The following is a 72,089-nucleotide window of genomic DNA, read 5'->3' as shown; positions in this document are numbered from 1 at the left end:
TAATTCCCTTGTTGATATGGATGTTTCTTATGATTGTGAATTGAACTTGTCTACAGATTTTGAACCAACTTCCTTCAAAGAAGTTGCTTCTCATGATGAATGGAAAGAAGTGATGAAAAAGGAGTATGATGCTCTCATAAAGAATGGCACTTGGAAGCTAGTTGATCCTCCATTAGGAACCAAACCAATTCGCTGCAACTGGGTCTACAAGAACAAGTATAAAGTTGATGGCTCACTTGACAAGCACAAAGCCAGGCTTGTGGCAAAATGTTTTACACAGAAGGAAGGGGTCGATTATGAGGAGACTTTTGCCCCCATAGAAAAATGGGCTACCATTCGGACACTCTTTGCCTTAGTAGCTCAGAACGGTTGGAAAGTCCATCAAATGGATGTAAAAACTGCTTTCTTGACTGGAGATCTAAAAGAGAATGTTTTTATGTCCCAGCCTGAAGGATTCGCTATGAATGGACATGAACATAAAGTATGAAAACTTGTGAAATCCTTGTATAGCCTCAAACAAGCACCGCAAGCTTGGTATGAAAAACTAACTAAGCATCTTCTGAAACTCAATTTCAAGCATTATGATCTTGATGATGCAACTTTATTTGTCAAGAAAGTTGGAAAAACAGTTATATAGCTTGTGGTATATGTAGATGATCTTTTGATGACAGGGAACAATGAAAGCTACATTGCATCCATAAAGAAGGAATTGGGGAAAAGTTTTGAAATGACTGATTTGGGCTATGTTCATTACTATCTTGGTATTGAAGTAACTCAACATCCGAAGTCCATATTTCTTTCTTAAAGGAAATAGATTGGAGATCTGTTGAACAGGTTTGGCATGACAGAATGCAATCCTCTTCCTACTCCAATGGAACAAAACTTAAAGCTCACATCTATTGAAGGAAAAGAATTTGAGGATGCAACAAAGTATAGACAACTTGTAGGAAGTCTCAACTACCTAACTACTACTAGACCAAACATTTTGTTTGCTGTTGGAATCCTCTCCAGGTTTATGCAAAAGCATTGTGAAGGACATTGGTCTGCTGCAAAAAGAGTTCTAAGGTACTTGAAGGGAACTCAAGACTTTGGAATCAAGTATAAACATGTGGACGACTTCAGTTTGATTGGATACTTTGATTCAGACTTCGATGGAGACAAAGAAACTGGGGTATCTACTTTAGGATATACTGTGAGTCTTGGATTAGGAGCTTTCTCCTGGAGATCACGCAAACAATCAGTTCCAGTAGATTCCACAACAGAAGCAGAATACGTGGCAGCAGCTGAGGCAACAAAAGAAATTGTGTGGCTCAGGAAAATTCTTGAAGACTTGCAGGTAAAACAAGTACAATCAATTCCACTCATGATTGACAATACCTCTGCAATAAAGTTGGCCAAGAACCCAAAGTTCCATGATCGAACAAAGCACATCAATACTAAATATCATCTGATTCGACATCATGTTGAAGTCAGAACAATCCATCTTCGTCATTGTTCCACTAATGAGAAAATTGCATACATCTTCACCCAAAGCGCTTGGAAGAGAAAAGCTTGAATGATTCAGTATGATGCTTGGACTCACCAACATCCCTTCATATTAAGGGGGGGGAATGTTGACACCTAATCATCAGGATTGGGTGAATAAATATAATTGATGTAAATAAATAATAAGAAATATGAACAGTCATCGGGAGATGAAGTGAATAGTCTCCCTCATGTATATAATAAAGACCAACCTGAAGGAATAATATGAATTGAATTCATGGAGTTACTACCTGGCCTGAAAAATACCAATCAGGAAAACCTTTTGTATAAATGCAATACTAATATTTTGTCAAATCAACAAGTTATGACAGAGTGCAGTAATTATATCACATGCTATCACGCATACCTTCCCCCTCCAATTGGAAAAGGGCGTTCATGACCATAAAGCATGGGAAAAGTGTTGTTCTGATGGCAAGGCAAGGGAACGAACAGTGTGACAGTAAATGAAGCAGAGTACACATATCAATGATAGGACGGAGAGAGGTATGGTTATAATGAGAGCAGAGTGTGTAAACATAGTTATGAATAAGAAATAGGATGCTTGGATTGATGATAAGTTATGCGAAAAAGAAAAATGACAGTAATATGCCAAAAATATGCTTTGCTGATGGTATTCTAGCTGAAAATGATGCGATTGATTGGAAAACAATTTCTCATGCGTAAAGGTTCAAAAAAAGGAAAAATTAAGGAAATAACTTCTCCGATAAAAAGAGAGAATAAGAAAAGGGTATTATAGTAATAATTGACGATAAGATATAACTTCAATACCATAAGCAGAGCCTCTGCTGCCAGTAGGCGTCCATAGCCTCGGTAGGGTTGCTTTTTAACCCGTATGAGCCAGGATCCTCAATTTATAAATGGAGAGTTCCAGTGTTGTTCTATAGAAGAGATCAGTGTGCTGGTGTGGTAACTAGATAACCACACTGCCATTCACTGGGATGTAGTAAAAGTGATCAAGCTGGCTCTTGATGAGACCTCCTGTTCCAAGGAATTGGCTATCCAATGGATCATAACCCTGGTGTGGTGGCCATAGTGAAAATGTCACTTCGCTACATCCTTATGAACATGGTAGGCTGGCTCTTAATGAGACCCCCTATTCTCTGTAGGCAAAATTTTGCTGTTATTACACATTTTTATGATAAATAGAGGGAGGCTCAGTACTCCTTAAGAGTAGGGATGGTGGAAGAAGTTGAACAAGTCAATAGAAAAAAATATACCCATAATCTCATTTATTACAGATAGAGAAGGTTATAACTAGGAAGGGTGGAACCAACATGGTATTAAGATGATCAATCAGTATCATGTACAACAAAAAATAATGCAGTAAAGTAGTATATAAATAATTGTGTCCCTTTTGAAAAGAATCTATCATCAAGGAGATGTCCTGTTAAAGATCATAACGTAATGATATTAACTTGCTTTAATAGAATCCATAATTCTTGTTCTCATAAAAGTAGTGTACTTCATGCCATGAAAGGGAATCAGTAAAATGTGGTTGAGATGAACTAGGAATAATCCCACAAGAAGAAGGAAGGGTTGTTCTCAAAAATACTCCGAAAGTGTTGTTCCTGTGAAGGAACAGAAAAAACACTCGAAAAAGTATTGTTCCATTTAGGGAACAGCAAAAGAAATGCATGCCAAAAAGTGTTGTTCCCTATAGGGAACAAAAAAAAAATGCACACGAAAAGTGTTGTTCCCTATAGGGAACAACAAAAAATGCACACGAAAAAGTGTTGTTCCCTACAAGGAACAACAGTCGTTCCCTTTCTTATAGGGAACAACAAAAAATGCACACGAAAAAGTGATTTTCCCTATAGGGAACAACAAAAAATATGCACACAAAAAAGTGTTGTTCCCTGTAGGGAACAACAAAAAAATGCACGCGAAAAAGTGATGTTCCCTATAGGGAACAACAAAAAATGCAAACGAAAAAGTGTTGCTCCCTGTAGGGAACAGCGAAAAAATGCATGCGAAAAAGTTTTGTTCCCTATAGGGAACAACAAAAAAATACACACGAAAAAGTGTTGTTCCCTATAGGGAACAACAAAAAAATGCACACGAAAAAGTGTTGTTCCCTATAGAGAACAACAAAAAGAAAACAGGGAGAGAAAAACAACACAGAAAAACAATCATCCCTACTGCTCTAAGCAAATACAATCAAATAGAAAAAAAAATAAAAACAATTGTATGTACGAGTTTCAAAAATAAATTCTTTACGGGACTAGTGCTGTCGAAGAGTGGCCTTCTGCAGTGAGAATTTGCATGGTGGGGTCCTCATCGTTCAATCGCCAATGGAGCAGAAACTACAATTTGAAGTAAGCAACACCTGAAACACAAAAACATAAGAGAAATCAGAAAAGAAACAACACTTTATTTTAAAACAGTATGTAAATAAATAAATTAAGTTACAACAGCTATGATGTTATTTCCTAAGGGAATATCAATCTGTCAATGGAAAAAGTGATCTCTTGGAAAAATGTTTTGGCAACAGTGACATGAATCTTCGAATAGAAATCAATTCTTCATTTCTTCTGTATGAATCCGTTAGGTAATGAATTGGATGAAATTTCCTTGTTTCATTAAAAATTCTTTCAAGAATCGCTCGTCCATAAATTGACCTTCTTTATTCTCCTAAGACCTGAAAAGAACGAGTGTCTACCTGTAATAAACATTAAATCAGGGAGAAAGAGAGGTGATCAGGCTCCCCTAATCCAAGAATTATGCAAAAAACTAACAAGTAGTTACTTTGTAAAACAAATCCACGGAAAAAAAAAATAACAAAGTAAAATTTATTTGTCACCTACGGGAGGGCAATGGCCAATCATGCTAACATGTAGTGTTTTAATCATAAATCCTTTGTTTTTGGTCCAATTCAAGTGTTCAAAAGCCAAATGAGATCTACTTCAAAGATATATCACCAATAGAAACAGGTTTTAAAAATTCAATGATATTATATGTCAATTTTACTTAGAACAACCTGCATAACAAAGTCATTTTTGATTTCCCCATTTAGAACAAAAGTGGATATTTTAAGCATAGATTTTTCGTTTAATGATGGATTTGAATGATTCAAATTGGAAATTAAATTAGATTCATTTATTTATCTCCAATAGAAATAGGTTTTTAAAACAAAAAGAATTGATGGATCAAATACTCTAATGAACAGCTGGAAAAACAGAGTTTTAAGAGTGCTGATTTACGATAGACAGTCAGTATTTTGGTTATAACTTTCTCATACGATATCGAAAATGAGTGATTCAAATTTCTTGTAAAATATATTCATAGTGGAATATACTATAGAAACCAGGTTTCAAAATATATTCATTTAGGCCTCCAAAAACTGACTGTCCCAACTCTGTTCCTGAGCTGCCTACTAGACATCTTGTCACTGTTTTGGTTATAACTTTTTTGTTTCAAATCCAAATTCAGTAATTCAAATTGGGTTGGAAATTATAAATCAAGGTATACTTAGGATAGAAACATGTTTTAAAAATATAGTCATTTAGTTCTCCAAAAACTAATTGTCCTAACTTCGTTTCTAAGCTGCCTACTAGACAACCTGTCAATGTTTTGGTTATAACGTTTTCGTTTCAAATCCAAATTGAGTGATTAAAATTGAGTTGGAAAGTAGGCATCAAGAGCTACTTAGGATAGAAACAGGTTTTAAAAATATTCCCTTTTGGCCCCTCAAAACATGACTATCCCAACTGTATTTTCAAAAATTTCATCAAGCCCACAAGCCAAAAAATATGATATTCAAGCATTTTTTCCAAATCGGTGATAAAAATGAATATGAGTGTTTGTAGAACTGTTATTTCTATTATAATTCATCTACATACACAAATGAATTGAAACATCTATCACCGATGTTGATTTCCACAGAGTGTTGCAACAACTATTTTTACATAAAAACAAAATGTATTTATTTATGTCCTTATTTATTTATTTATTTTTACACTAACCTATTCTGATTTGAAAAATAAATATGATTATGTATAAGAGTAATTCCAGTGGAGCCATTTTCAAAATAAGGCTTCAAGTATGCACATACCCAAATTTGAAAAATCCATGTTAATAAATATTAGGGTATGAGAAGCCAACTTCCCTTGAAAAGATGGTATAAAAAATTGTTGAAGTATGGAGTGATGCTGCAAACAAATTATGGAGTGAAACCAATCTTGAATATATCCTTCACTTTCTTGCTTTCCCATAGCCATCATATCATGAAGTTCTTGAGCTTTTAAAATGGCTTGTTGATGCAAACTAGAAGAAACCTCATTTTCTTCCATAAATTCTACAATTTTTGAATTTGAAACATTCTGAATCTCATTGTAAGTTTTCTCCAATGGCGCATGTGAGATAGAATGGGTAGGAAGGGTGGCTAAATTTTGTAGTTCAACACTGTAAGCATGTTGTACTGGTTTATTGTGGTGAGGGTGTGGAATGAGTTGAGCAGGAAATTGTGTAGGGAATAGAGCATTTTGATGATGTAGTTGATTGGGTTGAGTGGATGATTTTGATAGGTAAGCAAGATTTTGCGGAAGAGCTGGTGGAGAATATGGTGGATGTGTTTGTGCTACAAGATGAGGGAGAGTAGTCATGCAATCATAATATGAACCATGCCAAACTTGTAGACAAGATTTGTGGGGGGTATATTGAGATTGACATGGCTGCCCTAACACATGAGTATTCCATAATGGATTATGAAAGTAAGAGAATGGAGAGGAAGTGTTTTGAACCATACCTATAGGCCATGATTTCCATAGTTTTGACCTTGTTGCAGCTTCCTCATCTCTTTGATATGCTACTTCCATCCTAGATAAGGAAGAACAACTATCTACGGATGCTCCTTTCGGTAATAAGGGAAAAACACTTCTTCAATTTCTTGATTTGTCTGAACCTGCAAAACATCCAATTTTGAATTTAGAGAGTTAATAAAATCAACTTTAAAATTTTCAAATAAAACATTGATTTCAGCTCTTATGTCTCCCGTTCTTGTAGCAGATTTGGAAAAGAAAGAAGAAAATTCTCTAGAATTCTTACCAGCCTTGGAGATTCCTCTTGAATACCTTATGCACAATTCACAAACATCATTATATGAAAACTAAAAAACATCACCTTTTCTTATCATATTTAAGAGTTCTAAAAATTCATCTTTGATTCCTTTGAGTAGGAGTGTTTTTATGATCTCTTTTTCCAAATACTTATGCTTTGATTTTTGAAGGTTGTATCAAAATCGCTCTACATAGTCCTCCAAACTTTCATCTTCCCCTTGTATCATATCGAAAATATCTTCATTTTCCTTGCAATAGTCCTAGTACTTCTTCAATAATATGTTCTTCATGTCCTCCCATGTTTGGATGCAGTTCCCACCTAGGCTCGTGAACCATCGGAGAGCTGCTCCTTTTAGTGTAAGAGGAAACACTTTCAACCTTTGATCATTAGTACAACAATAATATCCTCTACAAAGTATTTCGAACTCAAATAAGAATGTATCTGGATCTTCATTTTTCAAACCATGAAAATTTGGTAGAGAAGATGGGGGAATTATGTGCATTTGTGTCACTCCTAGATCTTTGATAAGGAATTCAAAAGTTACAATGTGAGCCATTTCTTACCATAATAGAAGATGTTCTTCATGTGTTTCTTTGAGGCTCCTCCTTCAAATGTTCTTGTCAATTGGTTAGTGAAATGGGTGGTGCTTACATCACCACTTGAGTGGAATTATGAGATTTTTTCAAAAAGAAATAAAAAATCTACCTCTAAATTTCCTACTTCAATTCCTACGAAATTCTGTTGAAAAGCGGGCAGAGGAGCAAGCACTTTACTTGCTCGTTACGCAGGTTCTTACCTTCTATTTTTAATACCCAATTCTTTCACAGCAGACAAATATCAAACACCTACTTCAACTTCTATGCAATTGTGCTGAAAAGCGGGCGGAGGAGCAAGCACTTTACTTGCTCGTTACATAGGTTCTTACCTTCCGTTTTTAATACCTAATTCTTTCCCAGCAACAAATATCAAACATACATCACTCTTTGTGAAATGGAAACACTCTCCCCGACAACGGCGCCAAAATGTTGGGTGTTAAAAGGGGTCTTTTAAAACTCCTAATTACCTCACATTAATTATCAACCCGGTCAAGTCCTCTTATTTCAAGAGTGTACACAATATGTGCAAGCTATAAATCCAGAGAGTAATGTTTCTTAAAATGTAGTATAGATCTTTTATACAAGAGTAAATGGATGCATCTAATAAACTCAAATTGTAATTATTAAAGGAAATATGACATCTAAGCTTAAAAACTAAATCCTCTACTGAAATCAAATCTTACACAAGCAATTCAAGTAACAACAGCATCAGTCGAAAGCATAGTAGCAATAACTCATCTCTTCCTAGCTGATTCAATACAAATCATGCTCAATCTCTATGAAGCAATCCAGATGGAAATGATATCAATCTAAGAGTTCACTAGCAATAACCAAACTCTTTACAGTTGATTAAATCTATTCGAATAATTATCTAAGTAACTTAATCTACAATGAATATAAACTGAATCAAACGACAATGCAGTAAATCATATAAAGCAAAGATATTCCTTCAATACAGGAAAACAGTAAAAAGCGCATAAGATAGGAAAATTAACAAATTAATCAAACTTGCAGAAATCAGAAAGATATAATATAGAGAAGCAACTTAATCCACCATAGGCCGGGCCATTAGCCGCCAGCGAACGCTGCTGAGCTACTTCAGAGAAGGCGAATGAACAGAAACCTCAAATTATATATTAATCATTGAACTTGAGTGACATTACAATATGATCGTGTTCCCTTGACAACACAAGTTTGTAAATTAAAATTACAGTTTGAAATAACAAGGATTGATCCCCATCTTTGATCTCCATTCTCATTTAAATACACAAAGAGCAGAGAGAAGTTACAAAAAATATGATTACAAAATGATTCCCATAACAAAATTGGATTATTCACAACAAATTGATCAACAAGATCATATTGGAAATATCATTTCATTATCATTCAACAGGAACAGGTCGATTTTGGTATTGCAACTAAGATAATTTGGAAACCGGCTACAAAAGCGAATCTGAGAAAAACGTATTCAGAAAACCTTCAGTTTCTCTTAATACGGACTGAATTTGGGAAAACTGCTCCAGGAAAAACTAATTCAACCCATTCTGAACAAAACCTAGTTTCATATTTTCCATATGCTTCTCCATTTGCCCGAAACATCCAATGCAAAACTGTCACTTCTTATTCTAGCGAATTTCTAAGTTGGAATATTTAATGATGAGCTGGAGATCAAATCTGCAATCTGGAAAATACCTTGGAGACTAAAATGGTGAGTGATGTTACAAAAAATTTATTAATAAACCATCATTGGTAAAATCATGCATAATAATCATCAATTTATTAAAAATAAAGGAGAAGAAATAATATTTATCCATAAGAGCATAAATAATTATAAAATGGAATTATTTGATAAATCATGATAAATGACGTGATAAATAATGGTAGAAGTGGATGAAATATGTGTTAAAGAGTGATAATAATAATGACAAACTAACAGCCCAACAGCTAGGCAGGCAGCTGGGGTTGCTTGGGTGGAGCAGAGTGTAGGAGTTGTGGTTGGGAAGGTGGTGGAGGCAATAGAGCTGGAGCATTGTTGTATTGGGGCCTCCACCCATGGGGTGGTATATTCCACTGAGGTTGTGGCAGAGTGTAAGGTTGAAATGACTGGCTAGCTAGCTGGTAATGATACTGAGATGCATAGGACCAAGGAGGGGGTGTAGACCAGGAAGGATGAGCCGGGGGTCCCTAAGAAGGTATAGTTGTGGTTTGGTTGGGGTTGTAGTATGCATGGGATGACCCTTGCATGCCCTCCTGGTATGGTCTAGGCTCGGGAAATCTCCTTTGGTTGATGTTGCAAAGCTTCTCAGTGACCCATTCACCTCCTTGATATATAACTTTGAGTCATGGTAAAGAAGGGCACTTGTCTTTGGAGTGGTTTTCTTCACAGACTGAGCAAATTTCAATACAATTCAATGGACATTTGTTCCTAGGATGCCTCCTGGTGCATCTAGGACAAAATATGGCCAAGGCTCTCTATGCTTACTCTTACTTCCTTTTGATGTTCATGGTGTCTAATTGCAAGGCAAGGGTTTGCAGGATCTCACTTTTGAAATCTTCCAGCATATTTCCAATTTCACCCTTAATGGATGAGTTGGAAGATGATGTACTGGCCATAGGTTGACTACCCCTACCTTTCTTCCTAACTGCCCTAAAATGGTTTCTAAAGACAGTCTTGATATCCTCATAGGGTAATTGGTAGATATCTCCTCCTACTAACAAATGTAAGGTATCCAGAAGATCTTCCCTTACTCCTCTGAGCAGGACCAGCTTTAGTGACTCAAGGTCAAGTGTGCACCTGGCCCTTTTGTAACTGAGCTGGAATATTTCTTCGTAGTCTTCTAAGGATTCATCCTGGCCCATGGTCATCCTGAAAATTTCTTCTTTAGTATCCTTTGACCTATAGTAGTCCCAATATTTTTTGTTAAAATCCTGTTGCATCTGAGCCCAAGTTGTGATGCTATCTCCAGGTAAACCCATGAACCAGTGCAATGCTGCATCCTTGAGGGTAGATGGAAACAATTTTAACTTTTGCTCATCATCTGTATAGTCATAGGTTCGGCATATAACAACAAACTCAAATAGGAAAGTGTCAGGGTCCTCTGTGGTCAGGCCATGGAAATGAGGTAGGGCAGAGGGGCTTATATTCTTCATCTTAGTGTCCCCGTTGGTTTCCCTAATGGGGAAGGCACCCTCAACTCTCTCTCTATTCCCTCTGTCATTTCGGTTTTTAGCCATTGGTTCAGTAGGAATGGGTTCCTCTTCTTCTTCTTCCCCTGTAGGTTCTTCAAATATGTCAGGTTGCTCACCTAAAGGTTCCTCCAGTTCACAGCCACCAAAGAAGAGAGAAGGTTGGTTGTTGGTTGCAATGGGGGTATTTGGAAAAAAATTCTATAAATTGTCCCTATTTCTATGAGGCATGAAAGGAAATGTTTTTGGGTTGACTTTTGTAAAAAAATTTAAGCTAGAAAGTACTTTGCAGAAATGAAATTGTTGATTGAATGAAAATCACTGACATAATGAAAAAGCTACTTGCTGAATTGAAATTCTACTTGCAGAATGGAAAGGAAAGCAGATAATGACAAATGAAAGAAAGGAAGCTACTAGATTACTTTTGCACAAATAAACTAATGGCAGAAAATTGACGACAAGAAATAGAAGAAAAGAAAGAAGTAATCACATTCTACTCAGACACCTCCCTGGTGACAGTGCCAAAAAGTGATGCATGCCAGTATTGTAGCAAGGATGCTGCAACTCCTGGGCTACCAACTTTACTTATCAACCCGGGGTTCGTACAAACTTGGAGGTGATAGTGCTATATGCACAAGTAAAAGTGAAGGTCCTGTGTGTTGTCATTGTTCATTCGACGAGAGACCCCATGGGTTCCAAGACAAACTTCTATAGAGTCAGAAGAAGCTTGATTCTTTGATGGAAGAAGAGAAAATCTATTCTAAGAGAGCTACACTACTGCAGTTGTGAAGAAAACAACATGTAATGCTAAATCACACCATATCCTAATTAACCATTTAAACAACTATGCTAAGTAGAATTGCTAAGTCATCACTAACCTAATGCTACTATCTAAGCTACAAAATTAAAGAGCATCAAACCATACTAATGTGTAAGCAAGAAAACTAAACTAAATCTATTTTCACTTTTTTTGGCTTTTTTAAGGCAAAATCAAGTATGCAAATTAATTGTTCATGTGGATGTGATAGGTGGATGGAAGGTGATTGAGGATGGCTAAAAGGATTATGGACTGGTTGGATGGTGTGGAAGGGTCCTAGGAGGCTTTTTGTGACTTCCTAAAGGTTCCCCATCAATTTGGCATCAAAACAGGCCGTTTCAAGAAAACCTACAGGATGTACTAGAAACCTACAGGATGATCTTGTAGCAATTATAGGAAACCTACAGGATACAGCCGAGAGCTAATTGTGAGGTGTTGGAGGTGTTGGGAAGCATGGAAAAGGTGTGTGATAAGTGGGATGTGGTGTTAGAAGGGCAAGGAACACTTAGGAGTCAATATCCAAGAGAAGATATGGCTAGATTCGCTCAATGTATCTAGAGGGATTTCAATGAAAATTGACAAAAAAACTAGTGAGGGTGATGGTGGAACAAGATATGTCCAAGGTGGATGAGGTGGAAGGTGGCTACTAGTGATGAAGTCTGGGTCTCCTCCTAAAGTACTTGTTGTGCTTAAAACATGTGTGTCTCCCAAGAACTATGCAACAAGATACATCTTCATAAACTAGAAAAGCATGAGTCAATTGCCTGTATTATGCATGAAGAAAGTGTTGGAGGAAATGAAAGCATGAGTGAGATCTTATTGAAAAAATAGAGTAATGGAAAGAGATGACAATGAAATGAACCAAATGTTGAATCAAGACAACAAACTCCAAAGCTCATGCAAGAACTAGAAAACTGTGTTTTTGGGGTTGTTGAAGGGTCTCTTCCTCAATTCATGGTCCTAGAGGGAGAAAGTGAGGCTGAGACACCTGTTGGTGACCTTATGGTGATCCGTTTTCTCCTTGCTAACATGCTAATTGAAAGAAGGCACAAATGGAAGCAAACTAACATACAACCAATCTAATCTACATTGTTGTAATGGAAATGCAGCTACTAAGCAAATGAACGATGGAACTATGAATCTATGTTGGCAAACATGTACAATAAAGAGGAGCCTGGGCTGCTAGGGTTGGGCCCTAACCCAAGAGCTTCAGCCCTCTGAGTTAACTCAATGCTAGCTCAAAACAAAACTCATTCTTATTATCAAAACAATGGATTACATAAAAACTGTCACAAGTCTTGCAACTCAAAAATAGAGTAGAGTTTTACAATAAAAAATCTAAATCCTACTGAGGTCCTAGGCCTCTCTACTTATACATCTGAAGTCTCCAAAAAATTCCTTAAAATTAGGGAGGCTTGGCTCCCAAACTTGAGATAAATTGGTGCTTTGTCTTTCACTTTCTTAGTTGCCTTCTAGTCCTCATGATTTGGTTGTTTGTACTCTGAGCTGATGGAGGAATATTCAAATGGAGGGGTAGTAAATGAGGAGGATTTACCTCCTATAATTCCTCTCCCTTGTCCCATTCGATTTTTGACCAAGGTCTTTGCCAAAATTCCTTGATTTTATCCTTTAATCCTGCATTAAATGCACATTAGACCACAAAGCAAAATATCCAACTCTAACTCATCTCATAAGCAAAATATAATCAAAAGTATGCAATAAGTTGTGAGAATATTTGGTTTGACTAAGCTAGGAGGTGAATTAAGGCCCATATAATTACTCAATGATGAGGCTCATCAATTGATCTGAATAGAGAATAGCATCAATCCATGGTATTCATCCACCCATGGTATTGTAAGTGACATTCACCCATGGTATTCATTCACCCATGGCATTTGCCCATGGTATTGTGACATCCACCCATGGTATTCATTCACCCATGGAATTGACCCGTGGTATTGTAACTGAAAAACACTATAAGTAACAAGTCACATTTTGTAAAAGGACAGATGGTCCGCCAAAATGTAGCCTTTATAGTTATTATCGTTTTTAATAAAAAATTTCTTTGTGGTTTTATTTATTGCGAATTCTAATCTTTTTCTTTTGGCAATTCAAGTTTTGAGATCTTGGGGATCTCTCCCCCCAAGATCCATTTCAATTTTCTAGATCTTGGGGGCCTCCCCTCAAGATCCGAATCAGTGGTATTAGAGTAGGTTACAATTCCCTGGGAATGAGGGTTTCATGCATATTTCAGTTTCAAAATTTTGTTGCAATATTCAACAAAATTGAGGGACACACTACAACCTCCACAGAGCACTTTTTTGGGCCAAGCATGAAGAATTTTTCTTTTTTCATTTTTTTGCAGGAATTCTTTTGTGGGCGGCGAGTTTTCGATCAGATATGAAACATTTGGTGCAATATTTACAAAAAAAAGTAATATATCTGGATTTCTTGAGAAAAAATACTTAAATTCAAAAAAAAAAACCGGTCGAATCGGAGTCTGGATGAGGGAGATATCACTGATTTAAAATCAGCTATGTTCTAGAAATTGTTTCTGACGACAACTGGTGGACGGCAATTCTCCTATCATTTTTTGAAGCTTTTGTGCAAAATTTCAGAAAAAGGATTGTAGATCTACGATCCTCTTAAAAAATCACCCAATTTCAAAAAAAAAGGGTCGAATCGGAGTTCGGATGTGGGAGATATCGCTGATTTAAAATCAACTATTTTTTGAGAACTTTTGTGACGGTAGAAAAAAAAAATTGCAGGGCGAATTTGAGATTCTAGATTGTCCAGATAAGGTTTTCCATTACATGAAAAGATGCAAAATGGTCCTTCTGCTTCCAAAAATAGGTTATAATAAATATTCTGAGTTATATTAACTGAGTTATGTCCATTTTAATTTTGGAGTAGTATTCGGAGCGGGTTACCATTGGAGATGTTCCCTCCCACCCCACTTTAGTAGGCACCTCCTTCACATTCATCAGTTTCATCATAGCAGTATTTGGCTTGGGTTATTTGGTGATGTGCCCTCCCACCCTAGGCTATGTAGGCACCTGCTACTTCATCAACAACCAACATCACGGTTATGGGTCAACCGCACAAAATCCTTGTCATCGAAGTCCATTTGCTAGGTCACACACTGTTAGTATCACAGTTGGTCACAAGCATTATAGGGTATCTCTATCCTCGGATCTTCATTTGTCATGATTATGGGTCATCCACAAACCCACACTTCATCGAAGTCCATTTGCTAGGTCGCACACTGTCAGTATCACAGTTGGTCACAAGCATTATAGGGTATCTCTATCCTCAAATCTTCGTTCATCATGGTTATGGATCATCCACAAACCCACACTTCATTAAAGTCCATTTTCTAGGCTACACACTGTCAGAATCACAGTTGGTCACAAGCATTACAGGGTATCTCTATCCTCGGATCTTCATTCATCATGGTTATGGGTTAACCACATAAAACCCTTCTCTTTATTGGCTCTTCATATTCAACAAAGGCTTTGTAGGAGGGAAATTCACGCAATGGGGACCATTGCATCTTAAGGAGGGAGGAATGATCCAAATAGAAAATGGCATCAACCCATGGTATTCGTCCACCCATGGTATTGTAAGTGACATCCACCCATGGTATTCATTCACCCATGGTATTCGCCCATGGTATTGTGACATCCACACATGTTATTCATTCACCCATGGAATTGACCCGTCGTATTATGACATCCACCCATGGTATTCATTCACCCATGGAATTGACCTGTGGTATTGTAACTAAAAAACACTATAAGTAACAAGTCACATTTTGTAAAAGGACAGATGGTCCGCCACAATGTAGCCTTTATAGTTATTCTCGGTTTTAGTAAAAGGTTTCTTTGTGATTTTGTTTATTGGGCATTCTCATCTTTTTCTTTTGGAAATTCAAGTTTTTAGATCTTGGGGGTCTCTCCCCCCAAGATCTAGATCATCAATGCAGCAAGTCAAGGAAGGTGCATGAGCGTTTCTAACACACGGAGGGTGAGGTGAGTGCGCCCCTTGGAAACCTGTGATAGCTCGGAGTTAAGAAGGGAACACACAAGAAAAGATGCACCACAACATGGAAGGGGAGTTAGCTAGCAATCCAAAGTGATGGTTAAACCAATAGCACATTTCAATAAGATTCATACATATATATACAGAAAATAGCTACACATCCATGTGTAAGAAAACTGATACATATATCATTTACAGTAAATAGATATCTGAAATGAAATACAACAAATGCATGAAACGTGTTGGCTCTATTATATTAAGAAGTGTAAGTTCCAGTCATACATACATCCATGACCAACCACTAGTCCCGACAATGGAACTTTATAATTACTACTTCTTGCTCCTCCAAAGAGATATACTAGCTCTCCACAATGGAGAAACCAAGGCTCATTACAATATTGTCCAAGCTTTCGCTAAGATACTCTTATCAGAATCTTAGCTTACCAATCCCCTTGACATTCCCCTTTGTGACCGTTTGTCTATCGTCATGACTCTTCAACTACTATATGAGTGTTACATTCAACTATCGACACTTGAACTTCAACTTGAGAAGATGTTACATTACAATGCACATGTGCCCATGTGAGATGAAATGGCTTGAGCAAGCCATGCAAGACATCACTGGCACTCAGATCGTTGTGGTGAGACCAAATCTTTGACATCCTTGTGATGGTCGATGGTGGTGAACTGATGCCAAGCTTGGTTGTCTGTGATGGTGTCTATGCGCTCAATGGTGACATCCTACTGAAAGTGAACTCTTGCCTCTGTTGCATCCGAGTACATTGATCTGGCCCCTCTGTCCAACTTGTCTAATAGCATGCGCATGGTCATCTTGGGTGCGACTGGACCAACAACATGTTGATGCATAGTGTCTACCCTGATCTCCAAGCATGTGCTGGTGGTCATGTGCATCAACTTGTCAAAATAGATTTTCAGCTCCAGTTGGACTTGCTTCTTATCTTTGCCTTGGTGAGTGTGCCAAATGCATGGGATTTCATGCATGCGCACAATGACATGCATGCTTCTAAAATTTATTGCATGCAATCAACAACACTTCTCACCTTGTCTGCTTTGTGCCAGCTGCTGGGATAGATCTATAACTTGTACGAGCTTAGTTTAATCTGTCTGTGCATGTTGCGCCCCCTATTGTACCTGTTCTTGCTGCAACTCATTCTCTCGTCTATGAAACTCTTGTTCTTCCTTGAGTTTCTTCTTCAACACATGCAACTCCTTCTCTGTTCCTTTCTCTACCTTCGTGTGATGCTCGTGTCATGCCGTCACCTCATAGTCTCAATCTCCAATGCTCCTTTCGTCATGAGTGGATCTACTTTCAACTTGCAGCTTTTCTCCGCCACTATGTTATCAACAACCTTCTTCTTGCACTCAGTGCATGCGAGTGTGTTGCCTTTTGCTGCTGTTGATGGTGCTTCTTGTTGTGATGTCATTTCCATTCATCTTGATATCCTTGTCCATGAACAATTTGATGTCTTCATGGATAGGCAAGTTCATAGACACTTGATCGACTGCATCCCTAGTTATACTCTTAACGGTGTCTTTGACTCTGCTCTCCTGGAAGCTGTTGTACCTATGCTGTTGGGAGGCTGATGAACAACTGTGATGCCTGGAGACATAGAAACACTCATGGCAAGCAATCGTTCAGTCAAATACCAAAAAAAACTTGAGGACTAACTTGCAACATACCTGTGTAATTGATCGTGAAGGTTGCGTAATTTCCGCTGGGAGGTCGGGAGATTGACTGCCAAAACTATGCAAAGCATAGTCTGGGCTATGGGGAGGTTGACTGACCATTGGTACTATGCAATGCACAGTCTAGCCTGACCTTCTAAGGACTGAAACTAAGCAATGCATAGTCCAGCCTGACCTTCTGAGGACTGAAACTACACAATGAGCAATTTTAGTAAGCAGTGACATGCAACCAACAAACTACATTGCGCAGTTTCTGGGGCCAGTGGGTCACTGCCTCCAAGAATTATGCAATAAAATCTTGGAGGTCAATGTTGGGCAAGACTTGCATAGTTTCTGGAGGGAAGGCAGAGCCTTCGCTTTCAGAAATGCATAGTGCTAGCCGGGCAAGGCACAGTCTGGGCCAAGGCAGCCCAGACCGGCCGATGGGTGACTGAAAACATGAGAAGTCTAAATGCATGATGAGATGAGTGCAAACAAGAGTGAATGATCATACATGAAAATAGCAAGTGTAGGATTCAGGAAATGGGAAAGCATGCATGTGTGTGAAGAGAGTCACCACAACGACGACTGTTCGTGCAAAAATAGTGTCATGCATGTGACAACAATGAGATGTGAATGAAAACTGAAACGGTGCTTCTATAAGCTAACATACATCAAAACAACAGCAAGCTCTCACTGAAATCAAGCATTCAGCACTCACCCGAAGCAAAATGCAAAAAGCGACAGAAACGCAGTGCGAGACATGAAAAGCAAGCTTACCCCAAAACAACTGAGTTGAATGTGCAAATGAATCCTAGATACAATGTTGGATGTCAAAGCTGCAAGGTTGGTGTGAGGAATGAGCTCTGTAGTGTCCAGTTGATGAGTTTTGATAAAATCAAGGTTGTGACGTGCATGCCACAAATCTAGGAAAAGCGACACTTGGCGGGAGGTTTATGAAATGATCCTTGCATGTAACCTCCAGCTGCTAAAAATAGATCCCTGAATCAAGGGATGCCTTTGCATTTTTCCTTAGGAGAAGCAGTCCACGCATGCAAATCGGTTCTGCTTGGTCCCATAGGGAATCAGTCAACCTGAAGGCACATGCATCGGTCTACGAGCCTCGAATGAAAATCTATGTAGTTTTTGGGTTGAGAAGAGATGGTTGTCCCAGAGGGATTGGGAATTTTCTGAGAGGAACAAGGGACTGTTTCCCAGGGTTGCGCAATTTCTGGGTTGAGTAGCTGTCCTGTTTCAGACCTCGTAATGTTCTCAAGGAAGCTTGTCTGACTGAATTGCTCAATTTCTAAACCCAACAGGCTTCATGGCTAGATTTGCACAAATTCTACTATTTTCTAGGCTAGTTGTCCCAAAGGGATTGTGTAATTTTTGGGAGCAGCAGGTGACTGCTGCCTAGAATTGTGCAATTTATGGGCTGAGGAGTTGTCCTGGGATGAATTGTGCAATTTTTTAGAGGAAGATTTTCAGGAAGAATTGCGCAATTCTGGAGCCCAGCTGGGTTTGTGCAATTTCTGGAGGGCTGGTTGGTTCCCCTCCAGAATTATGCAATTCCTAGAGGGAGCTGCTCAACCAACAATTGACACTAAGTCCAAAAGGTAGCCTATGAAGGGGGTGGAACAAACTTGCATGCACAAGCTAACAAGAGTCTATGAAACAGTTGAAGTTGATGTGCTTGATAGTGCAAGACATGCTATTAAGGATGGTGGTAGGGAGGCTCCAAAACAAAGCTAAGGAAAAATTTTAGAGGGTGGTTATAGCCACTACAACACTTGGCAACACACTGGTAGAACTCTAGCTCTCTGAATGGACCTTTTTCGTGAAAAGCAAATCTAACACCACCAGAAGTATTGTTCAGTTCTCTGGTTGTCTTGGTTTTCACACTTGCTTGATTGTAAGATGTAACATCTGCCAAGCCCTTGGTCAGTTGACACACATTCCAAGCCAAGCCAACACAGTTTTTTCGATTGGGGATGAGGGGTATATTGGTGCACAAGTCATATGATCATCAAAGTTTTAGTTTCATCTCTGGTGTTGCTCCGCTGCCAACAGGCCTGGACAGTACCCCAACGGAGTCACACAGGAACACAAGCATTGCTCCACTGCCAACAAGCCTGGTCAGTACCCCGGCGGAGTTACTTTCATCGCCTCTCTGCGTAGGAAGCCTTTCTCTTCTTTCAACTTATTCATTTTTCTTTTTTTCGAATTTTTCACATTTTCATTTTTTTCATTTTTCATTTTCGTAATTGTGCATAGCACTTATTTGTTTCAGAGGTGGAAGAGGGATCCCGAATTATTGAGATAAGAAGAGGTTGTTCCTTCAAAGAAGTAGTTTATATATACCTCTGACGTTCTTGTTAAGGTTTTCCCCCTCACCTTACTCTACTTGACTGAGCTGACAAGGATTAACCCAAAAACATCCGACTAGATTAGGTGATACTAGTTCCCGCGCAAGCATTGTGTTTTCACCAAGGTTCACTTCGAACAGTACGTATTTTCCATTTTTGTATCATGGAATGAAAGTAACAAATTATTCATGAGAGATTGGACAACAGATAATGCTTGTTTGCAAACACTACTCCTACTCCTAAGCTAACAATGCATGGGCCAGATCATGTGAAGTGATATTTCCAATGCAGCCACCGGCGAATTGGTCAACCCATGTTGGTGAAGGCATGGTTAACGAACCTCGCAGTTGCACCAACCAGCAAGCATGAAAGATATAACGATGAATATGAACACACTCCAAGCTTAAGTGCGTCCATAGAAAATAAGTAAGTGAAAGTGCATGACATGCACTCTGTGGACTTGCCATGGTGTTGTGCTACACTGCGTGTAGATGTTGAGTGTATGCATTCTCTTGACTATGACATGCAAGCAAACGTGAGAAAGGTAGACCACTTACATTGTGAAAGTGTGCTTGTTATGTAATATTCCTCCAACGCATGAGCGATGGGATCGTGTAGTTAGAGGGGAGGAAGCAAAATCTGGGTGTTAGATTGATATTGAATGCAAAGAAAAGAGTGATGAGGAGCCTTGTGTGTTTCAACAATTTCTTGATTAGAAGTGAAACCAACCTCAGGACAGCCAGGGCCTAACATAACCATCAGCTCAGGTTGAAGTTCCTTGACAGACTGGGGGGTTTCTACTTCGTCGACAAATAAATCATTATAGAAGAGTGCCTTAGACATATTAACAATCATTGAATCAACATCGTGACCGGATGAAGAAGTGGAGAGATCACGACAACCAAGATCACAAAATTCAGGTTGTTTGTCGGCATCCTCATGATTTGATGAATCATGTAGAGGGGTAGATGAGAATCAAGGATGTTCACCCTATGTGGTTTTAGGAATGACAGATGACAGATTGGACATATTTTCAGAGGAAGATCTGTCCTCTCCGCAACGTAATGACATACTGACATCTGATGTGTCCTGTGAATGATCGGAAGTAGAAACATTTAGAAATGAGTTTTCACAGGGGAAATCAAGAGTGGAAGAAACACAAGGGATGCCAGGATAGAGCAAGTGAGGCACGGATGGAAGGGAGTCATCCTTCACCACGAGTTCTTCTTTATATTCCCGTACACACTCATCATGAAATATGGCGCAGGTTGGCTACATAACACCAACTTCGTCAACAACTTGATCCTTGTCCACAGCAAGTGAGAAGTCCTAATGGAAGAACATAATACAGTACAATGCGGAGGATCAACAGAACGTGGGGATGTAGGTTGAGGAAACAAATCCATGTGATAACCAACATGCTTGCAAGCCAAATCTACGTAGATATCAAGAGTAGGTGGGGTGGGAGGATGTGACAATTCAACATATGTGTGTGCATAACCTCCCACATCACTCTGCGATGGTGGAGCTATTTGATGAGGTGAAGGAGGAAAGTCACTTGTGATAGCAACTGTGCCTGCCTGTGATTGTGTAGCTCCATCACCAAAGTGTGTTGAGCGGGATTTGAATGATTTCAAGAATTGTAGATTTTCATATATGTAAAGAAGATACTCAAATCTCCCATCAAGAAATTCCCAATCAATTTCATCTTCGAGGAATTGGTATGCAAGATTACAAAAGTGTGTGTAAAACTGTTTAACGGATTCATCGGGTGCTTTTCGTAATTTCAGAATTTCTTGATCAAGTGCTTTACGGTTAAAGTGATTGAGAGCATGGTCTATCTTTGTGACCAGATGAGCAAGAGAATGAATATATTTTCCAGGTAGTGTGTCACACTAGTGCATTGGGTTCCCTCATAGCGTGTAGAAAAACAACACGTGGGTCATGTATTCTTCAAAGATTCTGTGTTTTTTGCATGATCCTAAAACGCCGACCGTGTGCCTAACCAAGCCTACATGGCCTCCACCATTGTATGTTTTATGTGACAAGTTATTAGTGAGCTTCTTTGAGATACTGAAGTCGTTTCCACAAGACATATACTTTGGAAGAGCAACTCTATAGTTAGTCATGATAGATATATAGAGATTCAAAACAAATGTGAGGACTCAGCTTGTCATCTCGTCCTCCTTCTAGCACCAAAATGTTGACAGTGCTGGAATTGCTAACATGTCAGGGGATCTCCCCGGTAAGAATTCCCAATTAGACCGCATACCGTTTTGTCTAGGAGTCCTAACAGTGGGTCGTATGGTATTGCCTTGACCATGGTTTCACATAGAGGCAAGTAAGATGTCCCTATTGGTAGCAAGGGTGTGACATATGTGGCAAGTCAAGGAAGGTGCATGAGCGGTTATAACACATGGAGGGTGAGGTGATTGCACCCCTTGGAAACCTGTGATAGCTCAGAGTTAAGAAGGGAACACATGAGCAAAGATGAACCACAACATGGAAGGAAAGTTAGCTATAAATCCAAAGTGATGGTTAAACCAACAACACATTTCAGTAAGATTCATATATAAATATACAAAAAATTGCTACACATGCATGCATAAGCAAACATATACATATATCATTTAGAGTAAACAGGTAGCTGAAATACAATACAACAAATGAATGAAACGTGTTGGCTCTATTATATTAAGAAGTGTAAGTTCCATTCATACAATACATCCATGACCAACCACTAGTTCCGACAGCAGAACGTTACAGTCACTGCCCCCTGGTCCTCCAAAGAGATATACTAGCTCTCTGCAGTGGAGAAACCAAGGCTCGTTACAATATTATCCAAGCTTTCTCTAAGATACTCCTATTAGAAGCTTGGCTGGCCAAAAGCCTTCCTAATTAGTTATGAGGTTCTATTTATAGCAAAGGTTGGGGTGACCCTTGACATTCCCCTTGGTGATTGTTCGTCTATCCTCATGACTCTTCAACTACTCTATGAATGTTACATTCAACTATTGACACTTGAACTTCCACTTGAAAATATGCTACATTACAGTGCACATGTGCCCATGTGAGAAAAAATGGCTTGAGCAAGCCATGCAAGACATCATTGACACTCAGACAGTTGTGGCGAGACCAACTCTTTGACATCCTTGTGATGGTCGATGGTGGCGAACTGATTCCAATCTTGGTCCTCCATGATGGTGTCCATGCGCTCAATAGTGACATCCTGCTGAAAGTGAACTCTTGCCTCTGTTGCATCTGGGTACACTGATATGGCCCCTCTGTCCAACTTGCCTGATATCATGTACATGGTCATCCTAGGTGTGACCAGACCGACAACATGTTGATGCATAGTTTCTTCCCTGATCTCCAAGCATGTGTTGGTGGTCGAGTGCATCGACATGTCAAAATACATGTTCAGCTCCAATTGGACTTGCTTCTTGTCTTTGCCTTGGTGAGTGTGCCAAATGGGTGGGATCGCATGTGTGCGCACAATGACATGCATGCTACTGAATTCCCTTGCATGTGATCAACAACACTACTCACCTTGTCTGCTCTGTGCCAGCTGCTGGGATGGATCTATAACTTGTACGGGCGCAGTTTCATCCGTTTGTGCATGTTGTGCCCCCTGTTGTACTTGTTCATGCTGCAACTCATTCTCTCGTCTATGCAACTCCTGTTCTTCCTTGAGTTTCTTCTTCAGCACATGCAACTCCTTCTCTGTTCCTTTCTCTACCTTCACTTGATGCTCGTGTCATGCCATCACCTCATAGTCTCAATCTCCAAAGCTGCTTTCGTCATGAGTGGATCTACTTTGAACTTGCAACTTTGCTCCACCTCTATGCTATCAACAACCTTCCTCTTGCACTCACCACATGCGAGTGTGTTGCCTTCTGCTGTTGCTGATGGTGCTTCTCGTTGTGATGTCATTTCCATTCATCTTGATATCCTTGTCCATGAAAAATTTGATGTCTTCGTGGATATGTAAGTTCATATACACTTGATCGACTGCATCCCCAGTTGCACTCTTAACATTGTCTTTGACTCTGCTCTCCTAGAAGTCGTTGTACCTATGTTTTTGGGAGGTTGATGAACACCTATGATGCCTGGAGACGTAGCAAAACTCATGGAAAACAATCTTTCAGTTGAATACCAAAACAAATTTGAGGACTGACTTGCAACATACCTGTGTGATTGATCATGAAGGTTGCGCAATTTCCGTTGGGAGGTTGGGAGACTGAGTGCCAAAACTGCACAAGGCACAGTCTAGGCTGTGGGGAGGTTGACTGACTACTGGAACTACATAATGCATAGTCCAGCCTGGCCTGTTGTGGACTGAAACTGCACAATGCGCAATTTCAGTCAGCAGTGACATGCAACCAGCAAACTGCATTACACAATTTATGGGGCCAGTAGGTCACTGCCTCCAAGAATTGCACACTACAAGCCTGGTGGTCAGTGCTAGGCCAGACTTGTGCAGTTTTTGGAAGGAAGACAAAGCCTTCGATTCCAGAAATGCATAGTGCTAGCCGAGGAAGGCACGGTCCAGGCCAAGGCAACCCAAACCGGCCAACGGGTGACCGAAAACATGAGAAGTTTGAATGCACGATGAGATGAGTGCAAACAAGAGTGAATTATCATACATGAAAATAGCAAGTGCGGGATTCAGGAAATGGGAAAGCATGTATGTGTGTGAAGCAAGTCACTGTAACGGTGATCGTTCGTGCAAAAATAATGTCATGCATGCGACATAAGTGAGATGTGAACGAAAACTGAAACAGTGCTTCTATAAGCTAACATATATCAAAATGACAGAAATCTCTCACTGAAATCAAGCATACAACACTCAACTGAAGCGAAACACAAAAAGCGACAAAAACACAATGCGAGACATGAAAAGCAGGCTTACCCCGAAACAACTGAGTTGAATGTGCCGACAACTCCTAGATGCAATGTGGGATGTCAGAGCTGCAAGGTTGATGTGAGGAATGAGCTCTGCAGTGTCTGGTTGATGAGTTTTGATAAAATCGAGGTTGTGACGTGCATACCACAAATCTAGGAAAAGTGACACTTGGCGGAAAGTTTCTGAAATGATCCTTGCATGTAACCTCTAGCTGCTAAAAATAGATCCTTGAATCAAAGGATACATCTGCATGTTGCCTTGGGAGAAGTAGTCCATGCATGCAAATCCTTTTTTCTCGGTCCCAGAGGGAAACAGTCAACCTAAAGGCACATGCATCGGTCTGCGAGCCTGGGATGAAAATCTGCGTAGTTTTTGGGCTGAGCATAGATGGCTGTCCCAGTGGGATTGTGCAATTTATGAGAGGAACAGGTGATGGTCTCCCAGGATAACGCATTTTCTAGGCTAAGTGTAGGAATTTACAGGGTAAGTTCCTCAGAAAGAACACCAAAAGGACACCGCTCACAACCAGATCACAGATCAATACACCAGTATTTTGACATGGTTAAAACCCTCAAAGAGGGAAACAGTCCACGGCCTGAGCCAACGCGGCCACTTCAGGCAATTTATTAATCAAAGAATGAAAATTTACATAAGCTTCTCTCATGCACGGATTACCCTACAAATGACCCTCCATGCGCTTTAAATAGAATTCATGGACCAATCGGGTGTCAAGCCACGGATCAAGTGTCGGTAATACCGAGGAGAGAATGAACCATCGAATCACTACATATCGTGACCGTCGGATTGTAAGTTACAAAATGTAAAACAGTAAAGAAACACACTTTACCTAACTCTATACCTAACTCTATGCTAGACCAAGTTGTACTTAACTATTTCCTATGTGTCGGAATATCCTAACATCCCCCCTTAAGAACAACTTGGGATAGGATTGAAGGATTTACAAATATGACACAATAGGAGAAGGAAGGAGGCACTAGAGCCTATCCCCCCTTAGTGACAACTTCCTGAACTCCAACCATAAATCGAAGTTTAGTGAACTTCGCCTCTGTGAGAGCCTTTGTGAAGATGTCTGCAACTTGATCATCTGTTGAACAATATTGCACTTCAAGAACATGGTCGTGAATGAGCTTTCTGATGAAGTGCATGTGCAGTTCAATGTGTTTGCTGCGCTGATGTTGAACTGGATCTTTGCATCGCTGAATGGCACTTTGATTATCACACCAAAGTGTAGTCGGATGCTGCTGCTGAAAGCCAAATTCTGACAGGATCTAACGAAGCCACAAGGCTTCCTTACTAGCTTCTACGGCACCACGATACTCTGCTTCTGCTGATGAAAGAGAAATGGCACCCTATTTCTTGCAAGCCCATGTAATAGGTCCTGAACCAAGAGTGAAGACATAACCGGCAGTAGACTTCCGACCATCAGGGTCACCAGCCCAATCAGAATCAGTGAAACCAACCAATAGAGGAGATTCTTTGGCACTGTAATGAATCCCAAACTGAACTGTACCTCGAACATAACGAAGTATTCTTTTAGCTGCTTTCCAATGACTTTCACGGGGGTTTTGCATGAACCGAGCAACAAGGCCAACAGCAAAGGAAAGGTCAGGACGAGTATGGGTTAAATACAAGAGTTTTCCTACAAGTTGACGGTATAAGGTAGCGTCAACTTCAGGAGAAGTACAAGTGACTGAAAGTTTGACTCCAGACTGAAAGGGAGAAGGGGCTGGCTTACAGTCTTCCATGTGAAAATGACGAAGAATATCACAAGCGTACTTGGACTGGGAAAGGGAAATACCCTCCTTGGATTGCAAGACTTGAAGACCGAGAAAATAGTGTAAGTGTCCTAAGTCTGTCATTTCAAATTTCTTTTTAAGGCTGGACTTCACATGGTTTATAAGGTTGGGATCACTACCAGTGAGGATAAGATCATCAACATAAAGAACAAGGATGATAAGAGACTTGCCCACTCTCTTGGTGTAGATAGTATTGTCAGAATGACACCTAGAAAAGCCAGATTCTAAAAGAAAGCTATCCATTTTGGCATACCAAGCCCGAGGAGCTTGCTTGAGACCATAAAGGGATTTCTTAAGTCGACAAACAAGGCTGGAGTCTGTTTGTATGAAGCCAATGGGTTGTTCCATATAGATTTCTTCATGCAAGTCCCCATGCAAGAAGGCAGATTTAACATCCATCTGATGGACTTCCCATTTGAAAGAGGCAGCAAGGGAAAGAACAAGGCGGATAGAGTTCATTTTGGCAACAGGGGAGAAGGTTTCAGTGTAGTCAATTCCTTCAACCTGTGAAAAGCCCTTAGCAACAAGACGAGCTTTATGTTTATCAACTTTCCCATCTGGTCCATACTTGGTTCTGTAAACCCATTTGCATCGAACAAGTTTTCGTCCCTTTGGTAAAGGAACAAGATCCCATGTATCATTTGCCAATAATGAATGATATTCTTCATTCATAGTTGCTTCCCAATCTGGATGGCCTGAAGCTTCTGCAAAGGTGTCAGGATCATAGTTTACTAGAGCTTGAGCCAGTAAAGAAGAGGCTCTCTTGAACTGAGAACGTGTGCGTCGCTGATCTGTAGGATCATCGACAAGATCACCTGCTGCATCTCGAGTAGCACGAACCCATTTTGGAAGCTCAGGAGCTGAAGGAGGATCCTGAGATGGTGGGGGAGGATTGTCATCCTCACTTTCATCATCTGAAGAAGAAATGTTTTCAAAGGTAGAAGAGATAGGGAGAGGTGGCACATCCGCCGGACTAGGCTCGCGGGCCGATATATTTTCATCAAATTTTACATCTCTTCTAATGATAACATTTTTGGACTTAAATGGAATAAGTCTATAGCCTTTGACATCTTCAGAATATCCAACAAAAGTACATTTTTCACTCTTAGGTTCTAAAGCTTTATGCTTTTCATCTGGAATATGGGCCCACGCTTCACTTCCAAAAACACGAAAGTGACTTACATCTGGTTTGATTGAGCTCCATGCTTCTTCTGGAGTGATATTCTTTAAAGCCTTAGTAGGAGTGCGATTTATTATGTAATTTGCACAGTTAATTGCTTCTGCCCAAAAACTAAGACCAAGTCCTTTAGATTGTAGCATACAATTAGCCATTTCCTTTAAGGTGCGATTCTTCCTTTCAGCTACACCATTTTGTTGTGGAGTATATGGAACAGTATGTTGCATTTGAATTCCATTCTCAGTGCAATAGTTGATGAATGTGTTTTTAACATATTCTCCGCCATTATCAGATCTTAACTTAAGAATTTGATGTCCAGATTGTTTTTCAACAAAGGCCTTGAAGGCCAAAAAAGTGTTAAATACTTCACTCTTGAGTTTTAAGAAGTATACCCAAGTGCGTCTGGAGAAATCATCAATGAAAGTTAAGAAATACTTGCAACCAGAGAATGACACAACTGGAAGTGGACCACATAAATCACTATGCACAAGCTGTAAAGGGGCTGAGGCGTGCCAAGAGGCACGTTTTTCAAAACTGTCCCGATGATGTTTTCCGAGTACACATCCGGAACAAACACCATCTCTGCAAGATACCATAGGAAGACCTGTCACCATATTTTCTTTACATAGATGCTGAAGGGAGTGATAGTTTAAGTGACCAAATCGCTCATGCCAAAGTTTGCTCACTTCATCGTTATGAGCAACAAATACTGAGGGAAGATTTGATGACCCAAAGTTGTGAAACTTATACAACCTTGTAGAATCATCAGCAATGCCAGTAGCCAAAATCTGTTTAGGATCTTTTAAGTCCTTGATTACAACATCATGAGGTGAAAATTCAACGATTTTACCTTCACCTGAATGAGTTATCTGATATACAGATAGAAGGTTGCAGGATAAGTTTGGAACACATAATACATCATTAAACTGACCATTGTCTAGATGAACAGTTCCAGTCCCTACAACATTAAGAGATCTATCATCACCAACATATATATTTTTGGTGTTACAATCATTTAAAGAAGAAAACATGGCTTTGTTTTTGGCCATGTGATAAGAAGCTCCAGAATCAATGAGCCACTCATGAGAATGAGAAGAAGAAGATACATTTAATGCATAACCAGACCGAGATGATTGGCAATGACATGCAGAAAGTGCCATTCTTGAAGATGAAGTTGAAGTTGAAGATTGCCCCAAATGAATGTTATGCTTCTTCATTGCTGCTTCCAAGGCTTCCATCTTTTTAAAGCATTTTGATTCTAAGTGGCCATCTCGATTACAAAAATTGCAATGTCTATCAGTCTTCTTCCATTTGTTTTTATTGGTCTTATCATTTTGTTGAAATGATTTTTCATTTTGGGGCTGAAATTGCTTAGGACCCTTGTTTGGTTTAGGACCATTCTTTTTAGGATATGACTTCTTAGGATTCTTTGAATTTGGTTGCTGCTGGGCGGCTAACGCTTTCTTGGAAGAGTTTCCAAGATTAAGAAGACCAAGGTGTAAGAGTTTTTCTTGTTCTCTTATTAAAGAATCACAAAAAGAGTCAAAGGAAGGGGGCTTGTAGTCTTTTCCTTGAGAAATGAAGGCTTCTCTTGTAGAATGGAAGGTGGAAACAAATACAGAGTAGGTTGGTCCCAACTTAGTAAGGATGGAATAAATAAGGTTATTATCTTCTTTCTTAACCTTAACACCTTCCAAAAGATATCTAAGGGTCTTGAACTTAGACAAGAAATCTTCAATGCAAGAAAAATTATTAGGGTCCAATGTAAGAAACTCATTTTCAAGTTGATGGGCTCTAATTTCATTTTTAATCCCAAAAACTTTATTGATTTGTTCCATTGCTTCATGAGGAGTATCAAGTTCTACAATATGGAATCTAAGATCAGGAGAAATAGACATCCCTATCAAACCACGTGCTTGATCTTGTCTATTTTCCCATTTAGCAGCCTTGTCTTCATCTTTCGGTTTCTTCTCTTGGCCTGTGGCTATTCGGTAGAGACCTTTACTTCTAAGTAAATCCTCCATGTAGGACAACCATTGGAAGTAGTTGGTGCTGTCAAGGGTAACTTGGTATTGACTTTCCATTTCAACAGAAACTGAAGCTGAAGATGCTGAAAGTAAGTGTTCCAATGGATAGATCTCGAAAAATTAGGCTGGTTTTAAAAAAAACGGCTCTGAAAAAGGCTTCCGGATGAAGAAGTTATGGCTTTTTGAAAAAAAGTTGTTGAAGTTGCCGACGAAGTGCGGGAATGTGCGGAAATGAAAAAGTCCGCCCCCACAAAATGGAGACTTGAACCCAAGACCTCTACTCTCTTAAAATAGCTTTGAACCAATTGATCTATACAAAAAATTTGAGAGAGAGAGGGGGGGGGGGGTCCTTGGGTTGCGTGCTTGCCTTGAGAAAGCTCTTTTTCCCTACAAAATACAAAACACAAAACCCAACACGGGCATGCAAAGAAAACGAACCTTACGGCTCGAAGTTAGCTTTACCCAAAAAACTAAATATTTTCAAAAATGAACCTTGCGGCTCAAAGTTAGCTTTAGCCGAAAAACTAAATATTTTTCTCAATGTTTCTGATTTTCCGAGATCACACTAAGGTGCAGGGAAAAGAGCATACGCATGAGAAAAAACTTTCCTTTCTGTTTCTGATTTGCCCAGATCGCACAGAGTCGCAGGGCAAAGAGCATACGCAGAAATGAAAGGTATAGATCCGGTTAAAAAAAAAAGCTAAATAAACCGAAACCGAAATAAGCAGAGAGAAAATAACAGTAAACTGCAAATAAACATTGTATACCTCCAGATCTTAAAAATGATGCAGCTAGGGCTACCGGAAACCTTTTCGCGTGAAACGAAAGGGGTTCCTCACTGGAAAAGATGCTCCAAACACAACAGAGCAGTCCTCTCGGCCCGAAAGCAGTCAAAAACAGCAGATCTAGGAAACAGCAGTCGGATGCAGTTCTACCGGCTTCAGATTTGGATCACCAACGGACGCGGCCCTCAAATAGCTCTGATACCATGTAGGAATTTACAAGGTAAGTTCCTCAGAAAGAACACCAAAAGGACACTGCTCACAACCAGATCACAGATCAATACACCAGTATTTTGACGTGGTTAAAACCCTCAAAGAGGGAAACAGTCCACGGCCTGAGCCAACGTGGCCACTTCAGGCAATTTATTAATCAAAGAATGAAAATTTACATAAGCTTCTCTCATGCACGGATTACCCTACAAATGACCCTCCATGCACTTTAAATAGAATTCATGGACCAATCGGGTGTAAAGCCATGGATCAAGTGTTGGTAATACCGAGGAGAGAATGAACCGTCGGATTGTAAGTTACAAAATGTACAACGGTAAAGAAACACACTTTACCTAACTCTATACCTAACTCTATACTAGACCAAGTTGTACTTAACTATTTCCTATGTGTCGGAATATCCTAACACTAAGCAGCTTTCCTAGGTCATACCTTGCAACTTGCTCAAGGAAGCCTGTATGACAGTATTGCACAATTTCTGAGCCCAGCAGGTTACCTAGCTGGATTTGCACAAATTCTCCTAGTTGTTGCACTGGTTGTCCCAAATGGATTGTGTAATTTCTAGGAGAAGCAAGTGACTGTTGCCCATAATTGCGCAATTTCTGGGCTGAGTAGTTGTCCTGGGATGAATTGCACATTTTTTGAGAGGAAGACTGTCAGGAGGAATTGCGCAATTCTAGAGCCCAGCTGGGTTTTCGCAATTTCTAGAGAGAAGGTTGGTTCCCCTCCAAAATTGTGCAATTCCCAGAGGGAGATGCTCAACCAACAGCTAACACTAAGTTCGGAAAGCAACCTGTGAAGGGGGTGGAATAAATTTGCATGCACAGGCTAACAAGACTCTATGAAATAGCTGAAGATGATGTGCTTGACAGTGCAAGACATGCTACTGAGGATGGTTGGTAGGGAGGCTCCAAAATGAAGCTAAGGCAAAATTTTGGAGGATGGTTGTAGCCGCTACAATAGATTAGAACCCACTCCTTGGTCGTAGTTGTTTTTATGTTATGCCTGATATAGTATTTTTGTTATTTCATTTCCTTTGCTTTCCTAACGAAGGAAATATAGTCACGATCAATTAATTGGACTATTATGTGTCATTTAATCAACTTACCACTACGAGGAATTTTTTCCCACTTGTTCGAGATAACCCTGGGAGTTAAAAAAGTGTTGGTGTAGGATTATTCAAAATCTCATCCCTTATTAGTTTTTTTCCTTTACCCCCACTTGACATTCCTTCTTTTTCTACCACTACTCCTATGCACATGATCTCTTCTATCACTTATGGACCCCATAGATCTTCTGACCATTGGGAGATGCCTTCTTATATAGATGTAGATCAGCATGGTGAGCACATGTCACCTTTTGTGGATGATATTGCCTCTCCAAAAATCCTATTAGTGCATCCTGACGTTGGTCAAAATCTCCATCCTAATATGGAATATGACCAATATCCTTTTCCCACATGGGTTGTGCCTCCACCTCTTACACGTGACTCCCTTGATGATGAGTCTTATTCTCAACAAGTCATCTCGGAGGTTGTGGATTCACCTATTGATCATCCTAGGGACATTATGCCTCTTCATGCCTCTAGTCTTCCCGACTTGGAAAAGGTATATATTGGCAAACAAAATCTTGAATTGACCCAAGGGGCATCTCCCTAGACCTCCTTGGAAGTGCCACCCATGGACTGAGTCAATTCTTGGGTTTTTAATGTTGAACTTGCTAATGAATTTTCCAACTCACATCCCCCTATTGATGAGTGTCCTGTACCCCCTTTATGTCTTGATCTTTTATGTCAAGGAGCTCCACTAGCTCACAAGACCACTCACCTTATATTTCCTGGGTCATTCTAGATAATGCTATGGTTCTAGGTGTTCCTTGGCATCATCAACCTTTAGGAATCAAGAAATTCAACTTTCTATGGCATGGCCCCTTCATGGTGTGCCATATGGTACCTCCACTCCTCCATGAGTTCATGTATGGGAATACTTGGCATGTGCCTGATAGTGGACACACTTTGACATGATCTTTTAGGCTAATTTACGCTTGTACATATTGTACATAAGAGAATGTGTAATCCTTTTATCTCTTTTTTGGTGTGTGCAATCTCTTTTCTAGTCCATCATATATGCCAAAAATCCAAAAATTTATAATATTCAAACAATGAAAAAATATATGGTCCTATTTTTACCAAATCCATGTTCATTTCTATTATTTATGTGATTTAACCATGGATCTAGCCTTCCTAGATGGTTTTTACAAGATCTGGTGGCATTTTTTATTGCAACACCCATTGGACCTTAGGTGTGTTTCTATAAACTTAGAATATAGGAGTAGCTCATATATGATCATCACTAATGCATTATTGGGTTTTAGCTTGCCTAGGATCTGTACCATACATATGAGTCTATCTACTCCTCTGGCCTATTAATCTTCCAATCATATGGAGCATGCTTCAATTCCTCCTTCCTTGTTGAACGATATCATGTGGTGCTCATTAGTCATTCTTCCTAATCACTCTTGTGTCACGTTATTACATGTTCAAGGGAAGTCTTAGCTTGTGTTGGCCATTTGCAGTTGCTTTTTTACCTTTTTGAGTTAGCCATACTTGTATCAGTTGTACTTCATTATATCATGCCTTCATTTATTTACTACATCATCTCGATCTATTCCCTATCAATTAATGGGGGATACATCATGGCCCTCCTTTGATAGATCTTCTTCTGTCAACTTTAGCTCATTATCTAGGAGCTTGATCTAGGAACCAATAGTAACTTAGAGCTTACATACCTTAGTGGCAGGTTTTGTAGAAATTCTGCAAATTCTCTACAAATCTCGTTATAAGACCATGTAGAAAATATGACCATAGATTAACCCGAGAATGCAATATAACCAAAGAAAAATACTATAATATACTTCTACTATCAATTTGCTTTGTGGAAGCTTAAAGATTGAGTTGAATCAAAGCTGAACACATATGACCATAAGAAGAAGAATCAATGCAAAAATACACATGAAAATACTTTGGGGAAAGCCTCAGCTAAAACCCCACTATCTGTATTATCATACAAGGTGGAAATACATAGAGATTATACAAAGCCTTAGCTCTCACAGTGAGCCAGCTCTTAGTACAATCCTCACAGATGCTCACAGGCAATCCTGGCTTCTCACACGCCTTCCTCTCTTCCCTCCAAGCTCCTATTTCCTTGCGTTGTTCCTCTGGGATGATCTTCTCCAACCAAGTGGAAAACTGATCTCACACCCTGTATGAACTGCAGAACCCTCAAGGAACCTTATTCCTTCTGCATGCATGAGTTTCCTTTATACAAAAACACATGCAACTGATAGTACATTGTCCTTGTCTTTAATCTCAACTAGGTCTTTCTCATAATAGACATGCATGAGTTTCTGATGAGGGAATCTTCAGTTATCTAGAGTACACTAGTTGAGTGCATGCATGCATCAACTGACTGATAACTCACAATTAGTTCCTCAAATAGTTTGGAACTAATTTAACTGGACTTAACTTAGTAAACTGAGTTAACTAATTATAACTCAAATATAACTCAATCTTATCTCCTTAATTAAGGGATAATCTCCTTAATTTAAGGGATAACTCTTGGATGACTTCAGAAATACTTCTAACTTGAATTTCTTGAACTAATTAATCCATAATGAATTAATTAAATATTTCCAAGTAGCTGGTGAGACTAAATTCGATTTTAATTCACAATTTTGATTCAAGGACAAATTAAAATTGGAATTTCTGGATTCTATTTTTATCATTTCTTATTGCTATTTTCAACACTCCCTCTCAACAAGAAATGAATTCAACTCGATCCCGATCATGAACCTTTGGAATGTTATGCATGTAACACTTGTCTCTAGTGTTGTTGCTCTAGCAACTCCAGAAACAAAAAAAACATCCAACCTGAATCAGTATGATGCATCTGTCATCAAAGTCTCTGAGTGTTATTGCCTCCGTCAACTGAAAACTTTGCACTTCCGCTGACTCTGCCTTTCTGCACTGTTGTCAATCCTTCTTTGCGCTCTTCAGTATCTAACTACTCTAGCCTATGTCACTTTGATCTCTGACTGCATCAATCCCACTGATTCCTCCCGCTACTATGTACTTTGGGTTCTTGTAGCAAGGTACGATCCATAAGATAAAACCTCTCAATGGACCTTGCCCAATTTCAGCCTTCTTGGGACTCAGCCTTCTTGGGACTATCACTTCACATCGCCCCACCTCACACCTAGAGGTGTGGCTGCATGTGATCCCTCTTCCCACTTGGATCAAAATTTCCCCCCTAATGGAGGTATCTACATGAGTGGATCTCTTCACTCAGTCTCCTCTCTGCTTCTCCAGTTGTGGCTCCTCCACAATTGTCTGAGACTTCTTCTGGGACTGCATGTTGAGAGGTAATTTACTCTCCCTCTCAACCACCAAGTCTCTAATATTTTCCTTGCTCCTCAAGGCTTTGCATGCATCTTGAACCTCAAGAGCATACAGGTTCTTAACTCGTGAACCAATCTTCTTCACCTATCTCGTGGTGATGTGTCTAAGGAAAACCTTTCCCTTACTAAAGACAACATCGTAGCCTTTGTCCTCCAACATCGCAACCGATACCAAGTTATTATTCAGTCTAGGCACATACTTCACATCTATCAAGGTGATAGGAGGTCCATGCTCCCTCTGAAAAGCAACTGTGCCCACTCCTGAAACACTATACCTTTCATCATCACCCATCTCTATACGCATCTTGAGGTCTTTCTCCTCCAAGGTACTGAATAACTTTTTATCACCGGTCATGTGGAATGAGGCTCCACTGTCAAGATACCAAACACAACCCATCATCGATAAAACCATGCATGCGATGAGGGTAAATTCCATTTCGAACTGAGAGGCTAATGCCTCACCTTCCGATCCTACCGGTGATCCCTTCTTGGACTTCTTCGATGGGCAATTAGTCGCATAATGTCCCATCTCAATTGAAGTATGATATGAATTCGATTTGCACCTGCAACCCTGAACTTCAAACTTCGAATTCTCTTCTCCGTATACTTTTCATAACTTTGATAAACTAGGCTCTGATACCATGTAGAAATTTCTCTATAGATCAGCTAGCTCTGATACCATGTATAAATTCTGTAAATTCTCTACAAATCTAGTTCTAAGTCCATGTAGAAAATATGACTGTAGATTAACCCGATAATGCAATATAACCAAAGCAAAATACTATAATCTACTTCAACTATCAATTTGCTTTGCAGAATCTTAAACATTGAGCTGAATCAAAGCTAAACACATATAACCATAAGAAGAAAAATAAATCCACAATACACATGAAAATACTTTGGGGAAAGCCTCAGCTAAAAATCCCACTATCTGTATTATCATATAAGGTGGAAATACATAGAGATTATACAAAGCCTTAGCTCTCACAGCTAGCCAGCTCTCAGTACAATCCTCACAGATGCTCACAGGAAATCCTGGCTTCTCACAAGCCTTCCTCTCTGCCCTCCAAGCTCCTATTTCCTTGCGTTGTTCCTCTAGTATGATCTTCTCCAACCAAGTGGAAAATTGATCTCACACACTAATCTCACACCCTGTATGAACTGCGCAATCCTCAAGGAACCTTATTCCTTCTACATGCATGAGTTTCCTTTATAGGAAAACACATGCAACTGATAGTACATTGTCCTTGTCTTTAATCTCAACTGGGTCTTTCTCAGAATAGACATGCATGAGTTTTTGATGAGGGGGATCTTCAATTATATGGGGTACACTAGTTGAGTGCATGCATGCATCAACTGACTGATAACTCATAATTAGTTCCTCAAATAGTTTGGAACTAATTTAACTGGACTTAACTCAGTAAGCTGAGTTAACTAATTACAACTCAAATATAACTCAATCTTATCTCCTTAATTAAAGGATAATCTCTTTAATTTAAGGGATAACTCCTGCATGACTTTAGAAAGACTTCTAACTTGAATTTCTCCAACTAATTAATCCATAATGAATTAATTAATTATTTCCAAGTCGCTAGTGAGACTAAATTTGATTTTAATTCAAGGACAAATTAAAATTGGAATTTCAGGATTCTATTTGTATCATTTCTTATTGCTATTTTCAACAAGTTTCCTTAAAATCGAAAGTGAATTTACATCATTATCTCCTGATCATTCGATTTCACAAGTGTTCAACACCAACTCATATATTCACACTTAGTGGAATGTACTATGTACCTTCAGGTCCATTTTTATGATTGGTGGGTCCCCTCACATCTATTAATGGTATATCTCACTGACCGGTAATCAGACGGTTTCTACCATGCTCAACATCAACTCATCTATTCACATGTTGTAGATTCGTACCATCGGGGTTATTTTGAAGAGTTTGAGTTAGGGACATTTCACTCTTATATGACACCCTTCCTTGGTTGTATTGGAGTTATGTATTCATTATATATTGATCAGGTGCTCAACTTTATGCTCAAATATAAAATTGTTAGAATCATATTAAACTTAGCTTCAGATCGAAGAGATCATCATTTTGAATCCAACAGTGTGAACAGAACTCAAATCCGAGCTCGTATGAAAAAATTATAGCAAGTCAAAGTTCAAGTTTGAATTGTCTACATGGCAGGATTAGATAAAGTGGAAAAGGTCCTATTGAATGAGGAGGTGCCAAGTGGCAGGACGCCATTGGCCTTAGCATATCACATATCGCATATTGTAGGTGGATTGGGTTAAGAATCGGTCCTCAGGCAATTGTAATTACGATTTGCAATATCATATATCGCAATTGCAAGAAAGGCGGAGTTATAGAATCGCCACCTGAAACAGTCAGGGTTGTGATGTGATATATCAATCGCATATCGCAGCCAGTACCCACTGATATATATATGATAGAGGGATTATCTACCGATAGCGAAATGCGATGAGTTCCGATAGCGATAAGACCCCAGGCGCGATATTTTATATGTTGCAATTTATACTCCTGTTGGGTCTGTGATATTGCTATTGCAACATTCTGTCGTGTTAACAAGAACTTCAGCTCGCCAAACCACACCAATTGTGATGAGTGATAAGTTCCTAGATGCAATACATTTATGAGCTATAGTTTAAGTTCCCGTCGGGTCTACGATATCGCATCGCATAATCTCTGCTTTGTTTACAAGACCATCACTGGGTTTTTATGTCAATTGCGTTTAGCAATATAGCCGATAGGTTATGGCCCATGATGCAATCAAATTATTTCTCAGTTAGGGGATTTTGGAGTGAATTTGTAGGATTATGTCGGTTTTGGAGAAATTTGTGGAACAAATAGTGGGAGAACTAGGAGAAGTCATAACTTCTTCAGTTCTTATCCAAATTGGATGCAAAAAGAGGCTAGATAACCATTTTTGAGCATTTTGAACTCATTGAGATAGGTTTTAGAGGCATTTGAGCATTGTAAACACACTTTTGTTGTAATTTTGAGCATAATAGAGAGGCCTAAGCATTGGAAGCTGGACCAAGGAGACGTAGCCCAGGAGGGGTGAACTCCTCATCAAATCTCTATGTTGTGTGTTGTATTTTGATGTTCTTTGCTATTTTTTTGCTTATGTTCAACATATGTTTTATGTTAAATTGTTTATAAAATTTACATAAGAAACTCTCATGGGAATCAATTAATTTAGCAAAATTGTGAATCCTTAAGCACTTGATAAGAAAATGATAAGCATCTTGAGTTTTATTCTGAATGGGGAATTAGCATATCATTACTAATCTTCTCCATTTCAGATCAAGTTGGTATCAGAGGACTGGTTTTTGCTTACTATATTTTCTTGTGCAAAAGAAGGATTTAATTATTTGCTTGTTTTATGTCATGCTAACAAGGTTAAAACTCAAAAGAGGTGAAGCAAAGCTGGTTTGAAGCCCTTAAGTTGGGTCAAGGGGAAGAAGAGCAAGGTTTCCAAAGTCCTCTACATCGGTACATCCTCAAATTGCAGAAGTTGCATTTGAGTATTTAGAGACCATGACTCATGAAGGAGAACCTACAAACATGACATAAGATTAGAAGACCTTCAGAAAGGCTTTCTTTGATATGACAGAGATTAAGTTCCTCTGTGAAGAGAGGAATAGTAGATTGTAAGGAGAAAGTTCCAAATTTCCCAAAGGAGAAGGTTCTTCAGGAGGAGGTAATGGAAAAGGAGGTAATGGGAATGGATACAAGCCTCCACCCTCTCCACCATCTTCTTCATCTTCTACTTCACAAGCATCTTCACACTCTTCCACTAATACAACCCTTACTCATACTCATCATCATTCTGCAAAAGGAACTGGTAAATCACCTTTTCTAAAGCTTGATGTTAAATTCGAGTTGCCTATGTACAATGGAGAAGTTAATGCAGAAAAGCTGGATAACTGGATTCGTCAGTTGGAGGTGTATTGTAGAATTCAAAACCTTCAAGAGGATGATATCAAAATTCAGTTGGCTTCATTGAGAATGGAGGGTGCAACACTCATTTGGTGGGAAGCAAGGACTCAAGATGAGATCAAAAAACATGTTAATATCTCTATTATTTGGTATCATTTCATTGCTGCTATAAAAGGCCAATTCTACCCTTTAGCTCATATGCAAAAAGCTATCATGAATTGGAAAAATTTCAAACAGTTAAAAGGTCAAAATGTGTAAGAGTATACTCAAGAGTTTATGAGAAGAGCTCTTATGTTAGAAGTAGACTTATAGTCACAAGATACTTTGTTGAAATATATAGGAGGTTTGCATAGCTATCTTCGACACACCATTCTTATGTTTAATCCCACGAATCTTGATGAGGTTTGTGTTCAATCTACACACCTTGAAGCAAGATGAAAAAATGTACAAGAAGCCATTCTAGAGTGGTGGAAAAGGAAAGAAATTTAAAGGAAAGTAAAAGAAAAATGCTTATGTTAAGAAAGAAGGGGAGAAACCTGTGTGCGATAATTGTTCCAAAGAGGGCCATGATAAAGCGCATTGCTGGAAGCTTCATCCTGAATTACGACCGAAGAAATTTATCAATAAAGGGAAACATAAGACCAACACTTTTGTACAACAAGATTTGGGTTCTAACTCAGGTGATGAAACCAAGATTTCAGCCACAATCACTAAGGGAAAATTCCTAGCAAAAGCAAGCAAAGAGGAATTCGTGGCAAACATTAGTGCAACAAATAACTCCAACAACGTTTCAAATGAGGAAAACAGAATTGAGTTGTTCCACATCATATTTTATTTCCAAACACACCAAGATTGATACATTGTTTGAAAGTGGATCCTAGGCAAATTTAAATTCTACAGAATTGGTTAAGAAGTTGAATCTAGAAACTGTGCCTCATCATAAACCGTATCCATTGGGTTGGATAACTAAGGATGCCAATATTTAGGTCACACGGAAATGCATTTTCAGGTTTTCAACTACCGCCAATTTCGTTGATGAAGTCAAATTAGATGTGGTGCCGCTGGATATTTCTAGAATTGTGTTGGGAAACTCGTATCTGTATGATAGGAAATTCGTTTTCCATAGATTTGAGAACAAATATCTTTTGTTCAAAGACGGAGTGGAGTATATTGTGAGAGCCCATCATAGGAAACTTAACCTGTCTTTCGCAAGCACAGGGCAAATAAAGCAACTGGTCAATTCCAACAAGAGCCTTGTGCTCCTTGTGATCAAGCAGAAGAATGACATGGAGCATGAATCCTTTGTAGGTTGTGATGTGAAGTTGAAAGTTTAATTGGTTGATGTGGTCAATCAATATGGATACATGTTGTTGGGCCTAGGAATTATCCTTAAAATACATTCACTTTCACTTCATTCACACATTTTCTCACCTCTATTCCACCACCATGTCACCACATCAGCTTCACTTTCATCATTGTATGGGTTACCTTTGTGTTTTCCAACACATTATTAATTCTTAGTATTTTTAAGAGAATTTTTGGTTAAACTTTAGAAAATAATCTCCATATACTTATACCTAACAATTAGAATGAGTTTTTTGACATGTGTAGGTACAAAGGAAGCTTCCAAGGCATATTTATGTGGCACTCTATGTTCAAATTCGAATTTGAGGAGATCATGGACCTCATGGAGAAGATCATGGACCTCATGGAGGAGATCATGGAGGATAGGGTTATGTGTCACCATTGGTTGAGAAATATGTGGGTCAAAGGAGGGAATAGTGGATTTACATTTATGAGTTTGTTATCATAGCTTTTGTATAAATAGGAGTGTTATCTCCTTCATTTGTAATCTTCATTTTGTAATCTTAATTTTTAGAATCTAGAAACTTAGTCCTTCATTTGTAACTTTAGATTTTAGAATCATTGTAATGTAGAGTTTAGGACCTCTTGGAATGTAGAACTTGGAGCTTGTAATTGCAATTTGCAATTGACGATAAATAAAGTGGATTGGATTTTCTTCTACATTTGACTTCTTTCTAAAGCATGCTTGTGGAGCTATGGAGGGCCCCCATTGCCTCACTTGCATACTTGTTTTGGTATAGTAAGATTTCTTTCATTTATGTTTTTAATTTCATTAGTTTAAAGATTTTGATGCTGGAAATATAAATGAATAGTCTCTTGTAAGAGAGATTTAATATTTCCTATAATCAATTTGAATTATGTTTAAATGCCTTCATTTCTTAGTTAATTGGTTAAGATATTAGAAATATTAATGAACAGTCTCTCGTAAGGGAGCTTTAATATTTCTTACACCTGTCACAATGTATTTAGATTTCATTTTGATTAAATGATTAAATAGGTGTTGGAAATCCCAATGAAAGACCTCCTGTAAGGGAGCTTTGGCATTTCTTCACCTAGATTAGTTTAGTTTGTCTCTAAGTCCATATATATTGGATGATCCTTGAAGTTTACTTACTTGGATTGATAGTAAATGAAACTCTAATTTGCATCCGCATTTTAGACCAAACATTTTGGCGTCATTGCCGGGGAGGATGATTTAGAGATAGACTTAGGAAGTCATTTTTATTGCAATTTCTTTTTATGGACTAACTTGTGAAACCTGGTGATAGCAAGATTTTCATAAAGGAGTTCAAGTTGAGTTTTTGATTTTTTCTTTTTCCTACTTAGTTAGTTTCAAATTCAGTTTTTAAACCCCCCATTTCTTACTAATCCATCTACATATGAGAAAATTAAAGATGTTGAACAGGTACATCTTGGAGAGCAAGGATAATATCAAAGACTGGTTTCAAAAGAACCTTGCGCCAAATCCAAGGATCAAACATGTTACTCACATCCTTGCAAACAATCAAGTAAAAATTTAAATTTAGATGTGAGCATTTCTGAATTTTTAGTCCGTAGATGGCTTCACTGGAAGCATTCTTTTACCTAAGAAATAAAAAAAAACTTTCAAGTTAAAATAGAATAGATTAGCAAAATAAAACCAGATCTAGTAGAGTTTTCTTTTAGTCTTCTTTTTTTTAAACATAAAAATAATAAAAAAATCATCATCATTTTTCATAAATAAATTTACATCCACGCTAACTTGCAAAAATAAAATAAAATAAAAAAATCAATATGTTAGCATGCTCTCTTCTTGCGCTTCAAGCGATTAGGAAGATCATAAAATATATTGATTTATTTTCAAAATTAAATAAAAAAAATTTCTTGCTGGGAATGTGCTGGAATCATTTCTTTGTCATGCACATTCGAGGAGACATCCAACACAAAGAGGGAGATGAGCTAATTTTCAAGGTATATTTTTATCAAAAATGGATTGTTAACAACATCAGGACTTGGACTAAAATTATGCTTTTGATTATCCATAATCCATTTCATTTGGCATGAATTTTTGCATAAGAATCATCAAGGAATTGGCCATTCCTTGATGAACACACTAATGTTTTTTATGCCAAGTTTTCTTTGCAGATTTCGGATGATCAACTGACCATTAAGGAAACTAATTGTGCACTAACAAGGTTAAAATTTTGGTCATTGTGAATTGGCCGATACCCAAATCAGTCACAAAAGTAAGGATTTTCCTTGGAGCAGCGTAGTGTTGGAGGAAGTTCATTGCCAATTTCTCTTCCATAGCAGCTCCACTACATTCTTTGACCAACGTGAAGGTTGTCTTCCAGTGGAGAGGCAAACAACAAAAAACATTTGATGCTTTAAAACAAAAGATCATTTCAACCCCAGTTTTAGCATTGCTAGATTTGTAACAACCATTTGAAATACAAATAAATGCAAGTGACTAGGCCATGGGTGCAGTTCTTTTACAACATGGTAAGCCCATTTCATTTCATTTTGATATTCTTAATGGTGTTGTTATTAACTATCCTACATAGGATAAAGAGATTTACGCATTAGTGCAAAGTGTGAAGAAATGGAAACATTATTTAATGGGAAAAGAAACCATTTTTCACACCGATCATCAACCTTTGAAATATCAGTAATCTCAAACAACATTGCGGCAATCAAGGCACTTTCGTTATATGGGATTATTATAGAAATTCCACTTGGTAATCAGGTATAAGAAAGGTATTTATAACATAGTTGCTGATATGCTTTCTACACCGATTGTTAATGTAGCCATTTTACTCAAGAACAATTATGTTTTCCTGAGAGTTATGTTGAACAATACGCACATGATGCTAACTTTCAAGAGGTATATTCAAACTTGAGTCAAGGCCACCAAGTTGAGGAATTAGACTACCATGTACATGATAATTTGTTGTATCATTTGGGAAAACTTTTTGTTCCACAGGGAGAGAGAGTAAATGTCACAAGGGAAGTGCACACTTCTCTTATTGCTGGACATTTTGGTGTATGTAAAATAATGGAAAATATTTAGAGGTATTTTTACTGGCCTCGTATGCTTGAAAGTGTTTCATGTTTTATCAAAGTTTGTTCATTTTGTCCAATCAGTAAGCCTAATAATAGGAAACTAGGATTGTACACACCACTTCCAATGCCTTCATGTCCATGGGAAAGCGTTTCTATGGATTTTGTAGGAGGTCTTCCTTTATCAAGAAAAGGTTATGATTATTTATATGTAGTTGTGGATAGGTTCAGCAAGATGTGCATACTAATGCCTTGTAAAAAAACAGATTATGCTGAACAAACAACTCCACTTTTCTTTCAAAATGTATGGGTTCATTTTGGATTACCTACTTCTATTGTAAGTGATCGTGATTCCCGATTTGTTGGGAACTTTTGGTCAAGTTTATGGAACGTGATGGAAACCAAGTTGAAGAAAAGTACAACCTTCCATTTGCAATCAGATGGTCAAAGTGAAGTGGTTAACATGACAGTTATTCATTTTCTAAGAGGATATTGTAGCAAACATCCCAAGTTGTGGGATGAATAGTTGCATTATATTCAGCATGCTTACAACCGAGAAAAACACTCTTCTACTCTAACTTTTCCTTTTGAGGCATGTCTTGGTTATTTTCCTAAATCACCTTTGGATTTAATCTTTGAGAAATATGTAGCTCTATATGGACATAGTGACATAGACAAAGAAAAGAAATTCATTGAGAAAATTCAGTTGATTCGCCAAACAGTTCAAGAACAATTAGAAAAGACTCAAGGCAAGTATAATGCAAGGCATGAGAAGCATCATGTGGATCATCAATTTCAAGTAGGTGATGAAGTTTGGCTTTACATTAGCAAGGAAAGGCTTCAAGGTGAAGGTAAAACGTTGAAACCAATCTGTTATGGTCCATTTAAAATTCTGGAAAAGATTGGTAATAATGCTTTCAAGCTTGATTTTCCTTCATATATGGAAATTGATTCCATTGTTAATGTTGAAAATTTGAGATTGTATGAGCCTCCTTTGATTCAAGATCAAGGATAAAGTGTATAGATTCCATCAATTGAAGATTTTTCTCCAGAATTTCTTGATGAGCTTTAGCAAGACACCATAGTTGATAAAAGAACGAGGTCATCAAAGAGGGGAAATTTTGATTATCTTCGAGTGGGTCTCAAAGGTACAAATCCATCAAAGGCCAAATGGATTGAAGAGGGTAAGGTGATGGAATAGTACCCTCATATGTTCAATAACTGAATATAATATTTTGGGGTCCAAAAGGCTTCCAATGCGGAGGAGTGATTAGGTGCTCAAGTTTATACTCAAAAATCAAAGTGTCAGAATCTTGTTAAGCTCAGCTTTAGATCGAAGAGCTCATCATTCTGAATCCAATGGAGAAAATGACACTCAAATATGAGCTCGTACGCAAAAGTTAGAGCAAGTCAAAGTTCAAGTTTGGCTTGTCTACATGGCAGGATTGGATTACGTGGCAAAGGTCTCACTGAATGAGGAGGTGCTAAGTAGCATGCTGCCATTGGCCCTCGCATATCACATATCGCAGGTTGCAGGTGGATCGGGTTAAAAATCAGCCCCCGGGTAGTGTTGATTGCAATTTACGATATTGTATATCACAATCGCAGGAAAGGAGGAATTATAGAATCGGCCCCCGGCACAGTCAAGGTTGCGATGCGATATATCACAATCGCATATTGCACCCAGTACCCGCTAATATATATATGGTACAAAAATTATCCTCCAATAGAGAAATGCGATGAGTTCCAATAGTGATAAAACCTTGGACGCAATATTTTATATGTTGCATTTTATACTCCCATCGAGTCCGCAATATCGCTATTGCAACATTTCGCCATGTTAACAAGACCTTCAGCTCACCAAACCTTGTCGATTGTGATGAGCAATAAGTTCCCAAATGCAATACATTTATGAGCCACAATTTAAGTTCCCGTCGGGTCCGCCGATATCGCATCGCACAATCGTTTCTTTGTTTACAAGACCATGCGCTAGTTTTTTACGTCGATTGCGATTTTTGATAAGGCTAACAAGTTATGGCCCATGGCAAGGCCAAATTCTCACTCGGTTGGTGGATTTTGGAGTGAATTTGTAGGATTATGTCGGTTTTGGAGCAATTTGTGGAACAAATAGTGGGAGAACTAGGAGAAGTCATAACTTCTTCAGTTCTTATCCAAATTTGATGCAAAAAGAGGCTAGATAGCCATTTTTGAGCATTCTGAATTCATTGAGATAGGTTTCAGAGGCATTTGAGCATTTTAAACACACTTTTTTTGTAATTTTGAGCATAATAGAGAGGACCAAGCATTGGAAATTGGACCAAGGAGAAGTAGCCCAGGAGGGGTGAACTCCTCATCAAAACTTTGTGTTGTGTGTTGTATTTTGATGTTTGTTGCTATTATTTTACTGTTTTTTAGCATATGTTTTATGTTAAATTGTCTATAACATTTACATAAGAAACCCTCATGGGAATCAATTAATTTAGCAAAATTGTGAATCCTTAAGCACTTGATAAGCAAATGATAAGCATATTGGGTTTTATTCTGAATGGAGAGTTAGCACAACATTAATAATCTGCTCCATTTTAGATCATGTACATTGAGGACTACTCTAAGACACCTCCCATATGTTATGTGTCCATAGTCCTACTGACATATACTATGACATAGATCCACACTCTATTTTCTAGTGGCTATGATATTTTTGATTTGTCACATGGATCCACTATGTATTTTTTATGGCCATGTCCTAGCATTTCATGTCATGGATCTGTAGTGTATGTTTGGTGGCCATGTTTAGTTTTCTCTTTATGACCGAGCATGGGTATGCCCACCTTAGAGATGTTATCAGAAGAGTTGAGACTTCAACACTTGATTTCCTATGATCCAACTTCACAGTCTTGGCTCCTTCCTCCCATTTTGAGCTTTGAGTTTTGTTGTAATGCATTTCAGCCATCAGTTTCTCTTTTGACCTCATGCATTAGGGGGCATCAATTATAACCCTATTTTCCACTCCATTATAATGAGAGAAACCCAAATTCAACTTACCTCAATTTATAGCTAAAATGTATCCCCTTTAACCTTTTCTTTTACTTATGTGAGATTTATTCCAAGATTACATGATTGAATAATTTCTCATAATTATTTTGTCACAATTTTCTAATTTTGAGATAATAATTATTTCATAATTGAGATAATTGAGAAAAAGCCCATAATTGTGAAAAATGTTTCTAGAGTTTGTCATTCCTAAGGAGATCAACTTGACCCACTTGTTTATGAGTTGGCTAGGGGTCCATTATTGTAGAAGTTTCCTAACTTCTCAAGCCCCTAGGTGTCTAGATACATTCTCCCAAAGGATAGAATGAACCTATAATATCTCACTAAGAGGAAAGGGGTTTAGAGAGAATATCCATATTATAGCGCGAGAGCTTTGTTGTATTGGGAGGAGGAGACCATGCTACAAGTTTGAGAAGAGGATCTCATTTGTGTGAAGGTATACTTATTGTATTATTTTATTTTATGATCAATGAAAGTGAATGTTCCCTTCCTTTAAATTTGAATTTATGATAAGTTATTCATGCCTATGTTTATTTTTTTATGGTTACGGTCCTTTGCAAAAGGCCATTTGTGCTCCCTATTTGGTGGTGGTTGTGTGTAGGTTCTATATCTATTGTGGAGGATGGGATATCCTATTTGGAGTGAGGAATCTCTGCATCAAACCCAACATCTGTCACCGATCTGTGAGGATTACAAGTTTCATCTCAAACCCTAGTTAAGAAAGTGTATGCATGAATGGTTTGATTGGATCATATGGTTTGGGATCTATTTACTTAATTTATTTTGGTAACATACTCCTTTATATGGTATTTTTGTTAGGTCCATAATATTATGGAGCAATAGATCCTAGTGGTTGTATGTAATTTTCCATAAAAACATGCAAGAGGCATACTTATTGATATGTTCTTCTATATTTTTTTCAATACCTTCAAAACCATCTCCTTGTTTCCACTCATGTTGGATGATAGGAGATGCATTAGTTATTTCCTTCCATTGGATCTCTTCTCATTGAATTTGGCATATTTTCTCTATGAATGAGATTTAGAGACTTTATAGTACCTTAATGCTTGTAGTCATCAGTGGTAGGATCCTTCACTATCAACAATAGGAATACATCGATGTCCCCTAATCTATAGATTCTATAATTCTTTGATGATAGCTCATATATTCACACATTTTTTAATTTAGTTGGTATCTTGGTGCCCATTACCATTACTGGTGGGTTTTCACATCTTTTGATTGTATACATTAATGACCAATAACCAAATGATGTCTCCCATGTTCAATAATCTTATTTATTCAAATAACATATATTTTTTTCTTTAGTAGCTTTGGATTCAAGACCTTGGGCCAATAGTAGCATTCCCTCTTTATGCTATTACCTAAGCTACAGAAAGGAATACTAGTCACCCATATGACATTGGTACTTTTTGAGGATCAATTTGTCTAATTCATTATTCCAGAGATTCATTCTAATATTTATTGAGACATACATCCATTGTGTATTTTTTATGCTTATGATCATGGTTTTTGTGTTTTTGTAATTGTCCTATCTCAATAACATCCTTAATATGATTCTCGATAATATATTTTAGTTCTATGTCACTTGATTTTGGTTCCACATGTTCAAAATTGGATGTAGTTGAAGTCATGATTCCTCTACCTTGTAATTAGGTGGCAATGGCTATCCTGTACAATTCTTGTGGTTCATCAATATCAAGGTTGCAAGTTCATTATAGATTTCCTATAACTATGTAATAGTTTGGTTGTGGGATTCATGTAGCCTACTTATGACATAAGATGATGACACACTTCTAGGAAAGATAAGTATGTCATAAAATCAAATGAACACCAAATAGGTGAACAATATGAGAAAACATATTCTAATAAATATATTTTCTAAAATTTCATTTTACATACCAAAAAAGGTGGAAAACACTAGAAAAGGTAGGTAAGGTGTATGTGGGAAATTGTTAAATTTGTGTAAAAAGGGTGGACATGATAGGTTTCATCATCTCCACCCAACAAATATTAGTGCATGTCCCCATGCAATTCTATTTTCTCATCCTAGTTTGAGGTCTTTGATTATGGAGTATTCAAGGAAACAACACTCTAGTCATAGGAGTGGCCCTCTTCTTCCACTTTATAGTAAACCAAATTTTGGTGTGTAATGGTCCAAAATATTCTCCATATTTTCCTTCCTCTCTAGTGTTCCATAAAATGGGTAAATTAAGTTTCAATTCAGTCCAATGATTTGCATGTTCTTTTAGAAAATTAATATATTTGTAAAATCAATCTAAAATTATTTTCTTACGTATGTTCCATGCACTTGGAATAGTTTGCTTTCCCTATAACATTGGTGATTCGTATTTATAAAGGAATGAATGAAATACAAACTAAAAACAGAAGCACAAAGATATAGTGAAAATGGAATTCAATTAATAAATAGAAAATGTTGGAAAATTGTTTACCTTTAAGAAGAGATATGATGGATACATGCCTTATAAATTGTCTTACAATGAGGTTTTGAGGCCTTTTATCTATTATAAGGGTTTATCCAAGTACAATAAATTTTGTCTACAAAAATAATTCTTTATTTGCTTCCATAAAAAATGTCATTTAGGGCCTTAAAATGGCTCCAAAAGTTTAGGACCCAAAAACGGCCAAGAATAGAAAACTGTTGAAATAGAACTGTGTCGAAGATTAGGAAACTAATAAAAAAATGTTGGGGGTCCAAGTTGAATAGGTGGGTGGTAACCAATATCGACCTGGATCTATCCTCCCCCCTTAGGAGGTAATGGTACCTATTGTGTTGAGTGCCTCCATGAGGTGAGGAAACTTATGTTGAACTTGGTCCCTAGTGAGCCACTTACCTTGGTGCACGAGATGGTCAGCGCTGACAACCTCATACATTTGAATCCTTTATTGGTGAGTGTTATTAATTTGTGTTTCCATGATCCAATCATTTTTGGCATGTTAAATGCAATCTGGGTTGAGCTTTGTTGGTGTCAGTTGCTCAACAATGTTTGATTTGTCCAACAATGGTGGAAAGTATGGCTGAAGGTGGTCCACATTGAATATTGGGTGTAGGCCAAGGAATGGGGGAATACTTAGCTCGAAATCATTGTCACCCATATCCTTGGTGATGGTGTAAGGCTCGTATCAGAGCAATCAAAGATTCCAATGGGCTTCAGCAAGGCTTTCCTTCTACAAATGCAATCAAACCTTGTCACCCGCTTGAAACTTATATGGGACCCGATGTTGATCATGACATTGCTTGTATTTAGTATTAGAATTATCTAGGGTATCATGAACCTCTTGGAAGATGTGTTGAATGCATTCAAAAGACTTGATGGCCTTATCATCTTTAGATCGAACATGTGCAATATTTTTCTATGTAGTTACAAGAGGTATTGGGACACAATGGTTGAAATATCGGGCCCACCTGAAAGTTGTGGCATGTTAAGCTATGGAGAGCTCTATTGTAGATATTTTTTTCATGGTGGATACTCTCATCCCATGTTTGTGGATGCTTAGAGTTGTACATGCATAGTATGTGCACTATCATCCTATTGACAAACTCTATCTGGCCATTAGTTTAAGGGTGGAATGTAATTGACCCGGTGATATTGGTGTCCAACAATGACAAGAGGCTTGACCAAAATAAACATAGGAAGTTTCTATCTTGATATGATATAATGGCCTGCGGGATCCCAAAATGTACCTATACTCATTTGAAGAAGAGCTTGACAATGGATTCTATTGTGATACTCTTCTTGCAAGCAACCAATATGGCCATTTTAGAAAATATATCAATGGCCACAAACACATAGTCATTACCATGCTTGGTAGAGAGAAGGTTAGACATATAGTCCATGGAGATGTGTTCTCAAGGATGGCTAGGAGTAGGCAGAGGAGTGTGTATGTCGTGCTTCTTAATGGTTGGCTTCGCAATGGCACAAGTAGTGTAGGATATGATATATTTTCTAACATCTTGTTAGAGTTTTGGCCAATCAAAATACTTGTGTAGTACTTCCATTGTCTTCTCCACACCAAATTCTCCTACGAACCAACTATAATGTGCTTCCCAAATCAGCTTGGCACGCTCGCTTGAAGGAACACAAATATTGCACAATAATACATCCTAAAGGTGGAAGTCTTGAATTGGCTTTCCTACCATCAAAATAATGTAGGTGGTAGTGAATTCCAAGTCATTTTCATATAGTTTTGGCCATCCAAAGGTCTTGTTCCCACAAGTGTTGAGAATTGTGCTCAGTGCCACAATCAGGGGCTGAGTGGGTAGTATGCGATGTGATTGGGGTTAACTTTCTTGTATTTAATGTTAAATGGAATTGTTGCAGATATGTGGATCATTTCTAAGGAAATCATTCTACAACTTCCATTGTGTTTGCATAAATTGAAGAGGTTGGTGGTCCTTGTGGATGATTGTCACCTTCCCAAAAATATAATATTTACATTGTTGGCAGGCCTACATGATAGAACATATTTCCTTATTATAGGTGAGGTATCTTCAAATAGTATGATAGAGAATATCATTGTGATATTCCAATGGATGCCCTTTTTGAGTGAGGATTGCACCAATAATATACTCAGAGGCATCTGTCTCAATCTCAAATGGTTGTTGTGGGTTTGGAAAGGTGAGGACTGGTGCAGAGAAAGGGAAGTGTTTTAGTTCAATGAATTCCTCTTGTTGTGACTCGGACAAGAAAAAAAATTATTTTTCTCCACCCTTGGTAACTTGACTCAAGGACTAAGTGATATGAGAGAACCCCACCATGAATCTATGATAGAAATTAGCAAGTCCCAAGAAGCTGTGAAGCTCTGTTAAATTTGTGGGGGTTGGCCAATCATAAATGACTTAGATCTCAGCTAGATCCACATGCACACCTTTCTCATCAATTATTTAGCCCATATTTTGGATTTGGTCCATTCCAAATGAACATTTCTGTAGGTCGGCACATAGCTTGTGTTGTCGCAGGGTTTGAAGGACCTACCGGATATGTCCCGAGTGCTCTACCCAACTCTTGATGAAGATGAGGATATCATCTAAATATAAAACCATGAACAAGTTGTTTAAAGGTCACAAGATGTGATCGATTAGCATCATAAACATTGCAGGGGAATTTGTCAACCCGAAGGGCATGACCAACCACTGAAAGAGACCCTCCTTGGACTTGAAGGTAGTCTTCCATACATCTTTGGGTTCTATTGGAACTTGGTGATATTTGGACTTAAAATTGATCTTGCTGAAGTAATTATCACACTAGAGCTAGTCAAGAAGTTCATCAATCTATGGGATCATTTATTTGTTCATGACTGTGATTTTGTTCAGTGCCCAATAATCAATGCAGAGTCTCTAGGTCCCATCTTTCTTCTGCATGAGTACAATTAGGATCCCACAAGGTGATGAAGTTGTTCAGATGTTCCCTTTTGTATCAAATCCTAGATATGTCACTTGATGTCTTCATTTCCTAGAAGAGATCAGTGGTATATTGGCCCATTAGGTAGAGGTGCACCCAAGGTCACATCAATTGAATTCTTGACCTGGCATTCTAAAGGTACACCCATGGGTAAGGAGAATATGTACATGTACTCTTCCATAAACTTATCCACTTGCTTCTACTATGTGGAAAAGTTGTTTATGGAGGCCATGGATGGGGCCATGATCTTTCCCTTACTTTGAGAGTGAATCATGAAGAAAATAAATTTCCCATTTTAGGAGATGATCTTGCGGAATCGGTTAGTAGAGATCAAATAAATGTATGTAGGTGGGGTTACCTCTAGAATCTTGTATGGTTGGACTAATAAAACATCAAAAATTTAAGTGGAGAAACATCACACAATACCTTATCCAGGAAAATCTTGATGTTGTAAGGTAGGCAAAACTACTGGGTGATGCCAAGATCTCACTCTTAGTGGAGCCATTCGATGGTGTATCGATGTGGGTGTGGTGTTGTCGGAAATCCCAACCAATTAATGAAATTTCTTAAGATCATTTTCTTTTGACTCCCATTATTGAAAATGAACTATAATGGAGAACCCTTCACCCACATCTGTGAGTGGAAGAGATGCTCACCCTCCTCCAGATCTTTGGGCTCACTTTTCTTAACCTTGGTGGTGGAAACAGTGGCATTGGGTTCTAGATCAATGATTTTTTCCATTGTAGGGTTATGTCTCAGAATCAGAACATGCATCTAACTCTGAAGCATTCATCTCAACCACTACTGACTTCTTTGCATGATATTCACTTATGTTGTGAGTGGGGCTCTTATGGAGCTCATACCACTTTCACATGTCTTTCTTTGTCTGCCCATTGCTATTCTTTGCTTGTAGCTTTGACAGGTTGTAATGGGTCATTCCACCTTATATATTTCCTTTGTTATGTGGTTTGGGGTTCCATTTCCCTGCTTTGGGTTTGCAGATGCAAAGTCCCACTTCTTCTATTTAAATTTTAGCTCGATCTTAATAGTATATTGGTATGCTACACCAAGCAAGAAGATGTCCAAGACCTCCATTTCTAACTGGATGCATTTGTGCAAATACCCATGGTACTTGATCACTAATAGTCACTCAGAGTCCATGATACCCATATTTCTGTGTAGGGTATGAAATATATTTATGAACTCTCACACTTCTTGGTACCTTTCCTATCATATTGTGGTCGTACTTGTCTTCATAGTTTCTAGCAAGGTAATACTATTCCTTAATAACATCTCAAAAATAGTCTTAGGAGGGTGCAACTAAAATTAGTGAGGACTCCTCCTCAACCCTTTACTCACAGTAAGTTTCCCACCAGTCCTTGACATGGAGGCAACCTTAAGGAGTGCAAAAGTAATATTTTCTCTATTGGAAAAATTATGAACTAAAAAATATCCTTCAGGCGATTTAGCCGTTTATCTAAAGCATCTGCATCTATCTGTCCTTCAAATATGGGAACGTAAAAATTAAATTGTACCTTAAATGGGGTGATGCCTCTGAAGTGACTGCTGCATGAAGATGCTTTATCCATTGGTGTTCTCCGAAGGATCTGGGAAAAGCTATCCATCATCTTGTTCCTCTGTTGGTCAAGGGATTATTTGAGGATAAATTTGAAAGGATCTCCTACTCCCTCATTTTTGTTTTCTTCCACCGTGGGAAGCCGTCAAGGTCAACGAGGATGGTCTTGCATGGGTTCAAGCAGTTTGAGTCCCAACTCCTTATACCCCAACCTTACTGCGGAAATGCACGAAAAAAATAGAGAAAGAGAAAATTGCTCTGATACCAATGATCCAAATTTATGAAGGAACAGAATGAAATACAAATTTAAAATAGAAACATAGAGATACAGTAAAAATAAACTTCAATTAATAAATAACAAATGCTAAATATTGTTTACATGAAGAATGAAAATGAACTAGCTACAACAATGGTAACTTATCACTAAGAAGAGATGTGATGGCTACATGCCTTATGAACTATGTTATAATGAGGCTCTAAGGCCCTTTTATCATGAAGAAACAATGAGAAACCCTAAACATCCAAAAACCTAACCCTAGGAGATGAAGTGCCAAAAGGTATGGGCCTTGATGGGGTTAGTTGGAACGTCAACATCCCAGGGTCATAACTTTGGCATACAATCTCTGTTTGGTGTGAACGATAGCCCATTAGAAAGGTATATCCTAAGAAAACAACTTTAGATTGAAGTCTGTATTTTTTTCTGTTTCCCCAAAAAATGTCATTTAGGGCCTCAAAATGGCTCCAAAATTTTATGACCCGAAAATTGCCAAAAATAGAAAACTGTTGAAATAGGATATTATGCTGAAAAATAGGAAACTGATAGAAAACGGTTTTGGACTTCCAAGTGTAATAGGCGAGAGACCACCAATATACACATAGATCAATTAGTTTCCTCCATTATATTCTAACATCATTTTATTTATTTTCAAGATTTAGTAACATGAAAAATATAAAATATTCAAATATGATAAAAAAGAGAGAGCGAAGAAAGAATAAACATCTTTATTTTGTTAGTAATTGTTTCGATTTGCCTCACCCTTAAACAAACAACCAAAATTTGAGTTGTCTACTCAACGTTTTAGATTTTAGTATAACCTTAATAAGATTAACTTGACCTTTGAGTTGATTACTCCTTCAACTAGTCAGTCTTCCAATCACTATGGAGAGTTTGTTAGTGCCTCCTGTGTCACAAATTTATATTTTTGTTCCACTTTGAATCAAATTCCACCAAAGTCACCAATTTTTTGTGCTTATGATCAAGGGAAGTTTCACAATGTGCCATCCATTCCTCATAATTTCTTAACTATCCATGCCATCCTTCCTAGTTGCCAAGTACCATCATTATCTATTTTCTTTACTCATGTGAGTATGGAAAGCTCCATTGACCTCTTATTAGTGAGTAATCTCTTATTGAATGACACATTACTCTAAGAGTTTAACCTAGATTCAATGAAACCCTAGGCCTATTTCCAACATTGATAGGTTAATTTGTGCATAGACGATAATGCATCAATGGTTACTATTTGAGTGGTTTCCCACGTGTTTAAGAAAAAAATTGTTTTTAAACACTCAAATTCATGTTGTACCTTGGATTTTATTTTCATCATTGGTGGAAGTGCTCACCTATATCAGTGGTTGTTCCTCATAGGGTATCAACTCTCTTTAATGCGTTAGTCCATTTAATACATTTGAGAGGCATATTTGTTAATATCTTCTTTTATCTTTTGTCCAATATCTCCAAAACAATATCCTTATGTTCTCTCATGTTAAATAATGGGAGATGCATTAGTTCCATCCTTTAAATGGATCTCTTTCCATTGAATTTGGCACATTTTCTCAAGGAATGAGATTTAGAGACATTATAGTACCTTGAGGGCTTGTAGTCATTAGTGACAAGATCCGTCACTATCAACCATGAGAATACATCAATGTACCCTGATCTATAGATTCTACAAGTGTTTGGTGATATCTCATCTATTCATGCTTGCTTGAATTTAGTTACTACCTTGATGCCCATTGCCATTATTGGTGGGTTCTTACATCGAATTGGCACCAGGGGTATCACCAGTATCGCAAGCACCCTATATAATGAGTATACCTGCGTTGGATAGAGTTAAAAATGCAGTTACAAGAAACTGTTAGGTAAAAACTACAATCACCCCAGTGTGTCTCCATGGAGAGTCCCCGTGTTATTCGTTAAGAAAAAAGACAGGACCCTTCGCATGTGTATAGATTATCGTCATGGAACAGCTGACAATCAAAAAAAAGTATCCTCTACCTCGGATTGATGAACTTTTCGATCAAGTAAGGGTGCAACAATATTCTCCAAGATCGATTTGCGATCAGGTTACCACCAGATCAGGATTAAGGAGGAAGACATAGCTAAAACAACTTTTAGAACAAGGTATGGGCATTACGAGTTTGTGGTGCTACCATTGGGTTAACTAACGCCCCTGCAACTTTCATGTGCTTGATGAACAACATATTTCATCGATATTTGGACAGATTTGTGCTGATATTTATCGATGATATACTGATATACTCCCGCACTATGGAAGAGCACAAGGAGCACCTCAGATTGGTGCTACAAACCCTCCGAGAACACCAGTTATATGCTAAGCTTAGCAAGTGTGACTTCTTCAATGAAGAAATACAATATCTGGCCATATAATCACAAGGGAAGGGATCGCGGTGGACCCTGAAAAGATAAGAACCATAATGGAGTGGCCCGTACCGAAAGATGTAGCAGACATCAGGTCCTTTATGGGGTTAGCCAGTTATTACAGACGATTTGTGGAAGGCTTCTCAAGAGTGGCATACCCCATCACTTCTTTATAGAAAAAAGGAAAAGCAATCAAATGGACCCGGAATGTCAAAGAAGCTTTGAGTAGCTTAAGCATTTGCTCACCACAACGCCCATTTTGAGCATAGTTGATCCTAATAAGGACTATGTGGTGTGCACTGATGCAAGCAAGGAAGGTGTGGGAGGCGTGTTGATGCAAGAAGGGAAAGTGATTGGTTACGAGTCAAGGAAACTAAAGAGCATGAGCAAAAATATTCTGCCTATGACTTGAAGCTGGCAGCCATCACACATGCCTTGAAGATGTGGCGACATTATCTCATGGGAAGGAAATTTTTATTACTGACAGACCACCACAGTCTGACCAATTATTTTAGCCAGCCCACTTTAAACGCGAGACAAGCACGGTGGATAGATTTCCTAAGCGGTTTTGACTTTGAAATCAAACATATGAAGGGGAAAGAAAACTGGGTGGCAGATGCCTTAAGCCAGAAAGTACAATGTTTGTACAAAATTTCCTTTAGCGAATGGAAAAGCCCCTTCGAGGAAATGATAAAAAAGGCAACAAAACAGGATGCGGTATACCAACAAATAAAACAGCAAGTACAACAGTCTACTAGCGAGAAAAATCAGCAAGGATATGAGGTAGATGATGCTGGAAAGTTGTATTACAGAAAGAGGCTATATGTACCTAGTCAAAACAGTCTTAAAAATCTGATTTTGGATGAATTTCACATCAGTCACTATGCTGGACACCTAGGGTATCAAAAAATGATCACTGCGCTTCGAAAAGAGTACTATTGGCCGGTATGAAGAAGAATGTGGCCGAGTATTTAGCACGGTGTTTGGAGTGCCAACAAATTAAGGCAGAGCATCAGCATCCAACGGGGCTATTACAACCCTTACCCATTCCGGAATGGAAGTGGGAAACCATTTCTATGGATTTTATAACAGGGCTGCCTAAGACAAAGAAGAATAACGATTCTATTATGGTGGTGGTAGACAAGTTGAGTAAAGCAGCACATTTTATACCTGTGCAATCCACCTACAGAGTTGTACAGATTGCCCATATCTTCATGCAGAATGTGTTTAAATTGCATGGACTCCCAAAGACGATAATTTCAGATCGTGACGTGAAATTCACGTCGGCTTTTTGGAAGACATTATTTGCAGAATTGGGGACACAGCTGAACTTTAGTACAGCGTACCACCCCTAGACCGACAGACAAACAGAGTGGGTGAACCAGGTGGTAGAAGACATGTTAAGAGCATATGTAATGTAGCAACCAACGCAGTGGGAGGAGTATTTGCACTTGGTTGAATTTGCATACAACAACGGGTATCATACCTCGTTACAAATGAGTCCCTTTGAGGTCCTGTATAGGCGGAAATGCCACACACCCTCAAGCTGGGGTGGACCTGAAGACAAATTAAGGTTAGGGCCAGAAATGCTTAAGGAAATGGAGGATATGGTGAAAAGGGTACGCTCTAACTTAAAAGCTGCTCAGGATAGGCAAAAGAGCTTTGCTAATCGGAAGAGGAGGTTCAAAGAATACCAAGTCGGTGACCATGTTTATGTGAGGATCCAAGCAAGAAAGAGTACACTGCAATGGAGCAGTTGTGCCAAGTTGGCACCCCGATATTGTGGACCATTCCAAGTCTTGGCAAGAATTGGGCCGGTGGCTTACCAGCTCGCCCTACCAAGTCACATCCGGGTCCACAATGTCTTCCATGTCTCTGTGTTAAAAAAATACGTTTATGATCCTAAACATGTGATTAGATGGCAAGATATACAGGTAAGGATTATTTCCAATAGACCAGTCTAAAAGTTTTCTTTAAAAGAAACTAATTTAGAATATTGCATGTGCAGGTCGAACCAGAAGGAGAAGTCTTGGTCGAGCCACTGAGCATCCTCGACCGGAGAGAAGTACAGTTGAGGAAGCGAGCTATTACGCAAATTAAAGTGCAATGGTAGCACTTTGGGCCTAATGAGGCCACCTGGGAAGGTGAGGAGCTCATGAGGAAGACTTATCTGGAGTTGTTCTTGACCAATGGACATCGGGACGATGTCCAATTTCAGGAGGGGGAGATGTAACACCCCAGGAGAATGTAAATATTTAATGTTACTATGGTTAAAAACTGAATATGACATTATTTACTATTTTGGAATTTAATAATATTTTTATCATTTCTTTAATAAACAAGAAATGTTTACTTGGTGAAAGTTGGCAACTTCTGAGAGGGAAGTTGGGGAAAAACGGTTGTAGTAAACTGAAACCCTAACTACCTCTCATAACTGGAAAGGTTTCCAGGAAAAAGGGAGGAAAAAGTTAGTCCGCGCTGCAAGGATAGGCAGAGAAAGAAAGAAGAAGGAAAAAAAGACTAAGTATGGTGAGGACCAGATAGTCTAGCACTAAGTGCGGAATTTCTTGCTGAGGATAGTGGTCCTGCAAGAGAGCACGGGGGAGAGATTCTGGTTCCGAAAGACGAATCTCGAGGCTGGGTGGCAAATTAGAAGTGACAGACAGAAGACTCTATTCTGTAGGACTATAGGGTTCGCCACAAGACAGTGAGCAGAGGTGAGTAGTTCAATTGCAGTATTACAGGCGCACCGAGTGGACAGGTATGGAAAATTCTAACTGATATGAATAAGTAAATTTGTGGTGTTTGGAAACTCTAAGCATTGAAAACAGAAATTTCTGTGTAGCTATGTTTTATTAAAAGAGAAAGAAATTGAGACACTATTATAATAATAACAGTAGACACCACCAAGACTGTAGGGAAAACAAATTTGTTTTAACAAATTCTGCTATCTATGTTATCCAAGGAATAATTGATGCACAATACGAGGCTATGACTAACCTTATCAACTGTTTAAAAAAAAAGAAATAAGGAAATATATGTGTATATATAAGGACTATGGTCCCTGGAATTATTGGAATAGAAAGATTAAGCAGGTTTCCGGAATTTCTGTATAACTCATTAAAAGAAAAAACAGAGGACTTGACGTGAGTTGTCATAGTCGTAATCTTTACTACAAGCAAGAAACTATGATCACAATTCCCATGAATATAATTATAACAGTTATAGCTCGGTTGATAGCCAACCAGGTTCAAACCCTTGAGTCATACGCATACTTGGACATGTACAACATATATATAAAAAAAGGGAAACAGTAACTTAACTGGAACAAACTGTAAATCTTAATGCCCGAGAAAGAATGTCTAAGGGCATATACACATTTCGTGAAAAGTATTCAGGTGTAAACGGTGAAAAACGCTATGAACATTTTACCCTAAGGCACTGACAAAGGCGGGCTCTGGTGTGCTGGGTTGGTAACCCCTGAGCTATGCAAAGAAGCATGATGGGTAACGACTGTAGTTTGACAGTACAACGAGTAGGACGAATTAAAGAGATGACGACTAAATTTATTAAGTCAACTTTAAATAAACCAGAAGCAAGAAATATATAAGCCAATGAACAAGCACGGTTAGGGTCATGCCCAAAACTTCCACAAAAGATATAGTGGAAATCAAAGGAATCCAGGTGAAACCCCTTTTACAATTTCTTTAACCATATAAGACGAAGAACGATTGAAAAACACAAAGCTATAACATACATTAGATCTCTCTCCACTGATACAAAAGGAAGAAAAGCATGTAAGACAAAGTATACATTCTCACACCAATTTTCCGGCATCGACCAGGTAAATCATGAAATATAAGCAAACATCGAACAGAGTGACCCATAGAGATGGAAAAACGAGAACCTGACCGGGGTTGTTACAACCATGCATTTCTATTCAAATAAGAACTAGAATTCTAATAATATTACATGCTAACGTGCAATAGGTGTGGCTGAGTAGAAACCAATACATATCCAACCCCTGATTCACATTCATAGACATATCGAACTTATTACAAGAAAAGCAGTAAAATGTCAATAGACCGACACTCTCAGATTATCCCTGGAGGTTTGACATTGAAATATTGTAGTCCACTAAGTAAACAGAAGTCTCAGGAGAAACCCTGATAAGGAAAAGTTCAAAATTACAATATATAACCTCTGTTTGACCCTTATGGCCATATGGAGATTCAACACCTTACAGCCTACAGCCGATCAAACACATAAAGACTCTGAATACTACGAGACTGTAGACTAGCTAGAAAATCAGTACAACTAAGCAGTAGAAACCAAAACTCTGTTTCAAATTGCAACAAGGCAACTTTGCTGGAACCTTCAAGCTGGAGATGAACCCCTTACCCGGAACTTTTGTGGCGAGTCTGGCAAAAAGCTTCCGTACATCTGCGGTGTGTAGCTCCAAGAAACTGGTGAAGGATTCCTACCATTAGAACCTAACAACCATTGGTTAGTGTTGTAAAATAAAATAAAACTGGCCAGAAGAGTATTATGACAAGAAACTCTAAACATTGAAAACAACTCACCCGAGCCTTGCTAATAGTGCCAACACCTTAACCTGGTACTGAGAAGATAACACCTGCAAGGCCAGGAGCCATAGCAAAGCGGGTCGCGGAGAGCCAATAGCAGAAAATGGAGCTGCCGCCAAAATGTGGAGACAGCGTAACCAAACAAGTTATAGCCGAGTCAACCCAAGTAAGAACCTGAGCCGTAGATCTCCCCAAACTCATGTCCACCGTCAATGAGATCGCAACCCCGAGGTTAGAAACTGCGACAATGAGCCTGCTCGTGCCACGCACAGGGCAGAGCTGTAAGGAAATCACACAGTATCCAAAAAGCATACAGTTAATCAAATGAATATTTAATAGAAATTGCTAGATGGCCCTCTATCATATCCCTTTGCAGATCGCGAGGGGTTGGGAAGCTTTCCCAAGGGATCAAGAAGTTAATGCAACCGGAGTGATCATGACCAAACTCTTTACTGTTGCCGGAAGGTAATGAAGTTATTGACGGATAAGTGTAGGGGTGGCCGGAGCAGTAAAATGCCTACGTGTCATAAGAACAGTTCATACATTGGTAAACCATGTAAAACTTTTTTTTTTTCTTTCTCAGATGGAGACATTACAATATATATATAATGAACTATATAATTATGTATATGTACATATATATTACATGTAGTTATTCTATGTCATATATGTGTTATATATATATATATATATATATATATATATATATATATAACAAAAAAATCTTATTTTGGATTTTTAATTTAATTAATATTTTTTTAAGTACAATTATTTTTTAAAAACAAATTTCTATATTTATTATTAAAAAAATATTTAAAATATAAATTAATTTATATTTAAAATAAAAAATGAAATAATTTTTCTTATTTGATAAATAAAGGTTCACGATGATAATAATATTCATCATGCTATTCCCAAGTTTCTAATTTAATATATTCCTTATAGTTTGGTTGTTTTCTATTTGAAATTTGTTTGGGCATAATTTTGGTTAAATTTGTTTGAAATTTAAATTACATTTTAAATAAATAAAAAATAAATTTTTTTGAAAAAAAGTCACTAAATTCTTAAGAAGAAATTTTAAAACCTATAATAATTATAAAAAAAAAAATTACTATAGAAAAAAATCATAATAAACATTCTATCATTGTAATTATTAAAAACTAATATAATGAAATGAAAAAAAATTAAAACCTAAATTATTGTTTTTTTGGTGGTTTTCAAATGTTTTCCTAGTGGTTTTCTAGGTTGTTTTTTTATGGTTTTCAGGGGCTTTCTTGGTGGCCTTTTGTGGTTTTCATGGTTTTTTTTGTGGTTTTTATATGGCAGGTTTTTATTTCGAATTAATCTATTTTTGCAATAAAACTAAAGTAGAGACAAAAAGATAAGAAACCTACCTTGGCTGGAGCCTCTACGATGTTGGTGGGGTCATTGGGTAGCTAGATCGAGCTCCTCTATCTAGGTTGAGCTTATAAATCCTCAATTAAGATCCTTCTTCCTCACAGTCTGTGCAAAATGTCTTGCACAGATTAGGACTGGGATTTTGATAAGAAATAAGGGGTCGATTGAGCCCTAATTCTCAATTGAGCCATAACGGTCATTCGAGCGATAAAGTTCGATCAAGCCCTAATGCTCGAGGGAGCTCTTACCTTGATAAGGATTTATTTTAACACTCGATCTAGTTGTTTCTTAACCCTCAAGAAGCTCGATCGAGCGCTTAAAAATGGCTCAATCGAGCTCACGTTTTCCACCTAAATGTGTCCTTTTTTTGAAAAGTGTAACCTCACTCCTTGCATAAAGCTTATGAAACAACATTTTCTACAAAATTTCTATAGAATAATAATTTGTTTACATTTTTTCTCGAATTTTTATAAAACAAAAAATATTTTTTAACAATTTTTTATTGGAAAAGAAAAATAATATTTTCTTTGAAATATTAATAAAATAATAATTTCTATAAATTTTCCATAAAATTTTTAATTATTAAAGCTTTTTGAAATAATGATGATTTGTTTTTCTTGAATAACTTAAAAATTTTAAACAGCAAAATTTCCATCAATTATACAGTACAATAATTTCTTAAAAAATTAGAAAATTTACTTATTCGATAATTCAAAAATTGTTATAAATTTACTTATTTGATAATTTAATTATTTGTCTTATTTAAGAATAATACAAATGTATTTGAAAATAGAATTAAAAGTAGGAAGACATAAAGTCTCCTTTAATTTACATATTTGAAAATTTCATCATTCAATATTCTTTTAAAGTGAGTTAAAAAAATAATTTCCTTAAAAACAACAATGATTTCATGAAATTTCCATGAAACAATAATTTTCAACAAAAAAATCATAAAACAATATTTTCTATAAAATTTCTATGAAACAATGTTTTCTACAAAATTCTAGATAACAAAAACTTTATAAAAAAATATTTGAATTTGAAAGAAAATTTTGATATTTCTATGAATGTTATATTTGGACTTGATGATGAGGTTCCTTTCATGAAGATTGTTAAAGAATAAGCTACATTAGGATTCTTCAGTGTTGGTTTTCTTTTAGAGTAGAGTTTTGAGGGGAGATTGGTTTGTAGAAATAATGAGTGGGCAGGATGAACTCTTGAGGGGGAGGGGTGAGAACCCCTCCCTCAAGGATGTTGTAGTTGGTAAAATTCAGAAAGGAAAGGGAGGAAGACGGGGGGGAGGGGAAGGGGGGGCAATGGACATTGAAACGTAGAGGTAAATGCATTCCCAAAGAAGCTCAAAACCCAAAATTTATAATCCCACCAAAAATCTTGTAGAAGAATAAAAGGAGGATGAAGGACCATGCCTTCATCTATAAGTTTATAGGGAGCTAACCGACAGAAAACCATATCAGAAAATAAATACAACAAAAATGGAAATTGAAAGGGGAGGTGGATCTAAGGCTTGGGATGAAAGGATTTTTTATGGTGATTTTCTCTAATCTAGAGGACAAGGCAAGACTATTTGAAGGGGGCGTATACTTCATGAATAATGTCGGATTATACATAGGGAATTATTTAACCTGAACAAAGAGGAGTTTATTGTGGGTCTAGTCTTGATGAGGTTCTACTCTCTACTAGTTGATTTCTAGATTCCATAAATCTTGGAAGAAATTGGTAACTCGGGAAATTTCGTCAAAATTTCTGAGCTCACTAGAACAGGAAAGAGTGTGACTTATGATAGAATTTGTGTCTATATGAATATCTCTCAATCTCTACCATAATTGATAGATCTGAAGTATAAGGGGGAAATTTGGTCTCAACCATTGGAACATGAACATGTTCTATTCAGATGTTTCTATTATCACAAGCATTGCCACCTATTCCTAGATTGTCCTATGAGAAAGGAGGAAACTAAAGAAGAAGGCCAACAAAGGGTGGGTGATGGATTCATGAGGGTGCCCTTCCATCGTAGAAACCTAAGGGGTCAAATATCGGAGGTGAAAGAGAACCCTTTAAACAATGAAAATGTGTTTTCTAGCCTAGAGTATATGGAGCAATAATTTTTTCTATCGAAGGATATAGCTATGGAGGAGTTTCCCCTAGAAGCCACAAGTGACAAAAAAGTAGCAAAGTGAAAGTCCACATAAGATAAAGCCCCACCAAAATGCTTCGTCTCCTTACCTGAGACTAGTGAAGTCTTATCAATGCTTGAGGAAAGCCCATATTCTTTTACAGAGGAAGGATTTCTAATGGGACTTATTAATTGTTGGGCACAGAAGGACCTCTCATAGCTTCCCTAAGATCAAAAATTAATTTATGTGTAGGTGTATTTGTGTTGAAAAAGAAAGGGTTGTGCGAGAGAGATCAAAGACAGAGGACCAGGAGATATAAATGGGGAGAAGGATAAAGGAAAAGAATCAATGATCAAATAAGTGAAACACAAAGGTAGAAAGACAATGAAGGATCCACTCTCTATAACCTAGAATAGAGAAGAAAGCAAGAGGAGTTGTTGTCGACAAGAAAATGAAGAGACTAATAGCTAAAGGAAGGGGAGAAAAAATCTAGTTTCTTGCACAAATCAATGATTAAACATAGGAATAATAACTTGATATTCTCCCTAAAAGGTAAGTTTGGGTAAAGGAAGCTTATTCATGAAGAGATTGAAGATGAGTTGGTGTTCCATTTTAAATATATTCTGCAGGAGCCTCCTCGGAATAGGTTGCAAACTATAAATAAGATCACAAACTTCATTCATAAAATAGTTACTAATGATCATAATGAAGTTTTGATGTGGAGGATTAATTTTGAAGAGGTAGAGTTTGTGGTGGAGGAAATGCAGAAAAACAAAGCCCCATGTCCATATGGTTTCACTTTGGAATTTTTCAAGGGGTGTCGGAACTTCTTGGGTGAGGAGGTTTATGAAGTGGTGTAGGAATCTAGGAAATCTCAAAAAATATAGAAAGGGTTAAATACTGCCATTTTAGATTTTATTCCTAAGGCTGGTAAGACTAAAGAACCTGATTGATTTAGATCAATATCATTGTATAATTTCATTTCTAAAATTATTTCACCTGGTATAGTGAATAGACTGAAGCCCTTGTTGAACCAACTAATTAGCCGTAAATAGATTGGTTTTCTGGAAGGGAATAATTTATTTGATGGAATAGTTCCAGTGCAAGAGGTGGTTCAATTTCTAATATCCAAGATGTATCCAAGTACGACGATAAAACTCAATTTCTCAAAGGCATATGATAGGTTGAATTTGGATTTCCTCTTGTAGGTTTAGATGCTTACGGTTTCTCATGGCAATGGATTTCCTGGATTAGATCTCTCGATTCATCTCTATTTTTCTCTATATTGATTAATGGTTCTCCATCAATCACTTTTAATCTAACTATGGGTCTCTGAAAGGGAGACCCTTTATCCCACTTTTTCGTTTATCTTGACTATTGAAGATTTAGGGAGACATTTTAAAGATGTGATTTCTAGGGGCAAGCTTAAGGGTCTGAGGATATTTGGGGAAGACCTTCGCATCACCCCTCAATAGTTTGTTGATGATGTGTGTCTATTCAAGTTGGATAATCTCATGGAAGCAAGATCAATTCACTCTCTACTAGAAGTCTTTATGTAAGCATTAGACGCTCTAATAAATAAAGAGAAGTATAACATTTTATTTTTTAATTGCAATGTCCTAGTTCAATGGTACTTGGATAGGACTCTAGATTCCAGTATGCATCCTTTCCTTCCAAGTATCTTCGAGTGCCTCTTGCACCTAATTCAAAGAAACCAATATGTTTCTAGGAGATGTTAGAAAAATTGGCAAATAAGTTCAGAATTAGCCCTTCAAAGCTTTAAATTTAGTCGGGAGAGCAGTGTTAACAAAATCAGTGTTATAATCTATTCCTCTATACCAAATGGAAGTGATGCATATTCCAAGAGGTACCATCAAGGAAATAATCATTGTTTGGAGAAATTTCCTTAGGAGAGGTGCTAGCAAGACTAAGAAGTGGGTGTTGATGGCGTGGGAGAAGCTTTGTTTGCCCAAATATGTTGGAAGTTTGGGCTTAAGAGACCTAGAAACCTTATGTGAAGCACTGGGGGCTAAATTATGGTGGCCATGGGGGATGGGTGGTAAAAAAATTCAGAGACATGTATGGAAGAGAAAGTATAAGCCCCAATCTACTCAGGAAGCTTGTATTCAAGATCTCAATTACTACCCTAGATCCTAGTTTTGGATATGGGCATAAGTGAGTATGAAACTAATAAGAGACCATGCATTTTGGGAAGTGAGAAAAGGGGATATAACCAGGATTTGGGAGGAATCATGGTAGCATCTCCCATGACTATCGGAAAATTCAAAGTGGGTGGAGATAGAAAATTTTACTAAATCAAGGGGAGGCCAAAAGGTGGGGTGCTTTTGGAAGGAGAATTGTGATTCTTGATTTTGGTGAACCTATAAACTTAAGGAGGATTGGGAAGGTCAATAGGGAGAAATATCTTGGGACAATTTTAATAAAGAATTTGTGAAGAGGAAGGTTCAGATAGCTCATGGCCATGACAAAATGAGGTGGGATTATAATCCAATTGGTATGTTTACTTTGAATGAGGAATATGTCACCTTGGCAAGAAATAAGGAAGTAGCAAAATTTTTCTTTGGAAGGTGGCATGGTCTCGCAATATTTGGCCAAAGGTAAGCTGCTTCCTTTGGTTGTTGGTGAAAAACAAAATTTTTGTAGAAATTCTCACTATAGATCACCTGATAATGCAATGTAACTAAAGCAAAATACTTGATCTAATTCTACTATTAAACTTCGCAGAAGCTTAATCGATTTGAGCAAGATCAAACATAACACAAATAACAGAGAAGAAGAATCAATCACACTTGAAGCACAGAAAATACTCAGGGGAAAGCCTCAGCTAAAAACCTTGCTATCTGTATTATCATACAAGGTGGAAATACATCGAGATTACACAAAGCTTTAGCTGTCATAGCTAGCCAGCTCTCAGTACAATCCTCCTAGATGCTCACAGGCAAACAAGGCTTCTCACAAACCTTCTCCTCTGCCCTCCAAGCCTCCTATTTCCTTGCGTTGTTTCTCCTGGGTGATCCTAGTATTACCAAGTGTAACACTAATCTCACACCTTGTAAAACTGTGCAATCCTCAAGGAACCTTATTCCTTCTGCATGGATGAGTTTCATTTATAGGAAAAATTCCTCCAATTGATAGTATAATGTCCCTGTCTTTAATCTCAACTGGGTCTTTGTCTAAACTGACATGCATGAGTTATTTATGAGAGAATCCTCAGTTATCTGGAGTACACTAGTTTCATGCATGCATGCATTAACTGACTGAACTCACAATCAGTTCCACAAACTGCTAGGAACTAATCTAACTGGACTTAACTCAATTAACTGAGCTAACTAATTACAACTCATACGTATCTCCTTAATTGAGGGATAACTTCCTCAATCAAAGGGATAACTATTGCATGACTTCACAAAGACTTCATGTTTACATTTCTCCAACTAATTAACTTAGGATGAATTAATTAATTATTTTTCAAACAGATGGTGAGACTAAATTCGAATTTTAATTCTAAATTTTAATTCAAGGACAAATTAAAATTGGAATATATCCTAAAAGGCTATCCTTACCAATGCTATTTTTAGCATTTCCTTTTTCTATTTTCAACATTCCCTCTCAACAAGAAAGGAATTCAACTCGATCTCGATCCTAAACCTTTGGAATGTTCTGCATGCAAACACTTCTCTCTAGTGTTTTTGCTTCAGCTACTCCAAAACCAAAAAATATCCAACCTGAATAAGAATGATGCCTCTATCATCAAAGTCTCTGACTGATATTTCCTCTGTCGACTGAAAACTCTGCACCTCTGTGCTCTTCAGTATTTGACTGATCTAGCCTTTGTCACATTGATCTCTGACTGCATCAATCCTAGTAATTCCTCCTGTTGCATCCATGTTGTTGCTGGTCCTATCTCCCAGCACTACATCCACGCTGCACCTCCTCTCATCATGTTTCATCGTGCTACCTGCTACTACACTACAACTCAGTTACTGAGAATTAAGTAACTGATCTCCCAACTAACCTCCCCGTTGGGCTAGAAACACCCTTTGATGTTGAAGCTCCCTCTATTGCCCCATCTGCATCTATATCTACTCACTCAACCAGTCCTGCTACTCCTCGTTGGGGCTCCCGTAGCAAGGTCTAATCAAAGAGGCTGGGTACCTCATGGATCCTACCCCTATCTCAGCCTTCATGGGACTATCACTTCACATCACCCCACCTCACACCTGGAGGTATGGATGCATGTGATCCCTCTGCTGACTTCTTCAATTGTGGCTCTTCCACAATGGTTTGAGACTTATTTTTCTGCTATTGTGGCTCCTCCACAATTGTCTGAGACTTCTTCTATTGCTGCATGTTGAGAGGTAATTTACTCTCCCTCTCAACCACCAAGTCTCTAACATTTTCCTTGCTTCTCAAGGCTTTTCATGCATCTTGAACCTCAAGAGAATACAGGTTATGTACCTGTGAACTGATCTGTTTCACCTGTCCCATGGTGATGTGTCTAAGGAAAACCTTTCCCTTATTGAAGACAACATCATAGTGTTTGTCATCCAACATTGCAATCGACACCAAGTTCTTCTTTAGTCCAGGCACATAATTCACATCTGTAAAGGTGATAGAAGCTCCATGCTCCCTCTGAAAAGTAATCGTGCCTACTCTTGAAACATTATGCCTTTCATCGTCACCCATCTCTATGAGTATCTTGAGGTCTTTCTCCTCGAAGGTACTGAATAAATTTTTATCGCAGGTCATGTGGATTGAGACTCCACTGTCAAGAAACCAACCACAACCCATCATCGAAGACACCGTGCATGTGATGAGAGTGAAGTCCATTTCAAACTGAGAGGCCAATGCCTCACCTTCAGATCCTTCTGAGGATCCCTTCATGGACTTCTTCGATGGGCAATTAGTCGTACAATGACCCATCTCGTGACAATTAAAGCATCTCACTTTAGATATATCAATCTTCTTCCCACCATGAGAAGAACTCGATTTGGAATGTGAAGCCTTCCCTTTCCCTTTCCTTGCCTTACTGGCTAAGTCTAGATTTTCTTCATCATCATGCTTAGATGAAGAACCATCTTTGGTGCTCCTCCTAATCTCCTCCTCCATCAGATCCGACCACAGTCGTTCCTAATTCGGCAGTTTCTCTCTTCCATTAACTAAGTCATGGTAGCTATTCCAGCTATTAGGAAGACCAAGGAGAGAAAGACTCACCATATCATCATCGGTTGTCATGATTCCTACACTTACAAGCTCATCTCTACAGGTGGTGAGCTTGTTCAGATATGTAGAAATCATGTTGCCGTTTTCACACTTGATTTTCCAAAGCTTTTCCTTCAACGCCATCTTCCTCTGGTCACTGTTGTTCTCATATAGGTCCTTCAAAATCTTCCACATTGAAAACAGAGTCTCCTTCCCATGGAGACTGGAGACAATATGGTCTCGAACTCCCTCCATAAGAATCCTCCTCGCTCTCGCCACACATTTCTTCTGTTCCACCAATTCTTAGGCATTAGCTGCTACTGGCTTAGGGACTTCCTGATCAATGAAGTCCTTCAAACCATTGTCTTCTAATACCACTTCCATGTGATCCTTCCATGCTATGTAATTCGAGCTGCCATCCAGGGCATACTCAAGTCTCAAGCCATTGAACGCCATTGGTGAACTTTGAGATGTGATAAGAAATCGATTTTGTACCTGCAATCAAGAACTTCAAACTTCGAACTTTTCCCTTCTCAATATGTTGTTCACATCTCTGATCACCTTTGCTCTGATAAACTTGGCTCCGATACCATGTAGGAATTCTCACTGTAGATCACCTAATAATGCAATGTAACTAAAGCAAAATACTTGATCTACTTCTACTATCAAACTTTGCGAAAGCTTAATCAATTTGAGCAAGATCAAACAGAACACATATAATAGAGAAGAAGAATCAATCACACATGAAACATAGAAAATACTTAGGGGAAAGCCTCAACTAAAAACCCCGCTATCTGTATTATCATACAAGGTGGAAATACATCAAGATTACACAAAGCTTTAGCTCTCATAGCTAGCGAGCCCTCAGTTCAATCCTCCTGGATGCTCACAGGAAAACAAGGCTTCTCACAAACCTTCTCCTCTGCCCTCCAAGCCTCCTATTTCCTTGTGCTATTTCTCTTGGGTGATCCTACTGTTACCAAGTGTAACACTGATCTCACACCCTGTAAAACTGCGCAATCCTCAAGGAACCTTATTCCTTATGCATGGATGAGTTTCCTTTATAGGAAAAATTCCTCCAACTAATAGTACAATGTCCCTGTCTTTAATATCAACTGGGCCTTTGTCTGAACTGACATTTATGAGTTATTTATGAGAGAATCCTCAGTTATCTGGAGTACACTAGTTTCATGCATGCATGCATTAACTGACTAAACTCACAATCAGTTCCACAAACTCTTTGGAACTAATCTAACTAGACATAACTCAGTTAACTGAACTAACTAATTACAACTCAAATACAACTCATCCTTATCTCCTTAATTAAGGGATAACTTCCTCAATCAAAGGGATAACTGTTGCATGACTTCACAAAGACTTCATGTTTGAATTTCTCCAACTAATTAACTCAGGATGAATTAATTAATTATTTTTCAAATAGATGAATTAATTAATCATGAACCTACTGATGGATGTGTTGAATGCATTCAATAGCTAGAAGATTGGGGCAAGGGTGGGCAAGATATATTTTGAGAACCCCTCCCTAAAGGATGTTTTAGTTGGTAAAAATCATGAAGGAAAGGGAGGAAGGGGGGGTATCCTAAAACCCTTGGTGTTGGAAGCTCATCCAAAGAATATCCAATTATATGGGCGCAATGGCAGTTGAATCTTATAGGAAAATACATTCCCAAAGAAGCTCAAAACCCAAAATTTGTAATCCCACCAAAAATCTTATAGAAGCATAGAAAGAGGATGAAGGACCATGCCTTCATCTACAAGTTTATCGGGAGCTAACTAACAGAAAAAGGATATCAAAAAATAGATAAAACAAAAATGGAAATCGAAAGGGGAGGTGAATCTAAGGCTTGGGCCGAAAGGATTTTTTATGGTGATTTTCTCTAATCTAGAGGACAAGGCAAGACTATTTGAAGGGTGTATATAATTCATGAATAATCTCGGATTATACATAAGGAATTAGGAGGAATTACTTAACCCAGACAAAGAGGAGTTTATTGTGGGTCTAGTCTTGGTGAGGCTTTACTCTCTGCTAGTTGATTTATAGATTCCAGAAATCCTGGAAGAAATTGGTAACTCCTTGGGAAATTTCATCAAAGTTTATGAGCTCACTAGAACAGGAAAGAGCATGACTTATGCTAGAATTTGTGTCTATATGAATATCTCTCATTTTCTTCCAGAATTGATAGATCTGAAGTATAAGGTAGAAATTTGGTCTCATCCATTGGAACATGAAGATGTTCTATTCAGATGTTTATATTATCACGAGAATGACCACCTATTCTTAGATCGTCTAATGAGAAAGGAGGAAATTCAAGAAGAAGGCCAACAAAGGGTGGGTGATGGATTCATGAGCATGCCCTTCCATCGTAGAAATATAAGGGGTCAAAGATCAAAGGTGAAAGAGAACCCTTTAAACAATGAGTATGTGTTTTCCAGCCTAGAGAATATGGAGGAATAATTTGTTCTATTGAAGGATATAGCTATGGAGGAGTTGCCACTAGAAGCCACAAGGGACAAAAAAGTATCAAAGTGGAAGTCCCCATAAGAAAAAGCCCCACTAGAATGTGTTGTCTCCTTTCCTGGGACTGGTGAAGTCTTATCGATGCTTGAGGAAAGCCCAGATTATTTTACAAAGGAAGGATTTCTAATGGGACTTATAAATTTTTGGGTGCAGAAAGACCTCTCATATCTTCCCTAAGTTCAAATATAAATTTATGTGTAAGGGTATTTGTGTTTAAAAAGAAAGGATTCTATGAGAGAGATCAGAGAGAGAGGGCTAGGAGATATAAAGGGGGAGAAGGATAAAGGAAAACAATCAATGATAAAATAAGCAAAATGAAAAGGTAGAAAGACAATGAAGGATCCACTCTTTGTAACCTAGAATATATAAGAAAGCAATAGGAGTTGTTGTGGAGAAAAAAATGAAGAGTCTAATGGC

Source organism: Pinus tabuliformis, chromosome Q (assembly GCF_031772625.1).
Source record: "Pinus tabuliformis cultivar Carrire ecotype Pingquan chromosome Q, CPIR1, whole genome shotgun sequence".
In the NCBI taxonomy this organism is placed as follows: Eukaryota; Viridiplantae; Streptophyta; class Pinopsida; order Pinales; family Pinaceae; genus Pinus; species Pinus tabuliformis.
The sequence above is the reverse complement of the archived record's forward strand: the minus strand, read 5'-3'. Positions refer to the sequence as shown.